This window comes from Chaetodon trifascialis, chromosome 1, assembly GCF_039877785.1.
Source record: "Chaetodon trifascialis isolate fChaTrf1 chromosome 1, fChaTrf1.hap1, whole genome shotgun sequence".
Lineage (NCBI taxonomy): Eukaryota > Metazoa > Chordata > Actinopteri > Chaetodontiformes > Chaetodontidae > Chaetodon > Chaetodon trifascialis.
Window position 1 is genome coordinate 20,143,864 of NC_092056.1, and position 72,089 is coordinate 20,215,952.

Consider the following 72,089-nt stretch of genomic DNA (forward strand, 5'->3'; position numbering starts at 1 on the left):
GTCACTATAGATACTGCTGTTATTTCTTTGCCTAGTAGAACACTACTACTATTACTACTACTGCTAATAATAATAATAATAAATAAAATAAAATAAAATAAATAATAATAATAATAATTCTCCTTCTCCCCCTTGAACCAACACCTTATCGTGGTGGAGGAGTTTGATCCTAGAGGCTATGTTGTCCGGGGCTTAATGCCTCTGGTAGGGTCTCCCAAGGCAAACAGGTTCTAGGTGACGGGTGAGACTAAGAGCGGTTCCAAAGCCCCTTATGAAAAAAAGAAAACGAGGAAGCATACGTCGCACGGATTGGCGTCACCGGGGCCCCACCCTGCAGCCAGGCCTAGGATTGGGGCTTGCAGGTGAGCGACTGGTGGCCGGGTCTTTGCCCACGGGACCCGGCCGGGCACAGCCCGAAGGAGTGACATGGGCCCGCCTTCCCGTAGGCCCAACACCCGCAGGAAGGATCATAAGGGGCCGGTGCTATGGGATATGAGTGGCAGTCGTGGACGGGGGCCCCAACGACCCAAACCCTGGACAACAACTCTGGCTATGGGGACATGGAATGTCACCTCGCTGGGGGGGAAAGAGCTTGAGCTAGTGCGGGAGGTTGAGCAGTACCGGCTAGAGATAGTGGGGCTCACCCCGGCCTTCTTGAAGTCCCTGGGAGGGGTACTGGAAAGTGCTCCAACCGGGGACTCCACTGTTCTGCTGGGGGACTTCAATGCTCACGTGGGTAGCGACAGTGATACCTGGAGGGGTGTGATTGGGAGGAACGGCCTCCCTGATCTGAACCTGAGTGGTGTTCTGTTATTGGATTTCTGTGCTAGTCACAGTTTGTCCATAATGAACACCATGTTCAAGCATAAGGGTGTCCATCAGTGCACGTGGCACCAGGACACCCTAGGCCGGAGGTCAATGATCAACTTTGTAGTCGCATCATTTGACCGTTGGTGGTATGTCTTGGACACTTGGGTGAAGAGAAGGGCTGAGCTGTCAACTGATCACCACCTGGTTGGGAGTTGGATTCGCTGGCAGGGGAGGAAGCAGGACAGACTTTGCAGATCCAAACGTACTGTGAGGGTCTGTTGGGAACGTCTGGTGGAACCCGCTCAGGGAGGTTTTAAACTCCCACCTCCGGGAGAGCTTTGACCAGATTCCGAGGGAGGTTGGAGACATTGAGTCCAAATGGACCATGTGCTCCTCTTCCATTGTTGATGCAGCCATCCGTAGCTGTGGCCATAAAGTCGGTGGTGCCTGTGGTGGCGGCAACCCCCGAACCCGGTGGTGGACACCGGAAGTAAGGAATGCCATCAAGCTGAAGGAGTCCTATTAGGCCTGGTTGGCTCATGGGACTCCTGAGGCAGCTGACAGGTACCAGCAGGCCAAGCGTACGGCAGCTTGGGCGGTTGTAGAAGCAAAACTCGGGTCTGGGAGGAGTTTGGGGAGGCCATGGAGGAGGACTACCAGTCGGCCTCGAGGAAATTCTGGCAAACCGTTCGGCGCCTCAGGAAGGGGAAGCAGCTTTCCGTCAACACTGTTTACAGTGGAGGTGGGGAGCTGTTGACCTCGACAGGGGATATTGTCAGGCGGTGGAAGGAATACTTCGAGGATCTCCTCAATCCCACTGTCATGTAATCTGTGGAGGAAGCAGAGACTGGGGACTTCACTGGGGTAGTTTGCAAGTGTTACACGTACCGGGTTGCGGCACCTGTGAACAGCTGTATGTCCTGTAATACAGGAAATAATGGTCAGGCAAGAAGACGTGTCTCGGCTCTACTGAATCCTCCGTCATTATATTTATTTACAATTCACATTCAACTTAAACTGTTTTGCATTAGTCCTTTTACACAGCATTCACTACTGCTGCACATATTCTGTCTCTTCAGATATGTTTCCATGTTCATAAAACACAAAATAAATCTCAAAACAACATACCAATACATACATTTACCCAAACATGTTTGACCACCTCTGCATCCCAAATGCACTAACACAGACTCCATCAAGCCTCTCCTGGACGTAAGCTTTACAGTATTCAGAATGGATTACACTTACATAGTTTAACAGTTATTAATTGTGTTTATACACTTAAACTACCAACTGTGGTTAAACATATTAACATTTTCTCAAACTAAGGTTAACAGTCTCTGTACATTTAACGTAATATGTACCTTGAAGTATGTCAAACAATGTACACGGAGCCAGTTCGGTACATAGAATTAGCATACAAAATGGGGATGTGTGGCTAACAAAAGCTAACAAAATGAATGAGCGAGTGCACCGCTGCAACGGCTACTCGTGACAAACAGCTTCTTCCCCAAAATGAAATCAACCAGTCATTTAACTCATCATACATCTGCATTTTCTCAACAAGCAGCAGCACTTTGTGTGGGGTTTAGACACATTACCAACCTGTAATACAGGAAATAATGGTCAGGCAAGAAGACGTGTCTCGGCTCTACTGAATCCTCCGTCATTATGAGGAGAAACCAGCAGAGCAACGGTCTTGTGCTGCCACTCGCACTGCCACGGTGCACGGTGGTGCAGCAGGTAGTGCGCGTGCCTCATAGCAAGAAGGTTGCCGGTTCGATCCCCGGGTCAGACGGGGCCTTTCTGTGTGAAGTTTGCATGTTCTTCCCGTGCATGCGTGGGTTCTCTCCGGGTACTCCGGCTTCCTCCCACAGACCAAAAACATGCTCATTAGGTTAATTGATGACTCTAAATTGTCCGTAGGTGTGAGTGCGAGTGTGAATGTTTGTTTGTCCTTGTATGTGGCCCTGCAATCGGCTGGCGACCGGCTCAGGGTGTACCCCGCCTCTCGCCCATTGTAGCTGGGATAGGTTCCAGTCCCTCGCAACCCTGAAAGGGATAGGCGGTATAGATAATGGATGGATGGATGGACGTATAGTGTTTCCCAAATAAAATAAAGTGCAAACCCAATAGCCAGTTATACAATAAATACACAATAGAACAAAACTACATCCACGCAAACACATTGAGTGGGCATCACACAAGCTCCTCGGTGGCAGAGCACCGGGGGTGGATGACATCCGCCCTGAGTACCTCCAGCCTCTGGATGTTGTAGGACTGTCTTGGTTGACATGCCTCAGCAACATTGCGTGGCAGTCGGGGACGGTGCCTCTGGACTGGCAGACTGGGGTGGTGGTCCCTCTTTTTAAAAAGGGGGACCAAGGGTGTGTTCCAACTATCGGGGGATCACACTCCTCAGCCTCCCTGGGAAAGTCTATTCCAGGGTACTTGAGAGGAGAATCTGGCCGATATTCGAACCTCGGATTCAGGAGGAACAATGCGGTTTTTGTCCTGGCCGTGGAACACTGGACCAGCTCTATACCCTCCACAGGGTGCTTGAGGGTTCATAGGAGTTTGCCCAACCAATCCACATGTGCTTTTCTGGACTTGGAGAAGGCATTCGACCGTGTCCCTCGCGTCATTCTGTGGGAGGTGCTCCAGGAGTATGGGATTGGAGGCCCTCTGAGGGCTGTACGGTCCCTGTACAACTGGAGCTTGGTCCGCATTGCCGGCAGTAAGTCGGACCTGTTCCTGGTGCATGTTGGACTCCGGCAGGGCTGCCTTTTGTCACCGGTTCTGTTCATCATTTTTATAGACAGAATTTCAAGGCGCAGCCAGGGGCCGGAGGGGGTTCAGTTCGGGAGCTGGCAGATTTCATCTCTGCTTTTTGCGGATGATGTTGTCTTGTTGGCTCCCTTGAGCCAGGACCTTCAGCATGCACTGGGGCGATTCGCAGCCGAGTGTGAAGCAGCTGGGATGAGAGTCAGCACCTCCAAGTCCGAGGCCATGGTTCTCGACCGGAAAAAGGTGGCTTGCTCCCTTCAGGTTGGGGGAGAGTTCATGCCTCAAGTGGAGGAGTTTAAGTATCTTGGGATCCTGTTCACGAGTGAGGGAAGGATGGAGTGTGAGATTGACAGGCGGATTGGTGCAGCGGCAACAGTAATGCGGTTGCTGTACCGGTCTGTCGTGGTGAAGAATGAGCTGAGCCGAAAGATGAAGCTCTCGATTTACCGGTCAATCTACATTCCTACCCTCACATATGGTCATGAACTTTGGGTCATGACCGAAAGAACGAGGTCCTGGATACAAGCTGCTGAAATGAGTTTCTTCCGCAGGGTGGCAGGGCGCTCCCTTAGAGATAGGGTGAGGAACTCTGTCACCCAGGAGGAACTCAGAGTAGAGTCGCTGCTCCTCCTGAGAGGAGTCAGCTGAGGTGGCTCGGGCATCTTTATTGGATGCCCCCTGGACGCCTCCCTAGGGAGGTGTTCCAGGCATGTCCCACCGGGAGGAGGCCCTGGGGAAGACCCAGGACACGCTGGAGTGACTATGTCACTCGGCTGGCCTGGGAACGCCTCCCGGAAGAGCTAGGGGAAGTGTGCGGGGAGAGGGAAGTTTGGGCGTCCCTGCTCAGACTGCTCCCCCCATGACCTGGCCCGGATGAAGCGGGAGAAAATGGATGGATGGATGGATGGATGGATGGATAATAATAATAAGAACACGTTTTTGCTTTTGTTTGTTTGAAATTGTGAATCTTCTTGTCTTTTAAAAGATTCACTTTTGGTTGTTGCTTCATTTGACCACGATGTTAATATGCACAAGACTGCACTTGAGAATTTCCTTACAGCTGTCAATCCTAAATTTCGGCCATTTAAATGCAGACATGCAGTCAATCAAGGTTGTTCTTGTTTCCTTGGCATTACAACTGTATTCTCCTTGCTTGTTAACTCAATACACTTGGTTGTTTGGATTCCTCTTGAGGCAAGCAGCTAGAAAAGTGGCTAACATTTATACTAAAATAGTTTCAGTGTAATCAGAAAACACTAGGACAGTGATATTTTCCTCATCATTTTGGTTCTGTTGTAATGAACTGAGATTAAGGTCTTTACTTTTAGCTTTAAGTGCATTGTTTTTTTTTTTGTTTTTTTTTAAACATGGTCCCTAAATTTTAGGGACATGCAACAGGATAATGTTCTTACACCACAGCCACTGAAAGTTTTCAGTTTTGATTGACTGGAAGTTGTGTTTGCTGTTCTGAATTAAAGCACTGGTATTAAACTGTATGTTAAGGCAGCAACAGTGAGGCCTACCTTGGATCTAGGCTTATTCAATTAATCACCAATTGAGAGCAGTTGATCAATGCAAAGCAAATGGTAGGAATTCTGAGGCCAAGAACCAAGAAATATATTTTACAACATTTTGTTGGCAAGTCGAATAACACCCTCCAAGTATGCACGTTCCACGATTGTAATGGCTGACATTTGTGCTCAGTCGTTTGCCCTTGCGGAAAATTCAGGGACATGTAATATGTCGGCTATTATTCCTTATTAAATGGGCAGACAAAGGCCAACACTTGAATGTTCATGACTGGGTGAGTCAGTCACATGACATCAGTCCAACTAAATATGTGGTTCCTTTGCTGAGATCAGAATGAAGGTGAAAAACCCTGAGACAAGCTGGAGATGAGGATGGCTGGCTGGCCTTGACAGAAAAACACCAGGAAAGAGACCAAGCGTATGCTGATGTCTACCTCATGTGTATATCTCAGAGATTGCAGCCTGTCAATTAGTTAAGGCATAACCTCTTGGCACGTTGTACCCACGTAGATCAGATAGTGTTTAGGGAATCCTTTGCCCACCTTAATCCTCAGTGTCTTGCAAAGTCAGCACATGTAGCAGATAAGAGGGATTGGGGATATCACTAGAAAAAAGGAAATGCAGAGAGGAAAAAGGAGAAGTGGAGGAGAGAAAGAGGGTTTCCCTTTCATCATTCTCAAATTACCATCTCATCCACTGATGGCTTATTTAGCTAAAACCTTACTTGTGTGCATACACTGTAAATGCAACTCCAGTTGCAAATTGTTAAGTTATCTGGATGACAAAGGGAATCACATCAATGACTCTACTTTACCTGTAGCTCATCCTTAGAGAGAAAGAGAGAGAGAGGAATAAGAAGTAAGAGCAGGCTTGATTATTCTTGAAGGAGTTGAATGGTTAATGTGCACTGAGAGATGTTCAATTTGTCATAGACTGGTTAGTCTACCGACTGGCTGCGTGATGGATTGATTGACTGACTTACTGGTTGGTTGGCTGACTGGTTTGCTTTCAGCATTTGAATGAGTTAACTTCTCATGTTTGACTGATATCCTCACAGTAAAGCAGAACACCAACATTACAACAGGAAGGTCCTGAATAGCACAATGTCGTGCCTCATAATAACAGCGTAAAAAAAACCCAAAACAATGAATGACGACACAAAATGTGTGTGTTCATCATGTCAGCTGCATTGTGTAACACATCTTCGTATTAATTTTTATGACATGTTGAAAATGTCACAATCTGTCAGGTCCTAGTCTGTGTCTAGTCTGTGTCACTTCCTATTTTATTTTGTAGGCTTTTCAGTTTCCTGTTTTGTGTTGTCTTGTTAGGTGTCTTGACATGTGTGATTGTTCATTGTCTACACTTGTGTCTAATTGTTCCACCCCTCGTGTGGAAATATACCTGCCCTTCCCAGTGTGTTTTTGTCAGATTGTCTGTGTCCTTGTGTCTGTAGCTTTCCGGTGTTCCTTGTGTTTTTGATCTCCTTGTGTTTTGACCTGTTTTGTCTCTTGTTGCCTTTTTGCCCAGCATCTTTTGTACCTTTGCCTTCTCTACGGTTATCTGGTTTTGAACTCTTGCCTGGTTTTGTGACTCTCGATCTGCCTAGTGATTTTGTACTGCTGCATTACCGGACTGTTTCCTGTGTACCGACCTCGAACTGTGAATAAACGCCTCTTATAGCCCGCCTGTCTCTGGTCTGCTCTGTGGGTTCGCAATTTGTCTGTCCTAGTTCTGACACAATCTCACTTGATCATTTTCATTGTCAGGGCCGATCTTACGATGTTAATTAAGATTTTTCTGCTGTTAAACCATCGTCATGACCAAAAAAGATCTTATAAGTTTCCAAGCAAAAAAATGATGAAAAAAAAAAAAAAAAAAAAAAAAAAAAAAATAATAATAATAAAAAAATCATAATAATACTGTCAGCATACATGTTTCTGGTGCAAGCCTGTCTCCTATATTTCTATATCTCCGATATCTCCTATCTTTACATACAACTAATTGTTACACCAAAATCCAGGTTTCATTTTGAGACTTCTGTCTGTGGTTAGGTTTACACAACAAAAGCACTTTGATTCACTGCCAATTTCTGTATTAAAGTGAACAGTGCATTGCAAGAATACCTATTTTGGCAGAAAACAAATGAAATATGTTGTCAGTAAACACAGGTTCAGTATCAACATTTTTCTACCTTGTCAGGTGTGTTAATTAATATTACGTTTCCCTTAAAAAGTATGTGCTGTTGCAAATTAGTTGCACTATATGAAAGTAATTTCTAGTAGACAGGGCTACTCTGGTGGCTTAGTTTTCCAAGTTGTGCACCATGTAAACAAGACTCTATTAAAATATCTCATACTGTACTTCTTCTTGAAACAAGACAGCGGGTGGAGCAGTGGCTCCCAATCTTTTTTCCTTAAAGCCCCCCTTGCCTGTGTCCAAGACAAGCCAGGCCCCCCCAGCCCCAACTCGTACCTGCATACACGCACTGAAAGAATGAAGTGATTATTACAAACTTTAAAGATAAAAGGCCAGAGGTAATAAATAGTTTAATGAATTTAAATGCGTACCAAAAATATGTTTTCATTTGGATTATACAGAGTTTTGATTATCCAATTGGGTGTGTTATTGGGATTTTATAAATTTAATGCGCACAAATATAATTTTGGTAACCTCAAAACCTTAGCACAGACAAAATTGTGCACACCCTCTGCAACCTTTAGCGCCCCCCAGTGGGGTGCGCGGACCACAGGTTGGGAACCACTGGGGTAGAGCACATACATTACACATACAGTACATATACAGTACAATGAAGTACAACGAGATCATTCAAATGTGCAAAATCAAGAAGGTGTTTCCAATTAGCTAATTATACTTCCCTGCTTCCTCACAACTCCATCAGCTTGTAATGTGGAAATTGATCTAGGTATGCTGTCATCAAAGGTCTCCCAATCCATTAAATGCATCTGAAAGGAAATGAGGAGAGAGGAGGCTTATAGAGAAGTATACATCCTTTGTGTACACCCACTCAGTTTATTGATCGGCCATTGCAGCTGGTAAAAGGAGCAGGCTGCTGTTAAAACAACATCACAACAACACCAGTCTTGGAAACCATCGGTTATTGTCTGACTAGGACTCAGCTTCTGGCGGCAATGGCCAGTATTTCGGAGCTTCCAGTGCATGAGCATGTATCTGGATGACAGATATTTAAGCCAAGACTTCCTCTTCCATGCGCTGGTCATTGTTTAGAGTCCAATTAGCAACTAGACATTCAAACTCAACAACAATTAAATTCTTTCTTTTGAAAATATTCAGTGATTTGGGTTCCCTGATATCTGTAGGTAGTGTGAGTGAGCAGCTGGTCAATGGTGGAGAAAAATATTCTAGAGTTCCCAGCGTTCTCTGTAATAATCTTGGAAAAATAATCCTTCATTGCCAAATGCATTGCTTTGTTATAGACAGTCATGGCTTCTTTGTATATATTGCAGTGAACTGTAAGCCCAGTTTTCCTCCATTTTCTTTTAGCTGCTCAACAAATTATCTTCCTGTCATTAATACTGCTGTTGTTTAACCATGAGGAGATTCTGTCAGTCAACTTCTTTTTAACCTTAAGTTGAGCAACAACATTTAAAGCAGATTTTCTTTGTCAAGATTAGTTTGGTATCAAAAAGCGATGATCGGTAATTGTAATATTGAGGGGATGTAGATGTTTAACCTCGTTGTTATTACCAAGTCCAGAATGTTACCATTGCTGATGAGTGGCTTCATTTACATGTTAGAGAAGTTCAAAACCATACACACAGTCTGTGTCACAGTTTATCATTATGTTTCTTTTGAATTAACTTTGAGTATAATCTGAGTCTGAATGAATTATTTAGATTTAGATTTTACTAAGAAAATTGTTTCCACCTCCCGTACAGCCTCAGAACACACAAATACATCAGACTCAACAAATACATACATGAATCCAACAACAGCCACTACCAGCACAGTTTCAAACTTTACATTCACAAACACACAAACATTACAGTCTGGATGTTATATTCAGTACTGTTATGGCAGAGGGGACAAAACTCTTGCTGAATTTCACTTTCTTTCATGCCAGCAACCTGTAACGGTGACCAGATGGGAAGAGTACAGAGTGTGAGTTGAGGGGGTGACTGGGGTCAAGTGCTATGGTGTGTGCTCTGTGTGCAGTGGCTGTGCTGTTGAGGTCTGTTTTAGTGCACATTAATTTGCCACTGACTGTTATCTTCTTTTCAGTCTTCTATTTTATTTTTCAAATGCATTTTGGCTTCATTGAGAGAAGTAGAATTATTTTCCCTGCTGCAGCTGCAGTGTACAGGCTAGACTTCTTACACTTTCTTTCTAGCCTTTCACAAATCCAACCTGTGTTATTCTTAATATTTACTGCATAGCTGTCCATCTTATTTATTTCCCATGTCTTTATCTTCTTTAAACAGATATTAATTGTCTATCAGTCTGTGACACTGGCAGTAGAGTCAAGTCTTAAAAAAAAACAAAAAACAAAAACCCCGACATAAATGACACCACGTCTTACAGTGTAGCTGCTCTATAGAAATACTGTATCACAACAAGTGAGGACATGAGGAATAATTACAGTGGAGATTAAAAAGCAGTATCAATAGTGACTTGGAAGAAGTCTGAACATATCCTATAATAATTAAAAACTATAGCTAGAGCACAACTACACAACCACACATGTTGTCTAATGAATGGAAAATACCACAGTTCCCGTTGTTTCTCTGCCTGGTTGTGTTTCCAACAAATTCTCTACACAAATATGTGCACAAATATAAAATTTGACACCAACTCCAATTACCAACCATAGTTCTGTTGAAAGAAAACCTACTAAATAACCAAGGCAAACATCTCATACAAACATCAAAGCATACAAAAAGTAACAAAACTATAATAATTATACAGTTATGCTTTAACAAAATCATTTAATAAAATACCAAACACGTGCAACTTGTTGTCAAGGGGAGTACTAATAAACTTGTTCAGCTTCCCATCATTAATGCTCTGCGACATCCTCTCTCCTACCTACCTCCTGCCTCCCCACTGAAGTTGACTTGAAAGCGCCAGGATATCAGGGGAAAATTGTGGTGTAATTACTAAGTGATAAAAAAGAAACCGGCATCATTACAGGGGCGTTTTTCCACGATGCAGAAAGCACTTTTTGAAGTTGTTTGATCAGTTTTGGCTTACTCACCTACTGAGACTGAAACCGATCGCAGTAACCTCTCTGCTGTATTCAAGGCTCTTGTAATTTAGGCGGACAACAAAACACTCCGACACACACATGCACGCAGACTTGTGCAAGCACATACAACAGATGTAGATGGATGTGTGTAAATGTGAACAGTCATTAGATAAATAAATGTCACAGCAACATACATAGTGTACATGTGCACACCACTTGATTATCTCAGGTGTTACATTGCTTCACTGGTCTCATTCGCACTTGGACAGATGCTGTTTGGTGTACCATCATTTGACGGGAGTTGCATGGTGTGTAGTTGTATGGGACTGTGTGTGTGTGTGTGTGTGTGTGTGTGTGTGTGTGTGTGTGTGTGTGTGTGTGTGTGTGTATGTGTGTGTGTGGTACTCTTGGCCCAGGGTCCCCAGTAACAGTGTGGTGCACGGAGGAGCACTGTCTGTTTGATCCCATTGATCTCCTCTTGCTGTTTTAGAGATGTGGAGCCAGCAAGACATCGGGTATGTAGTCTGCACACGCACGCACACACGCACGCACAAGCTTTTGCCAGGTGTATCAGGTGTGTATAAGATGATTTTAAATAATCAATATACAGTCAGTTCCTGTGTGGCATCGTAATAATAATTGCTATGTCTCAAGGTGCTGCTATGACTGTCCTTCTTTCCACCCACATCTTCCAGCCACTCCTGTCAAATATCCTGAGGTATTCCCAAGGCAGATGGAATATGTAGGGCCAAGGTTCTCCCCCTGGTAAAATGTGTCGAGAATACCTTCACAGGGAGACTTCCAGAGGGCATCCTGATCAGACTCCTGAAACATCTGAACTAGCTCCTTCCAATGTGACAGAGCTGTGGTTCTCCTCCAGGTCCCTCTCTCTGCCCCTCAGAGTGAACCTTGAGGGACACTGAATAAGGACAAGGATAATTTTTGTGGCTCATGGCCATGGGTGAGGGTTGTAACATAGAGTAGCTGGTAAATTGAGAGTTTTGCTTTCATCACGACAGTCCTGACTGACATGCGTAATCACACAAACTGCACCCTGATGCACTTGCAATAACTCACTCCCAACCCAGCAAGGGCAATCCACCAGTACAAAGGCCCCAACAGCAGGGATGTTAGGACATACTTTAAATTTCCAACCACTGGCTTGTTATATATATTCTATTTAAACTACGTCCATATGCAATGAATCTCAGGAACCCAGTGAAGAATTAAAGAATTTCAGGGGCATTAATATGCAGCTCATTATTAATAATTAAGGTCAACCAGCTCCTCGCTAGCAGGCTAATCCACAAATCTTCACAGGCCAGATTCAATGTGGTAATTGTTAATCTGAGTTCCAGTATGTTGCTGGCCAATTATGGGCCCATCCCATCCTCATAACTGGGCCCAGAGGGAGTAGACTCCAAAACCTAATCGATTTTAACAAGCAAAACTGTAAATCTGTGAAATATTTACTCATAATTGAGCAGCCCTTAACAAAAGTTGTTGCCTTAATTTAACTGACAGCTGACCAAGTCCAGTTTGTGGTCTTGTCTCATTTTCTCATATTGTAGATCATAATCTGCACACCCCCACACACAAACACAGTGACAACAACCACATTGCACACTGAAATGGCTCTCAGAGAAAGCAAACAGAACTCACTGAAGCTAGGCGGTCTTGTTAGACAAATACACACACGGCTAACAGTTGATACATCCACTCGTTCCACTCTGTCTCTGTCAACACTCCGTGAGGCTTAATCAAACTCAAACAGTGTTAAGCCCTTGTCACCCTCTCATCCTTAGACAAGGAAGATGACAGACATTAAAATCCAATTTATTAATTGTCCTGACTGCATAGCAGTCATGGAGTAAAACTTTTGTTGATTCTATTGTTTTTGTTGTGGTAGCGTTGAGGCCCATTTTCAGCATTAATAAGTCTTTACCAATCATCATTTCATTTTCATATGTTGTGTTTTGTATCATATCATTTTCACATTTTGAAGAGCAATGGCGAAGAAGGTTTGTTGCCAAAGCTGATAATAATGCAAATATCGCACATGAGGTGACAAGAAAAAGAGAGGAAGAGATAGTGAAACAAACACAAATTTGCAATAGCTGCGCGTATGAATCCGTGCATTCATGCATGCACACAAACACAATCACAACCACAAACACTTGTCCACCATGGCAAATTACAGCCTCATAAATAAATGGTTGTGCTTTCTATAAAGAAGCACACGTTTGTGGACCAATTGAATAATTTTTTGTGGATGCAGTGGGTCCACTGACGCTTTCTGCAAGGCTGCATGACAAGGGTTTATGCGTTTTGGAGGGGGTGGACCTAATGTTTGGGGGCGGGGCAAACACAAGGAACTCTATTGAGTCCAGTGATGCTTCCCACAAGAGTCTATGACCTGCACACTGTACGACAAAGAGCTCACAAGCTACGTAAAGGTACAGTGCAGTAGGGCTAACCACAGCAAGGAAAAAGGGCTGAAGGACAGTTCTACAAGAGGACCTTTCAAAATGATGTGTGTGTGCATGTGTGTGCACATATACACTTGACCTCCATGACAAATTTCAGCCTCCCAGGGTGAAAATTGCGGCCGCCAGAGGGTGGGAGAATTTCTGTGGTCCGACCAACTGAAGTAGTGAGCTACAGAGCTGCTAGTCGTAGCTAAAACACCCAGGATGAGAAAAGTGTAAGGAGAGTAAGTGGATCTGAAAAGCACCAAGTAAAAGAGAGAGACGATTTAAGAAAGTGGGAGAAGAGAAAGAGGGTGGGAGGGTGACAGTAGCTGGAAAGATGGCCACCCATGCGCTCCTCTAATATGAGGCACAAATGGATCTGCCTTTTATCCCAGCAATGCACACACCATCCATAAAGCCCTGTCAAAGCAAACGGGCTAGCTCATTTATGCTGCAAACAGACACACACACACACACACACACACACACACACACACACACACACACACACACACACACACACACACACACACACACACACAGGTGGCAAGCTCATTTATGCTGCTGTTTATTACCATTATCACCAGACGAGAGAAAGCGAGCAAGAGCCAGGCTGCATTTCGCCCCTTGACGCCCATCATCATCGTCTGAGTCTCAGGTGTTTATCGAGCTGTCACTTCGCAGGAAGCCCAGCAGGCGTCCCGGCACACCTTCCCTCGTTGTCCCCTCTCTTCCTGTTGCACTCCTTTGTTCTTTCTGTCACATTTTGCATTTGTTTCTCTTCTATGGTGTGTCATTTTTTTTCTCTTTCCCTTTACATCTTCTGATTTTCAGGCTCTCCTCTTCATAGCGATCTTTTCTTTTCAATTTCTTCATCTTCCCATTTGGTCACCGTGGTGACAACAGCTTTCTCACTTTGCTCAATTTTTTGTTTACAGATCTGCCTATTTTCTGGGCTTACTCATGCGGTTTCACAGGAAAAACTGTGCTGTTTAACCATCTAATGATCTCAGAAGCTGTGTTTTCCTGTGCTTCAATCACTCCTTGGTGTATTTTTATCACTCAGGTAAAACATCATGGGACTAATTTAGATGCTACGTTTATCAAAATTCAGCTACTGGGCCATTTTGGTGGCTATTATTTTGAAAGGCAATTGCTGCGTGTGATAATTACGTTAATGGACAATTAAGAGAGACTAACTTCATCACGGCATAATTGGGGATCGACTGAGCTTTCTGCATTGGCAGCTATTAGAGGAAAAGCTTGTGCTTGAGGCGATACACTGTGGCTTCACTTCATTTGAAAGTCTGCTTCAAAGGGCTCGACTGTTTTAAATTACTGATATATCCACACAGACATATGAGAATGAAACATTCACAAGCCAGTTTAAAAATATAACTCACTCTGCATCCAGTATATACATGTAAAAACCAGCAGCAGAACAACAATAATAATAATAATACATTCATCTCCTCCATTTGAACTGGAGCTTTCCTAGTTTCCATCCATCTTTCATTATACATCTAAGTGTATACTGGATTGCTTTAAGGGGAAAATCAGAACCCATTTACACTTTAACCTGAAGACTTGAACTCTTGCATGGCATGCATTTTTAATTTCTCTTTGCTATTTGGGCTGATTGGGACCTGATGAGTGTAAAAATAAAGAATTATCAGTATATCCATCCATCCATCCATCCATCCATCCATCCATCCATCCATTTTCTATATATGTAATTATAATTATTTTTTGCAGCATAATGTCCTCGTAAGTGTGCAAGTGCAAGCTCAGAGAAAGCTACAAAGCTAGTCACACTATTTAGCAAGCCTTCCCTTGCAAAAAAATGAATGATGCTGTCCATGCAATGATTCCCTTGACCTGGGACATGCATTTGAGTCCGCCAAACCAATTTGCATATAAATATTCAATCATAATGTATGCTCAAATGGAGTTAAGAAGAATGCTCAGAAGTAGCAGGTGTAAATGTGGTACAATAACCAGATACAGATCACATGCTAACAGCAGGTGGAGATGTGATAGAGGGAAACTGCTTCTACTGCAGCACTATGTGGTGAGAAAGTCTATTTTGGATTTGCGATGCTAAATACATTCTGCAAAGTCTGACACTTACACTCATTTCACACATACTGAACACTGAGCTGATTTGGGCTGATATGATATTTTTTGGTCGTAGATATTCGGTGAATGAAATGTAAGACATGGATATTACCAGGCTGATAGAAACAAGCCTTCTCTTGGGCAATGCTGTTGTTTCTCTTGCTTTCTTACTGTTTCCTTCAGGTTCATAATGTTCTTTTAATGTACCACCCACTCTGCTGTTCTGCTGGTCTATACTTCTTCTTCTTTCCGAATCCTCTGACCCTCTCTTCTTACCTTCAGACCACCTTTCCTTCTGTTGTACGACTAATCCCCTTTCTCTAAAGCCATCAAATCCCCCATCAATGCCTCCACCTCTCCCTCCTCTCTCTTTTTCACTATCTCAATCTCATATTTTCCAGTTCCTTCATGGTTCTTTCGTGCTCTCCTCCCTGTAATTGGTGGCACGGTGGAACGGTGGTAACACTGTGGCCTCACAGCTAGAAGGTTCCGGGTTTTCCTATTTCTCCTCATTCATTTTTCATTCCCATTGTGTCTCAAAAAGGTATGGAGTTGATGTCATCTTCATCTCATCTTTGGTTTTGGCCTTTCTACATTCTGCAATCCATCCCTCATCCCCTATATCTTCTTCTTTTACATTTTCTTCTATCTCCATCTGTTCTCTCTCCTTGTTTCCTTTCTTGCTTCCGTCTCTGCAGGTCCCAAGGAACCCATGTGGGGAAGAAGTACTTGCTGCCAGTGTTTCTCTTTTGCTTATCCCTCCATTTTTCCCTTCACGCTGTCTCCCAGTCCCAGAGGTTTCAGATTCTCGTCTCTCTCTTTCCTTCTCTGTCCCCTGTCTCTGTCCCTCCCCTAACCATTCCTCTCCCCCTCCTCTTCCTCTCTACTCTCCTTCCCTCTTCGTTCCCATGCTCCCATGGGTGCAGGTGGTAGAGGATGACGCTTCGCTTTGATTGCATGGCTGCAGGCGTTCCCGGGGCAGAGTAGCTGTGGAGCTTCAGTCTGCTGGATGTAGTGGTAAATAATCCCGACTGGGGAGAGAGGAACGGAGACGCACTCTGGAGAGGAAGAAGGAAGGAAGGGAGTGGATGTGTGTGCATGTGTGTGTGGACAGAGATTTTTGGCTAGGAATGGAAATGTAATCGCCAATCTACTTTTTGGATGTGTGTTTTTTGGCTGCATTTTAGGAGAAGAAAGGGGGAAAATCACACAACTCACGAATATGTCATTTAATTAACTACATTATTTAAGTGACAGTCTTGACTTTCATTTGCTTTGATGGGAATGACAATTGCTGCCTTAAGCATTCCTATGAGTATTATTATGTATGACAGATTAAACCTTTTGTACATACACAGCACACACAATATATAAGCTGTAGAATATGGGCTCAGAAATGGTAATGAATTTTTCTACAAACTGTGACATTGTCGTGCTGATTTACATTCATGCCGCTGCTGTTTGGGACCTGCAAACAAATGTTTTATTCATCACTAACTTGCAAGCAAAGTCATCTTCGTGCTAATCAAATGGCAGAAAAGAAAAGACTTTAAGGTAACAAAATTTAGAAGAATATTCAAATTCAAATTTATAGAATATTCATTGGATGGCCTACCTGCAGCCTTTTCAAAGGGTTTTGAGCTTTTTGTAATGAGAAGCAGTGTTTAGTGTTTGTAAGTGACTGTCTACAATAAGAAAGAACATGAGATGAAGAACAAATTAGCATCAGCACAGTTCTCAGTCATTTCTTTTGTTACAGCACATCAGGACTGGCCATCAGGCGCACTAGGAGAATTCCCTGCAGCCTGGCAAGTTGCTTTTAACCTGATGTTCATCACACATGGTGAACAGGCACATAAACACTAACACAACATACAGCCAGTGCATGGAGTGCATGTGGCCGAGCAGCGTGGTGAAAAAAATGGAGAGCACAGGAGAAAGACAGAATGAGAGAAAACTGATTGCACTGATTGTTGATTCTATGTTTTATACAACTCCACCATGCTGCGTAGGACAGCAGGAGATGTGAATGAATGGAAACAATCTGGACAACATAGAGCTGGATTCTTTTTTCAGCTCTATATTCACTATATTTCACTCTTTCTCTTTGTCAGGTGGAAGCAGCTGTAGTTCCTTGGAGCAACCAGAGTATCATGATGATAAATCTAAGTCCAGTAAGAGCTCAGAGGAAATGCCGGGTGCAAAACAATCACTGTGCAAGTGCACAAAAATGGTATCGATATTTATTCCTCTTGCTTTAATTATAGAGGTGCAATTGACTTAACTCTTGGAACTGAAGACACTTGGCTGTTTTAAACTATTTGGGATGTTTTCTTTTAAGTAAAAGTAAAAGATATGATGCCATAAACAATAAACGGATTTAAAAAAATAAAAAAGGCTGGACTGACATTAAATCCTCAGCTTGAATTATTATCCCAGTCCGGTCCTGTGTTGCAATTTTCTGGATGAAAGTAGCCATGCTGCCACAACTTGCAGACAGATTTACAAATAAAATGTGTACTATCAGTTCCCTTTAAGACCTTCTCTTGGTTGAATTTTAAATCGCACTCTGTAATAAATATGTGCTCATACAGCTGAAACCTTAACCAAAAAAACAGGAGGTGAGTTCCTAAAACATGACTGTGTGAACAAATGTTTGTCACCACATGATTGATACAAGACTGTAGATACACACACACAACACACACATACACTTGTGAGTTTGTATCCTTTTGTCCTCGTGAGGACCCATTGACATAATGATTCACAAGCCCTGTACTTCTACTACTGTTCTATAGCATATACTGGACTGTTTGAATTTCTTAGAGCGCCTTACAACTTACAATTGTGTTTTAAAACTTTATTAATAGCACTCATTTTAGCACTTGATCCCTTTTTGCACAGCACTTTTTATCTAGTTTATTTTTTATTTATATCTTATACTCTCATATATGTTTACATGACACTTTTTATCACTTTTAATAATATATGTGTGTGTGTGTGTGTGTCTTATTATTGCACCTATTTCTTTAATCAATCCAGTATTTTATCCTATTATCATAATGCATTTGTAATCCCTTATTAAATTATTTATATTTATTTTTTCTTGACAACAAACAGTTATTTTAATATGCTCTTTCTGAACTCCTGGGGATGAAATGTTTCTGTGTTTTTTGTTTTTTTTAAAAATACTGTCCAGGAAGAAAATGGTTTTAATCCATTTATATTATATTCTCGCTGCCCCACCTGCGCCTTGGACCCCCCTTTTTAACTAATACAGTCGCCCTATCCCAAATTTTATTGGTTTATTTCCTTTGATCTGATCTATTCCATTCTTTTATTGATACCATTTTAATGCTTTTATCAACCCAGGTATCATTAATCTCTTTTAGGTTTGTTCTTTCCCCCTTCTTCTTCTTCTATTCTGGAAGGATCCTCTTTTAACCATCTTTTGGTTTTACTTTGAACGGCCTTTTTAACAAGATCATGTCCTCCCCCTTTCCCCTGAGCCCATGCCCACTCTAATATCCAATAGGATGTTACATTTTTACCTTAAACTAACCTTAAACTTAAAGTTAGGTTTTCAACACTTTTGGGGACATTACATAGACTTGTGTTAATTTCCTGGAGACTTACCCTAACCATTAGAATAACCACTACTTGCCTAACCCTGACCATAACCATGTCCTAACCTTTACCGCCTTCACCTTCTACCTTAAAGTGCTCACCCTAAAATTCAATGATCTACATTATGGGGACCTGCATTTTGTCGCAAGTATGGTTAAGTCCCCACAATGTGACTGTGTAAGGAGATTTATGTCCCAACCATGTGAGTAATACACACACACACACACACACACACACACACACACACACACACACACACACACACACACACACATTTTCCCTCTTCTCAAAATCAAATCAAATCTAACCCCACGCACGCACGCACGCACGCACGCACGCACGCACGCACGCACGCACGCACGCATTACACACAGGAACCAAAGATTAAAAATAAATAATACAGGCAGTATAAAACCTATTAATATTTCAAGTGTTGCCTTTGTGTTAAGCTTTTCCATTCTTAAATACTTAATATTGTGGTCTCCTTAATTTGGCAACAAGCTCTCTCTGAGAGTACTATTTTTTTATTATGCATCATTTTAAACCCCAGAAATGTTAATTATAATACAAAAATCGTAATGTGAGTACAATTAGGGAAGACGTGCAATTACATCTCAAACATTAAAAAGATGTTGTGAAAAATGATCCTGGCGTCTCTAAAAATGGGAACATCTTGGTTGTGTTTTGGAAAAACTATTTACTAAAAGAGACTTGATTCAATTCCTGTCCAGTGATAACTGCAACGACTGAACCAAAGCTCTTTCAAAGTCCAGTCTTCCACAGGTTATTGACATAAACACACGGTCAGTATAATAGAGGGATGAGGAGGTTTGATATATTAAAATATATGCACAGCTGAAAAGTCCCGGCCAGGAACAGGCAATCTTTGTAGATTCAAAAGTAGGAAGCACTTGATGATGATGTGAAACATGATAGAATTCGTAATAACAGCCACCCTAATCATTATGTTTTATTTATGCACTGCGCTACATACTGATCGTGTTGTAATAATCATAATGGCTGAAATATCAGGAAACTCAATCCTATGTGCCAGGAGAAATAAGCAAAACAGACAGCTCATTTCACATCTCTGTTGCTCAGTCAGTACAAGGGATCAGCCAAAGGTTTTCAAGAGGATTTTCAAGAGCAAAACAAACTGCCAGCTCAATCTTCTGCCGAATTTGTTGAAGCTGTTTGGGTGAAAAGGGAGTTCACTGGTCCCTCTCTCTTAAAAAAACAAAAAAAACCCTGTCCTGTTTGGCATTTTTGAAAAAAGTCAACTGAGGAAAGTAAGCACAATGAAATTTAAGGATAAATGTCACTCTCTGAAAGAATTAGACATAATACTACACAAAGGCGCTGCCTTTTACTAAATGACGTTGAATTCTTCGTCTGCTGAGTAACAACTGACAGCAGAGTCACTAAAACATGAAAATATAGCTTCGACACCTTGATGTTTTGAACCTCGGTCTGTGATGTTTTCTCACAAAGTATTGTCACAACATGGGAGAGGACTGTCTGTTAAAGCACCTTGGCTCACTGGTCTTTGAGGGTTTCAAGGAGGAACGCTAATAATGGTATGTTTTTGAAGGTCAGTCTCATTAGGGCAACCGAAAGCCACCTTAAAGAGTGCTTTTCACATCATAATGTGAAGAGGTGCTTATCATGGAAAAGGGTATATGAAAGAAGTTTTAAGTTAACTTATACACTTGCAGATGTTATCCTGGCAACACCACTCAGTGTGCCCACAATTTATCCACTGTAAAGTCAAGTTGGGCATAAATGCATCTAAATGCCAAGATAAACTACAGTAGGCTAACTGTTGCTAAGATTGTGCAGAAGTAAACGACCCTTCGGCTTTGACAGAGTTCTCTTGAGGCTTCCATCAGGTGACTCATGTACTCTGTAGTCGTTCTGTCTGCATTAGGTGACTCATCCGTTTTCTCTCTGTTTTGCCCAGGGTGGGAATTTGACTGAACTTTTCTTCCAATGGAAAATAATAATAGACTCTCTGTCTGTTCCCTGAAAGCACTGAACACTTGATTCATATCAAATCCTGAAATCAACTATTGGTTACTCTGAGCAGAGTGAGGGGCAAATACCAATTAAGGTTTTATTAGTATATACACAAATTGTTCTGTTTCCACTGAGATGTAAACTTCTATTTTGTGTCTGCAGCTACAGTGATGATTACTCTCTTTACAGACTAATCTTATTTTCTCAATCACTCATTTTAGAAAGTCACACAATAATGAAAAAATCCTCTTGATAAATATTTGCAGGATATTCAGTTTACTATTATAACAAGGAAAAGTATCAAATAATCACATTGAAGAGGATGAAACAAGAGAATGTTTGGCATTAATCAATTATCAGATTCTGCAGATTAATTTTCTTCTGATCAACTAATCTGTTAATTAATCAACTGACTGCTGCAGCTCTAGTAAGGACAGTTTAGATTTGCAGTCCTATTTTTTCTTTTTTCTATTTTTTCAGGCAAACAGCTCAACCAATGACGTTCATTTCAGATAACATTACATTTTTCACATGAATGATTTTAGGGGGCCTGATGTAAAAGTATCTTTTACGTCAAAACAAAAGCAAGGTAATAGAGAAAAGCTCAAAAAATATAAACACAATTGCGTGCAACAGTATGTTTTTCATCCTTTTCTCCTTATTCTCTGTACAACATAGCAACCAAAGACCAAGATAATTTATTTGAAGATACCAAATAAATGAAGACTCTGGTAAAACTTTATCAGTCTGGTGTCCCTTTTCACTCCAGGTGAAAGACAAATGTTCATCAAAGTGTCTAGTTCGAGTTTAAGACCATGATGCCTCAAATCTCTCACTGTGGCAATCATTAGCACTACGCAGTGTCCTCATTTCGCCTGCACCACCCCGACTGTATCCCCACAGACTGAGATTCAAAGAAGTCACAAATGGAAAGAAGTGGCATCAGATGAGCCGCAGTTGCCATCTCATCAACTCACACACACATCAACTCTGCTTCGTCACAGGCAGAAAAGGTCACTGGAAACAACACCAGAGGCTTATCTGGGTAACACCTCCATTCCCATGTTTCGTCACCTCTCTGCTATCTTTTGATTTTGACTGAGAAAGACCTCCATGGCTATCTTATGACTGCTTGGAGCCATCTGTCTACAACCCAGTCACCCCTGGCCTCTCCCCAGTCCGATGTTTTGGTCTCGGGACATCACCTTCTCCCCTCTCTTTGCTCAGTTTTTCAACTTTTGCCTCTTGCTCATTGTTTACTGTTCCTCAATATTCTCTGAGGTTGTTTTCCCTGGCATTATGGGATTTTTTGTGGATCTACTCATTGGCATGTATGAACAGTGTCAGGAACACTTATAATGAAGTCTAGCGTAACATTATAATAAATAGCGCTCATGAAACTTTTAATGTTGAGTTTTGTTGTGGCTGTAGTTTATTCGACTTAATTACGTGGAAAGAGGTTTCTGTACACTGCCAAGCCTGCTCCTTGTAGAATAAAAAACTATGGAAATAAAATTATGACTTGTGAAACTTGTTGTGCCTGTCATAATTGTCATCCGGATGCTACCCATCGGATGTATAAATAATTACTGAATGGGCTGAAGTTTACATCGCCTGTTACATTTGCTTTTAATGTGAGAGCGCACACCCATTTTTTCTGTCTTTTCTTTTTTCAGGACACAACAACACCAGCATCACTCAAAGCGCTTCTGTCAGTCATTGACAGCTGCCTCACCTGCCTACCCGATCACACACACACACACACACACACACACACACACACACACACACACACACACACACACACACACACACACACATATCATTGTTCATTAAATCGTATGGTTCATAGTGTTGTAACACAGTAATGTCATTCATTCTCAGTGGCAAACATCCACTCCTTGCTGACACTGTGTATACGAAGCTTCATAAATAAATCTCAAGTCCAATTTGACGCTGAGTGCTTGCATTCATACTCATGACATATGCATATTTCATTAGTGCATATTATCTGCATATTTTGGGTTCTGTATGTACAGTATGCTTCATCCAACTCATGGTGTGACCAGATAAAATTGCGCATGTGCATATGTCTACATATATACCATATCCTTTGATCTCAAAACACAGCTCACCGCTGTGAATTTTTATATCCACATCCGTCTTAGTGAATCCACACTCCTTTGTTGCTCTCTTGGTCTGTATTTGTGCTGTTCTGTATTCTGTGTCTGTTCTCAGTCCACTGCTGCTGTCATAAGCCATTTTCCCCATAGGAACTATTAATGTGTGAATGTTATTGTCCTGGCTTCTGTTCAGCTCATCCACTCACAGCTGTCAGTGCCACCTGATGATCAAGAAATCTGCAAACAGTGGTTTTACAGGCAACTGTAAAAGTAGTACATTTATCACTACTAAGTTAGTGCCAATCTAGCATAGATGTGCTGGGTAAACTCACCGCTGTGTAATTTGGTGTGGGATATAGGCATGACCATTATTTCTTGAATGTAGTAGAGCCAAATGTGACTTCAATATATCGTATTACTCCATTGTAATGCAGTATATCAGACAACATGCAGTAAAATGGTTTCTAAGGGACCACAAATTGTACAAACTACCCATTCATGCTGTAAAATTTGTTTCCTCTGTAAGAGTAAAATGACAGGCATTGTTCTTTTCTCTGGCTTTGCCTCTATACAATTAAATGACATTCTTCTCTGCAGAAAAACAGAGAAGTGCCTAATTTGTCATTTATAAAGAGTTGTAATTGAATACATGTTCCTCCCAGTGCTCTTTAAAATGAATTTGTGGTCAGTGGCTGCATTTGTCATTTTCAAATCACAAACTCTCACTAAACAAAATTAACAGCGTCTTCTTTTTCAGTATTTGACAGACTCCACTTCACAGGATGAGATGAGGGCATTTCAGCTTAGCGGTGCAATTACACTAAAGAGCTATGTTATATTGTATCACAGTATCATCCATGTTAATCAGCAATTAACCTTATACACTGTTGGCATCATCTGTAAGAATTCAGCCTGGAAATTGCTCTTTTTTGGTCTGGTGTCATTTAATTTATGGTTCTTTTACAAGATTGTAGATCATTTTTGACATATTTTGGGTCATCTAATTTAGAAAATGGGGTTCCTTAGCAGTCATATATGTATATATACACAAAAATTATATGACTTACCAGGCCTCCATGTTACTAAAAATAATTTGATTAAATCCAGAACACTAAAACATTAGTGCAAAACCTTTTTTTTTTTTTTTTTTTTTTTTTGATGTGATGAGCAAAGAAACTGTGAGGATTTTGTCTGTGTGGACCTAGCATGGGTTATAAATGCATTGCTTGATCCGTGAAAAATAATACTAAAAGCACAGATGCCCTTTCAGATGAGTTCAGTCTTTACATTTTAATATCAAAATGTCATTTCAGTTCTTTGAAAGCACAGCTTACATTTGTTTTATGCAGGTTGCATTCGATGAGCAGCATCTGGATAAAATGATTTAATAAAAGGAACTTTTCAGGACTTTTGTGCCAGTGTCTGAGCTCTCTGGTTTTCAGTGTATTATCAAACCCCATCATGTGGCTATCCGCATTCATCTGGCATACAATTACAGAAAAATGATGAAAAGTATGTCGAAGCCAGACATGACTGAGGTCAAGTGATATTAGGCTTACATGATGTATTGAGACATTCAAAATGTTCCCTCTCTATGCAGCATTTGGGTCCTAGTATAGAGTGAGTCAGTGGTAAGAGCTTTTAACAAATGAGCACAATGAGATTAGTAGTTTTCAACACAATGCTTTCCCAGAGAATGCTTTCCCAGGGTCTTATATTTTGTCACACCTCTTGGCATCTCATACAGACAAGGTACAAGGTACCCTTCAGCATCTGAATGAAGCACCATGGACTTTCAGCTAATCCATGGAAATATTAGATGCTCACAGAAAAAACAAAAACAAAAAAAACAAATGAAGTCTGCAAATGGAGGAAGGCTGGATGGATGAATGTGTCAAACAGATAAGACTTTCACACAGGAGACTGGGGTCTGTGTCCCATAAGAAACTATATCTAAATTATCTTTTGCTATACCTAACCAAGTAGTTTTGGTGCCTAAACCTATCAGAACTACAACCATTTCACAACATTAACCGTGCTGGGAAGAGTCTGTGGTGTCTAATATTGCTGTGTATGAGTTTACACTGGATTAGTTGAAAGCCTGGTGCTAGTACAGACGCTAAGGGGTACCTTGTGCATCTCTATGAGATGTCAAGGGGCTTGACAAAGCACCGGTATTTGATGCTCTGGAAATGGGAATGGTTTGTGCTGGCTGTCCTGGCCCTCTTCATTGTAAAAATATTCTGTCGAAGAGTCTGTCCTGAAACAAGCCACAGAGGAGAATGAAACGTGATGATGTTCGATTTCTACTTTCTATAACAACCAGCTCCACATCATAATAGGTGCTCAGATTCTGACCAGGACACAGACCCGAACAAAAAATGATATAAAAACCAGGCCCTGAAGGTAGTGTGAATCCAAAATGGAGTTTTTATGGTGTAATGTGGCTTTATAGTTGTGAGATACCATTAATCTTCATTGCCAACAACCATTTGAAGGCACTTTAGTTTTGGAATTTTACATGCCAGTGGCTTGGTTGGCTTGGGTGAGCAAGGTGTGTGTAACTCATGAGAGATCTGATCATTTTGACGTTTTGAGCAACTTTAGTTGACTAATTCAGTGAATGAGAGAAATGAAGGAAATCGTCTTGCCATACCACTGCGAGCATGTTGTCAAATCAGTCAGTAAGAACTGGCAGAATCTGAGTTTTAATAAGCTTGCAAATTTACACTGTTAATCATTTACCAAGCAAATTCAAGAGAGCCAATTCTGAAAAATCAGTCAAACTTTTCATTTACATCTTTGTACATTCACAGTGAGACCTTTTGCTGTAAATCCTACTACAGCAGAGAGAGAAGGATTTATGAGGCAGCGGCGAGCTGTAGAGTTGCTTTATTAGCTGGCAGCCATCGTTTGTGGGCAGGTGCTCAGCCATGCTTTTACTGCCATTGCTCTCCTCCTCCTCTGACTCCTCCATCTCTCATCACTCTGGCAAACCCTTGAGTCCTCATCAAGGACAATGGTAAGTCCCTCTCATTTCTGTGTACACATGCACAGACACATGCAGATGCTCTCCGTTATGTGTCAGCTCTCATCAAAGCTGTGCCTCTATAAGAATCATCATTCAGTGACAGGTTTTGACCTACTAGAAGTATACATGGGTATGTACCTTTCGAGACCAGGTGGCACATAAAACACCCAGTTCCTTTGCCTGTGCTTTGCCGTGAGGCCATGTACTGTACAATTGCAGGATAATTTCTATTTCTAATCATATTCAAGAAAAACTAAGTGTGGCCAGTGGCGCAGCCTAATGATGCGACAACGCCACCTGGAGGTCTACCTACCACTAGCTCGCACCCCACCGCTCCTGCCCAGAAAGAGACACAGTTCATACAAAAGAAAATATATGGAACAATATAATAGGGAAAACAAAATCAGAACTAAAAGTAAAATAATGAGAAACCAAACTATCAACAAAAAACTGCAAAGGAAACAATTACATTAATTCTATAAACCAGCAAAATATTACAATGAACAGTGCGCGATTTTCACATGAGTAAATATCAATTATAGTCAGCTTGATCGATAAAATCAGACACTAGGCTCCAGGCATCCCAATGCTACAGAAACAGACCAGTCTTATTCCGGCCACAGGGTCTGGAGTGGTCACAGAAAGTTTAGTATAGATAAAATTCAGTAGGAGACAGAACAGCAGCGCGCACCAGAGGCCAGAGACTGATGACGCTGACACACAGCACACACGCTACACTCGGTGCGCAGCTTGGCCAAACATCCTACGAAGTAAAATATATAAATATATTAAAAATTATTTACAATTTGGGGAAAAGTACGGAAAAAAAACGCGGTATCACCGCAGGTTCCGGCAGTGGGTCTATCTAACACTGGGCCCAGTTCAGCACATAGATCCAAGAGCACCGCTCTATCGAATCTAAATCAGCTTATTAGCCAGGCATCATCATGGGCCAGGAAATCTCTGTGGTCCCTAAACCTGTTCTCCATCCCGATCCTACCATTTGCGTGATCTTCCAGCAGTGCCAGCGCATCCATTGCATCCACTATTTATATGCTTACTCAGCAAATTCAATGATTGTTACACACCTTGTCACAATTAATACTAATCCATCAGTGCCATCCACCGCTCTGTATCATTTGAAGATGGAAGTATGATATATGAACATTGTGCATACAGTAGTAGGCCTAACGGCTCACTAAAGGAGCACATCTATAACACTGCAAACTTGGGTGTTTATGATTACGCGGGTCTATAAGTGATATGTGATGACATTAAATGTATGAGATCAATCTGGCTTCAATTCACCACCTCGCCATCTGCACCGCCAGTTCCCCGTCTCCAAAATGTTCCTACGCAAGCATCAAAGTTGGCGTACCGGTGCGCACATTCTCACGCTAAGTTTATTTTTTAGAAATCACAACCTTTGCGTAGGAAGTTGCGTATGCAACTTTCAAACCCCGTTTTGTGCGTAAGCAAGTTTTATAAATGAGGCCCCAGGACACCAGGCTCTGGAGGAGGTCAAGGAGAGTGAGCCGAGCAGCAGCACTCCACCTGAATATAGGAGTGACGGTGCCGCCCCGCAATCAAAACGCAGCGGGATAATTGAACACAGCCTGCGGACAATTAAGCAGGCTGGAAGAGGGGATAGTGAAACTTAACCTGCCACATAGGCAACATATTTATTAAAAGAATAGTTTGACATTTTAGGAAACATACATTTTCTTGCCAAGAGTTCATTGAAAAGTTTGAAACCACTTTGAAGTCTGTACAGTAAATGTGTAGCAGGAGCAGGCAGCTGTTTACCTTAGATTTGTTAGGACCCTGAGGTTAGCCTGCTTTTTTCCCTTTGTGTCTAGTGTTTCCCCTCTCCCTCTGTCTCTGTCTGTCTCTCCCGTGTTTGTCCACATCCTGGAAGGAAAATCGAGCAACACCCATTTAGCCTTCTTCTCTCAGATCAACCCAAACTCTGGAATCTCTTGACTGTCTTAGTCTGTTTTTGACAATAAGGAAGATTTAAAGTCATTGAATGTTTCCCGGCCTCTGTCCTTTCTGCTTTATGTGCAGCATTTGGATCCTGTCTTCAGTGAAACTAAAGATTAGTGCAGAGACTGGAAACAGTGGGTAACAGGTTGCCTGGCTCTGTCCAAAGGTGACAAAATCTCCCCATCAACACTCTAAAGCTCTCTTATAAAAACATTATATCTTGTTTGTTTGAGCCATACGCAGAACAAAGTGTAAAAATGGTAAGGAACTGTTAAACCAAGGATTATGTGCTGGACTATTTCTTGGCCAGGACTATTAACCACAGGTAAACAGGTTCATTGGTAACAGGTCCAGTGTTGTGTCATATTTTGGGCGAACGTGAACTGAACGTACTGTATTACTGCCTGATGAATGTTACTGTGAACTCGTTCATTCTGGTGTCTGTGAACAGCGCGACCATGATGACAGAAGTGACCGCAATGGTTGTCTAGAAAAACAAATCTTTTTCTACCCTGTAGTCTGGGCTAGTTGAGGTTAAAAGGATGCTGATTCACAATGGGTGATGTAATAATATTCATACTCATAACTACATGTTTAATGACTCAGCATTAGTATTCAGTAATTCGAATGCTGCATTTTATTTAATGATGAAAGAAATGTGTACATAAAGTTGTCTTTCAGCAATGTTCACTTAATTAAGGGGACTCTTTTAAAGGACAAGATGAAGTGTAAATAGTAAATCATAGAGCTAAAACTTTATAACCGAGGAAGGAGTAAGGACACTCATCACCCTATTAGTTTATTGCCATATCTGTGGGGTAATTTAAACCAATTGCTTCAGGTCCAGCGTTGTCAGCCTCTGTGAGGAGATTGTTCTTGCCAAATGAGGTGGTAGGTGTTTCTGTACACTCTCAATTGTCTGTGGACAAGCAGCAATATAAGAGTTATGACTCAGCTCGGTGGGTCAGAGTCTCAGTCGAAGTTGGTTGAAATGTTTATGGTCCCTAAGAGAGTTTGCCTTGCACACCTAATGAGTGCATAGAATAATGAATGTAGCTCAATAGTAAGTAGCAAGAAAAGAAAAAAAATCTCACTATTGTTCATGATGTTTGAAGACATAAGACATTTTTACTTACTGTTTACTTAAACTGATTGATGGGTGGCATCATATATCACTATTGAGGAATGGGAGAGAGAGAGAAGACTAGGGAAGACAAGGGATTTTGTTGTTTAATATATTTCAGTGAACAGCATTGTCTTTAATGAAATGTCTCACAAACACAACACTAACACTAATAACATTTACAGTGCTTACAGTGTTGGCTGGCCCTACGGGTGCAGTCGATACTTAAATACGTTTTACTCAGACCTTCTCCAACCAGTGATGTACCATTGTTTCTTGTGGGCTGTGATACAAATTTTTGGCCACATCTCATCCCTGGGCCCACCACACACAGACACCAGCAAAACTAATTCTGGGCTTTGATATGCTTTGGCCAGCTCAAATTCAGGCCATGTGGAGGACCATTGCACAATTAATCCCAACAAGGCCAGAACAAGTGAAATAACCTGTAAATCATACCAATGATTGAAAGTGAAAAAAATTTAATGTGAAGTACAAGTGAGAAAAATTCAAGTTTCACCTTGTTAAATATATTCAGGCGTAGACAAAACGCATACGCAAGCGTGCATGCAGGACAAAAATCAGACATGCTTGACATCAGCAGCAATTGTCAGTGGTGCATATTATTTATGTGCAGGTGGAACATGGATAATGCAAAGCATTGCAATGAGTAAACTCAGTGGGGATGTAAGAGCAAAGTTTCTGTCAACTGAATTTTGTTGGCTGCTCTTTGATGGATCATCATGAGGATATCATAAAACCACCTTGCAACTTGACTCCAGTGTGAGAGAATGGATGCACTTTAAGCAAGCAGCAAAGTGCTTGGCAGCAGCCTTGGTGTATGGCTTGGTCCAAAGAGTAAAAACAAGCAATCAAGATTGTTATTCCAACATCAACAAGATGGTGAAATGGTCATTTACACTGCCTTTGAGCAGTGCAGCATGTGAGAGAGGGTTCTCAATACAGATCTGAAGTACAGATCTCGTCTATTCTAGCACATTCACCTGTCGAAGATGACCACAGAGGCATTTGATCAAAGCCAGCTATTGACCTGTGGATGGAGACAGCTAATCTGAGACTCATCCAGGGACTGGGATGTGCATCTTCATCATCTACCATGCAGCTGAAGCAGAGTCCAAAAGGTTTGTAGTTGGTCACATGATGACACTAGTATATGGCTGAAAGGTGTTGGGAATAGCTAAGTGTGTGAGCCACAAGTTTTATCACAGAAATGTATTCCTGAAGTCAAGAATGAACTTCCACGCACTTAAAAAAAAGTGAAAGCAACTGTATAAATACAGAGCGCATAGAACTGTCACGACTGAACTAAGACGTGAACCCAAATGCACGACTCTGGAGACAAGGCTCAATCAAACAATTTATTAAAGACAAAGTAACAACAGAAAATCACTCTACCGAGGAAAATCACAAAATGCACCAAATAAGGAATCACTCACTACGAGGAAAAACAAGAACAAAAAACACTCAAACGAGGAAAGCGACTCATGCTATGGCAAAAGCAAGACATGACTAAAGGCAAGACAGTAGTGAATGCTGGACAAAGTATCAAAGTAATACAAAACCTGAAAAGACATGAAGCATGGCATGGGACTGGCGTGGTTCTCTGACTCGACAAGACAAGACAAACTGGCACAGGACAAAGGGAGACAGACTATGGGTGCTTTTCATTCGATAAATTGGTCTCCTCCACTTGCTTTCTCTCCTCCTGTCTTAGCTCCACCCAGCGAGGACATGAAAGAGGGATGCGCGGAAGAGACATGAGGATGGAGGAGACGAAACTCCAAAATGAAAAATCCTCGCTCCACAGTGTCAGTCTGAAGCGATGTCAATTACTGATGACATTCACCTGCTCCCGCCATGATTCAAACGTGTGCCGACATGGCCCTTAAATAATAAAAGACTTCCGCGTAGGCTACACCGGTGTATCCTCACTCTCCTTCAGAATCCTCCTCTCTCCTCGTGTCCTTCAGGTGCATTTAAGCAATTGGAAGATCCTTCATCATGGCGGAGGGGAAACAACTTCCGGGTCGACAAAGGAGAGAGGAGACATGGAGGCACAATTCAACGAAATGAAAAGCACCCTATATATACACGCACACACAAGGTAATGGGAAACAGGTGGAGATAATCAGGGCGGGGCAGACAATCAGAGACACACGAAGGAAGGGCAAGTTACCTGAAACGAGAGGAGAGAGGGATGTCAAAATAAAAGCCACGAGACAACATAGACACAAGACAAAAACTAAACATAACTTAATATAAGTTCCTGGTCATGACAAGAACAACATGCATGTTGGGGCTCTGGTAAGCTAAATGGCTACGGATGATGGCTGAGGTAGCTCATCATTAGTGGGCCCTCAAGCTCACCCTGTGCAGAGTAGTATAATGCCTTCTTCCATTCATGTTCCATTTAAAATTGTATTATGTAAAAGTAGAGCACTCAGAAAACTTACTGGCATGGAAAAACTATGCCTCATTCAGAATTGCCACAACATCTGCAGGATGGAGGTGTTCTCTTTTTCCTTTTTGGTCAACAAAATAGCTTTGACCAAAGAAATCAGCAACAGACAAACAGCCTTTTGATGGCGAGAATACACAACTGCAACAGCTACAAAAACATCTCGCACAGCCTGGGACACGAGGCAGTGAGCAATCATGATAGCTCAAAGATGATTTCTGTAAACAGGAAGTCCTCTGCTGCAGGTACATCAAGAGGAAGTATTTTTAAAATGAGGTCTGAGAATGATCCATAGTTTGTGTGAACACAAACATTTTTGCATTACCTACTTGATTTTAGGTTTTAAGATGTTTTCTTTGAGATGAGACTTCAGTTTACTGGTAAGATATGTGACAAAGAAGATTCACATCCAGCAAACTTCTCTCATTTGTCTGCAAAGTACCTAAAAAATACAATGCTAGGCAAGTATTAGAACCAGTGAAGACATGACAAATCAAGACTTCTTGTGTTACCTTCCTCTGTCACGTCCTTGTAAACCATGCAAGGATGTGTTAGCCAAATGAGCCCCATCGGCTGTCTCTGGGGGGTCAGTTTGCTAAGTAGTAAACCTGTGTTCTGTCAGGTGTCATTAAGGTCCAGCGAGACTCTGAGGGGACCTGTCACGTCTAGGCGTAATGGATGTCTTCTTCACTGATTGCTAGCAGGGATGGACTCAGCACAAACAGCAAATTAGAAGTGACATCTTGATGGAGGCAAAGCAGGAGGCACAGCTGGTCACACAAGTTAGATGGAGAAAGGGGAAGCTTGGAAAGCAGAAGAAAATAAACGGAGAGGAGATAAAAGGAGAAGAGTGATGGATCCAAACACACAGAGACTACATCCGAACCTCTTTCAAAGGATTGCTAAATAGTGCATGCACAGGGCCACTTTAATATTTGCTCTTTCAGGGATATGACATCTTGAACATCGACCCCAGAGGGCTGCCCAGAACAATCTCTCACTGATTAGCTCTCCTTGAGCAGCTGGGGATCCAGTATATTTGCTCCAGGTTGCCTTGCAAGTAGTTTGTGGAGAAGAGAAGAGCATTACTCTTCACTTTCCCTGCACTGATTTTCAAAGCTGATATTTAAATGAATGATCAGCAAACATAATGACAGATTAGTGTTAGAATCTATGACATCCCTGAAATTATTTGTGTGATGCTCGCGTGAGAACTTACAGACATGAGAAATATCTTTTTTCTATAAAGTTTATTACAGATCATCAGTGATGAAGGGCAGCAACAGTGCAGCAGTGGGTAAAGCATTACTGTAGCGTCACTGCATCAACAACAACCACCCAAGCAACAATCACAGCAACATCCTCAATCACTTCAGGGTATGTAATAACACAGAGCTAATAACATCAAGGGAATCGCTCTGTGTCACTCAGCAGCCTCGGGGGCGAGATGAGCACAGGAGCTGACATTATGAAATGGATTAGATTTGAGACCAATTAAAAATGAATTGCTCGAAATGAGCGCTGACCCTCGTCGAATTGGATGCCAGTGATCTCATTAGGCTGGTCTCTCACTCAGTGCGAGCCAGCAGCTGGAGAACAGGCCTGCCTGACACACTGTCAGAGATGAAGAAAACCCAAATGGCTGCTTTCTGCAGTGGGCTGAGAATTATGTCTCCTCGAAATACGTGGCACATGTGCAACACTGTATGTGTATGTGTGAATAGACCTTGCGTAAATGTAAATGACCATGTGTGTAAGTATGCTTACACCATTGCATGAATGTTTATAATGATATCTAGTGTGTATTCAGTAGCCTTTGTATATAATATGGTTCCCCATGTGTGCTCATGCCTTTGTGTGAATTTGGATATTTGTATATGTGGACATAGATGTACATTGGTAAAAGTGAGTATTTGTATGTGACACATGTATACAGTGAGTGAGTATTTGAAAGTGACACATGTATACATCTATACTGTATATATGTATGCATGTATGAGTTTTATTTGTATGTAAGTGTGTAATGCAAAACCACTATCTATCTATCTATCTATCTATCTATCTATCTATCTATCTATCTATCTATCTATCTATCTATCTATCTATCTATCTATCTATCTATCTATCTATCTATCTATCTATCTATCTATCTATCTATGTGTGCGTGTGTGTGTATATACATATATGTGTATTGTCTAAATAAAAGCTGCATGACTGTCGACAATTAGTGGAAACTGGAGATTTCAACAGGAAATAGTCAGGAAAAAGTCAGCATTGCGTCTGGCAGTAAAAGACAAAGTATGTAAAAAAAAAAGGGGGGGGGGGACTGACATTCTGCTCTTAAAATAATGTTTTGCCAGATGCTTCAAGAACAATGACATACATTCCATGATAAAGTATTTGTATCAGCTTAAAACACAAATATTTCTAAAAATGAAAGCATGGCCATTTACTGTATTAGAACAGTTTCCCAGCAATTCTCACTTATTTCTCTGTCCCTCTGTGTCCTCATCTCCCTCCCCACCCAGCCAAACCCTTCCCCACATCCTCATTCCAAGTCTTGAGCAATTAGCTGCTTGCCATCTCGGCAGACTGTGTTTTGATTGGTCATTAAGCATCTGAGGCCTTCATTAGTGACAGTGCCTTTATCACAGGGAGGAAATTAGCAGATGTACTGTACAGAGAGGCCAGGAGAAACAAAAAAGGCTCAAAGGATGAGGATGAGTGGGACTGACTCACTGTAGACTGTAAATGGTAATAGATCTGTGAGGAAAACGTCAGCTGAGTGATGGATGAATCATACAGGGAGTCTGGTATTCAGCACGCCTCTGCTTATGCCCTGGTGACACTGGTGTGATCTCAGGGTCTGGGGTGCACTCTGTTCTTAATAGGTATCCTCACTTAGAGACAACCTTCATCTGAGAGTTTGATTAGTCTCTGGATTCAGTGGCATTATGTCTCTGAAAGAAAGATCCACCTAAAATCAAACTCAAATTTTGACGAGCAGTAAATCAAAACTTAAATTTAGAGAAAACATTCAACACCTTGAAAATAAAATTGAGACTTGGTGCTTCGTTCTTTTCTAAAATTGTAACAGTGAAACTGTCCTCTTGTTGTAGTGATGGTTTGTCTGGACTGGCCACCTGCCGTCAATACACATAACAACATGCTAATTTTATTTCTGGATAGATTCCTCCCTTTGCCCTATAAATACCATCTGTGGTTCTCTGTGGATTTTTCATATGGGATCAGGGACTGATGGACATGTCCATGTCCCCTGAGATTGCTCTTAATGCACTTCCAAGGTCATGTACTCTCCCTCTTGCACAGAGTGGCAACAAGCCCTGACAGCATCACTGGTCCAACGGAACCTGGATAAGATGGTTCCTGCTCTGGGAAGCGTGGGGCCATTAAAAATGGATAGATCAATACATAAGAATACACGCACCTCCGGCTGTCTATGCTAATTCAGGGTGCAAGGGGAGCAGCAAAGGATAACAAAGGGGAGAGAAGGCGAGCGGACAGGGCAGTAGTTGAGTTTACAAGGGGAGAAGGACAGTAAAGAAAGGAGCGGAACGGAAGAGGGAAATTATGAGGAAAAGAGGATGAGTGGGAAGCCTGTTGGGAGATGGGGGAATATGTAGGCCTGAACACTATTCCCATGGTCACAAGTTTATATACATTATTCAGCTATAAAAGACAACACAATCAAATGTTAGATTAGCTACAGGAACAGTTTCATCATGTTGAGAATGTTATGCGACAGTCAGCCAAACATCTAGCTTTGGGGAGATAGCATGGATGTAGTTAGCATGAAATTAAGCTATGCAGGCGAATGAACACACGTAGTTTGTGTTTTGAATGGTTTCATTTACTTGTATTGAACAAATGATGTTCCGTTTAAAACATTCAGTCTGAGGAAAAGAAAAAAAGTGCTGACAGAGGTCAGGCTCATCTAAAGTCTGTGAAAAGGTAGCTCAGAAAGTGTTCATTTCCTGCAGGCATTGTGGCCAATTTTAACAGTAATCCAGCAGACGATTGAATGATTAAGTGAAGGGTGTTTTGCTGCCTTTTCATCTTTACTAGTAAACATGCGCAAGCTATAGACTGGAAAAAAATTAAATAAATAAATAAATAAATAAATAATTTACTGTGCCAGCTGCCTCCAAATTTCAAAAGTGGGATCTTTTTTGGTAATTCAATGCATGAATGGATGATGCTAATCAATCAACACACCTTAAATATCAATATGGCAACTTTAACCATCCATCTGTTTTTATTGCCTCTATTGAATGACATATGCTTTAGTAATGATCAGATCGTTAAGCCCTCAAAAAATGGAAATTAATTTCAACCAGATTGCTGGTTTGCTCTTGTAAGCTATAGTCATTTCCCTTATCCATGCAGTGTTGGAATTGGGAAAGTTGTGTCAGAAATCCCTCCTCTGCAGTTTACAGGTAAACAGACTTGACACATTTCATTGATTTTAACCTGGGAAATATATGATATGAGGTAAAGGTTGCAAAGAATAAAATAAAACACTGCTATCAAAATGACCACATATGCAACATCCTCACTTTCTTTCTAGTCTAAGTGTCTTTCTACAAATATACAACGTCTTTCGAGGAGCTGAGTTAACTAACAGGAAATGAAAGGAGAATTAAGTGATACAATTCATACTCATTTGCAGTTGACAGCAATACTAAGTTACTCCTCTGTAGGTGTTAACTTGCCGTACTTTCTTGACAAATTGTGTATAATTAAAGAATTAATTTGAACTTTCCTAATCAACCCTCTTAAATATACTTTAAGTCTGCCTCATTAAAATGTCTATACTTATTACATAGGTGAATGATTTCACTGGCATAAAATCCATGCATAACTGATACTTAGCTGTTTATACATCTCTTGAATCATAATTTTAGATTGTAAATGTGACTGTTTTTAAAGTGGTTTAATACTGCAGCTATTAAACATGTGAGTGATTCATTCCAACGACAAACATAACTTCCATAAACATTATCTGTACTCCATCATACCAGCTTACATGGTTTTTTTTTTTTTTTTTTTTTGTTTTGCTTCAGACTGACCCCGACTGAGTGAGCGACTAGATGCCATTTTTAATTTTCACAGATATTGTGCCCTAATGAGAGATGTTCATGGTCTGGGTTACAAACATTAAAATGCATCACAAAAAGGACAAGGAATGGGTGCAATATCTGTGATAGTGATTATTTTACTTTGTGTTTTTTAAAGAATGATAAATAGCAAAAAACTAAAGACAAAAATTCTATTGTGTGTTTGTGTGCCCATGTGTTACTCATGTTGTGGGGCATAAATCACATTGTGGGGACTCAGCTTGCTTGTGGGCACAAAATACAGGTCCCCACAATTGAAATCATTACATTTTAGGATAAAGACTGAGGATAGGGTTACGGGTTAGGTAAGGTTAGGTTAGGTATAGGGTTAGGAGTAGGCAAATAGTGGTTATGGATAGGGTTAGGGTAAGTCTCCAGGAAATGACTGGACATTACATTACAGTACAGACATTACATGTCTATGTAATGTCCCCACAAGTGCTGAAAACCTGTGTCTATGTGTGTGCGTGTGTGCGTGTGTGTGTGTGTGTGTGTGTGTGTGTGTGTGTGTGTGTGTGTGTGTGTGTGACTGGTTATATGCAGTTTGTGATTCCTTTCTTTTTCCTTGTCATGAAAAAAAGGGCAATTAGACAGCTTAAAGCTTTCTTAAATCCTTGTTGCTGTTTTCTCAAACCTGACCATTAAAGAGATCAATATCCATTCATTGGTTTGTTCTACTGAGGTGTGACCTATAAATACACACACACACACACACACACACACACACACACACGCACACGCACACGTGCACGCACTCTCTCTCTCTCTCTCTCTCTCTCTCTCTCTCTCTTAGTAAAGACACAAATACAAACACTTTCTTATACACTTTCATTTGTTTTTGTGCTTAAAAAAAACAACAGCAACTATGGAACATAGTTACACACTTTCAAAAATAATACCTGAATAATCACTTCAGTAAAGTGTTTGACAAATCAAACTATATCCCTAAAATTGTACTGTTCTTAAAATATTTGGACTACAAAGGTTGTTTGCAGAGTGGCGTTTGGAGAAAAGCCGCTGGTCCATCAAAAGGAACACTGAATTTTACAGAAATTAGATTATGACATATCTTTTTTGTATTGTTGATATTTCAAGCTATAAGGCAGTGCTAGATGAAAACTTAAGGCCAAGTTCAAAGCATGAGAGTGGCCAAAATGAGGGGGTTCTTCCTCTGGGGAGTCTATGCTCAGTTAATTCCATGGCAATCTGCCTGTCTAACTTCTCATGTACATGAGTACAGTTTGACCTGATGATGATGTCAGAGAAATTATCACTGAGTTGTTCATAAACATAAGGATTAACCTTCATGAAAATCTTGAATGTCCACAGCAAATTGGAAATATCCTCCTCTTCACAGAGTCATAATATTGATCATCTGCATGCAGAACATGAAGAGACACACAGATAATATCAGATGGTGCTTCCTATTATTGCCCTTTCCTCATATAGATGTTAGCTGTATTAATTTTATTTTTATTTTTTGTCTTCATGAACCTAAATATTTTGTCCTCAGATTCAGAGATACCTCTCCTCTGCTGGCCTCTGTGTCATCAGGTCAGATAGGGACTAAAGAAAACATATCCATGATTGTTAAACAATAAAGTTCTACTCTAATGTTGGTAATTATGAGGATCACCCAGGTTTATATGTTGAAAAATTCTAAGAAATGATAGAAATCCTCGGTAGAACTAGCCAATAAATTATCATATGAATTGTAGCAAATAGTGAGACTATGCATGCTGGAGTCTCCCAAACTTGTCATAGGAGGTGGGTAATAGTCATTTTACATTTTTATTGCCTCATAAATATTCCTTTCACATTTCATGAATATCTTGCCCTGTATTAATAGTCAGTAAAAGATCAATTAACATATCAGTCAGAAGGCCCAGTGAGATTTGGACCAGCTGTGGTGTTGAAGTGTTCCATTCAGTCATAATCTTCTCTTAATGATCTTGTCAAAATCTCTATTTGCTTGCCTGGTCTGAACTTTGACCATTTGGGTCAGTTTGCATGTGAATTATTAAATATATTCCCCAGCAATATGAATTCATTGACAAAGGCCAAGTGGTATTAAGCTAAATCACTAACTACTCTTATCAGACACACATTTGGTTGGTTTATCTCACAGAAAGACAAAGATGAGCCCAATAAAATAAAATGAAAACATGCTTGAAGGAATTGGAGTCAAGCTTGCACCAGTTGCCTTATAGTTGCTGCAAAACCACAACAATTTGATGAAGGAAAAAGAAGTTAGTTGGTGTTAAATCCAGATTTTACCTATCACCTACCACCTCAACTACCCATTTCACTGTATTTTAAAGGTTAGAATCTAAAGACCATCATGAAAAGTGTAATTTCTTTAATCATACAATATTTATGAGAAAGAAACAGTCTTTCTATACAAAGACTCTGGGCACTGTGCTGTAGAAGTTTTATGTTTATCTGCAGCGTAAAACAGTTATAAAAATACTATCATCACTCAGAACAGTCTTGTATAACACAATATGAATTGTCTCAGAATCAAGACAACAACACAAACATCACCAGAGGTACCAAATAAGTCATCTTTTAAGAAGAAAGCCCACTGAGTTCAGTTATAAAAACAGTGCAATATAGCAGAGAAACAGTACATCTATAAATCCCAGACTGAGCTAGAGATGGACAGGTAAGTGATAATAAGTCAGCCTAACCCTCCTGTAATGATGACATACGAAGTCAACTTATACCAATCAATTTCAAATACAGTCTCACAAACGGCTGTGACTTGTGACATGCTGACATATCTGTTGCCCTAGAGCATAGTTGCAGAAGCATTACATTTCATCTGCTCCGCTTTGACTGTTTTCTGTTTGTTTTACAAGTATCAGCCTCCCTGTAGAGCAAGAATGAAGGAATACATTGTCTGATCTAAATCCTCCGAGTAACAGAGTTATTGCTAAACTGCTGTAACCCTCTCACATAATATTGCCTCAGCCTGGAAAATCAATGGTATTGCAATGGATAGTTCCAATTGATTTGGCCCCATCTACAGAGTGCATAAAATATTTTTAAAAGACATACAGAGAGAGCAGCAAATCCAGTTGAAAGAAGAGGCCGTATGTAAACGTGTAGTACCTTGTTTGAGATTTCTTATTCATGGCATGTTTTAAAGGAGGACATACTGTAAGTAAAATTACTTCACACTCAGTCTGGATCACAGTACTGGGGTGTGATTCGACACATATTGCAATATTGAGGCAGTGGTCAGTCAAGTATTGTATTTTGATTTATTTTGATTTTATTTGCTTTTTTAACTCCAGGCCATAAAAAGTTGAATCATACACATCGAGATGCAAATAACAGCACTGTAAAATGTGTTTTCCCACCAAGGAAAGGATTCGCTGATGGAAGCACGGACAAAACAAACGGTGCCGATGGATCTGTCCACGTGCCCTCAGGTCTCACAAGCTGCATCTCATGAATCTGTCACAATTTTCTCCTGCAATAGAATGGTTTTTGTTTTCAGTACCTTTACATAAAACAACACATGATATGTGTATGAAATACAAAAGATTCAACCAGTGTCTGCCAGCCTCTTTGGTTTGGGACCTCTTGTCACATTTCGGAGCTGTTTATGAGCAGTTAGCAGTTTCATCAAAGCTAAAACAGAGACACCCAGTTAGTGATTTCAAAATAAAACAGTAAAGACAAGACAGGAAATGTGCAAAATCATACCGAAACTTGACAGACATGACAGTATTGTAGTAATTTTAGTTGCCTAACCTTTGCAAAAGCTATTTTATTTGCATGTGACAGTGTGTGTGGACAAAGTGTGATCCACAGTTAAAGATTCATGACGATGCTAGTGAGGATGTTCTTACTGTACCTATTGCATCACAATCACACTCACAATGAAGAATGCTCCTCTGGTGTTATTTCCACAGCAGACGCTCCTACAGAGATATCCCTGCGGGCTGAAGAACTTGCTTTTGAAAAAGCTCCTGCTTTTGACCTCACTTCCTGTGTCTTTTACAAACAGTCAGTAATTCTTTTTGATGATGCCAACACAAAGGCCTTTCTGTCAAAGTAATAATTTTGATTTCTCTGTGGTATAGACTAATTCATGTTTTGACATCCTCTAGTTGCGTAAGGATCATGTTGATGATGATGATGATTGTGGCAGTGAGGGTGTGATACACTAAACACCAACAACCTTGGCAAGGGGAACGCCATCATCTTCATCACCCTAACCTTCACAGGACTAAAATGAGATCCAATAACTTTGATTCTGTGAGCACACGCCCTATCAAAGCCCATGATCTATTCTGAGTGACATTATCCTTATGGGAGTGTCAACATGCATAGTGATGCAAGCAGGGTGCAAGAAATGTTTCTTGCTGTAGCTGAAGATGTACATAACAACATAATGCTCCATTGTGCTTCACTTTTTGTGTCCATAGTAAGGTGCGTCCCAAAAATTCAATATGCAGAGGGCATACGAGGTGAGCGCTCAGTGAAACCATTGAGAAAAAGGCAGCTACTTTAGTCAGTTGATAAGCTCAGAAATTTGATACAAAGGCTCAGAGTAAAACTTTTGCAACATGATATGCGTAAGCAAAGTGGACGTAGCTTCTGGGTCTGAAAAGTGAAGCCAATACACAGGTGCTTTAAACCAGCATTCTTTCTACTGATGACTCTACTGTTTGCAATAAGAACACTGATTGTATGCATGTGATTGATTTATTACCTGAGTACACTCATACTTGTTTCAAGTGTTTCTCAACACAGTATGATGTTCATTTTGAAAATTATGGTCCCATTTAGAGTAAAATAGACAATAAATCCGACTATGGTGTAGTTACATTGTGATTGACAAGTTTCTACCTCATTATGTCTTTGGGTTCTCAGTCAGATCTAAACAGCATAGAGGCAGTTACAGTGGCTCTATCTTTTGTGATTAACTACATATATGAACGTTTTGATTACAAAAATCATGGAAAGACAATTTGATAATCAATTTGGTTACATACTGTGGCATTAAAGGAATATTTTGGTTATTTTTATTCGGGATTTGTGATTTATGACCTACTTCCAAATCTTTTGTGTTATGACTGACTGATACACTGACTGATGTGCTCATACTGTAGCAAAAGTGAGTGGCCATTTTATGGACTGCTACATGTTCTTTGCTGGCTCATCCATCTGAACCAGCCCTAGCAGGTAGTAACACTAGCAGTCAGCCCCCACATTAAGCCACTTTTAAAGCCACTATGTTTTGTTTGCTAGGTCTTGTGAGGGGCGGTGCCATGGGCAGAAACCTGTATGATTTGGAGGGCCCTGAGCTAGAACGAGGTACTAGGAAAAAATGTTGCAGACCACCTGCCAGTGATCAGAAGAATTTATTCAGATATTCTTCATCACAGGCCATTAGTTCTCTCATAATTTAAAGTATATTTTGACCTCATTCATTTTCTACTTCTGATTTAATTATGTTTCAAGTTTGCTTCTTTTGTTTTACTTCAACTTACACTTTGTATCGCAACTGCTGCACAGCAATTTCCCTCGGGATAAATAAAGCTTCTTGAATCTTGAACTTCCCCCCAATCAAACAAAAAGGGTTTCATTGATTTTATTGGGTTGGCATTCGAGATGCATCACTCTTCCATGAATCTTGTCTAGAGTAGTTCACCTTGAAGAGTGTTATATGAGGTCTTTGTTTTTGTTAATTGTTGGCAAGTAGGGGCGTACAGTGCAAGTCAGATTGACTACGTTTTAATAAGTTTAGGGCTAAAGGCCATAGATGGCATTCAAAGTGGCAGTGGCTTTTACTGCTGATGATCACTTTTTTCCTCTATCTATGCTAAAACACAAAGTAAATTTTATCGAGCAAGTTTACCAAAAACTTTCTACTAGGGGGAAATTGATGTTCTTTTATGGACAGTGCAGACTCTTCATTTTTGAATATATTGTCAGGATCCTACTTACCTGTCCTCTCCTAGTGTGTCTCCTTGCCCTTTTTCCTAATGTTTGTTGTCTGTCTGTTTCTCCCCTGTCTGTGCAGCTGGGGGTGCTTTTCATTCCATAAATTGGTCTCCTCGTCTCCTCCACTCGCTTCCTCTCCTCGCGTCTTAGCTCCGCCCAGCGAGGACATGAAAGAGGGATGCGAGGAAGGGACGTGAGGACGGAGGAAACGAAACTCCGAAATGAAAAATCCTCGCTCCACAGCGTCAGTCCGAAGCGACGTCAATTACTGATGACGTTTGCACAGCTGTAAAAGCTGTAAAACGTGATGTTATGGTCAGATCTGCAGTCAGACTGTTCTACTCCTGATTGCTATGGATGAGGTTTCAATTGTATGCCGTTAGAGGCATAACAGAGGACGGGTGTATGGTAGATTAAACCAACGCCTTGTAGCCTTGCTTTAAAAAAACGTAATATACCAAGAATTTTCATTAATTTCTTGGTGACAGATACAATTGTTAAAAGGACACAGTTGAAACAAGAATCAATATTACATTTGTGAAGACCTGCTCCCGCCATGATTCAAACGTGTGCCACATACGACACGCCCCTTAAATAATAAAAGACTTCCGCGTAGGCTACACCGGTGTATCCTCACTCTGATCTCCTTCAGAAGCCTCCTCTCTCCTCGCTCCTCGTCTCTTTCAGGTGCATTTAAGCAATTGGAAGATCCTTCATCATGGCGGAGGGGAAACGACTTCCAGGTCGACGAAGGAGAGAGGAGACGAGGAGGCACAATTCAACATAATGAAAAGCACCCATGTTCCTAAATAGGCACACACCTGAGAGGCCTGTTCCTGATTAGGCACAGTACTTAAGGAGAGAGCCCTCTCCGACCTGTGCCAGAATATTCCTCCTGTTTCCATGGCGGTGTCTGGTTGTTCCCTGCGTGAGTACTACATTTCATTTCCTCCTGTCCTCCAGAGTTCAGCTGATGTCCATTGTCATGAATTGCCACTTTGTGTGCTCCTTTGTTACAGTGCCGACCTGCCACTTCAGCGCATGCCTTCCCTCAAACCTGCCTCGTTGGAACTCCATTTGTCCATTTCCACTCCTTTTGAGTGCACCTTTAGTTTAGTTATTATTCACTCAGACAAGTGCACTTTCTGTTGTTCATTATTGTTAATAAATCTTTGTTCAAGTAAGTCCTGTGTCCGGGTCTGCATCCTTGGCAAAAACGTAACATATATGGCACCTTAAATAAAGAAATAAAGAAATAAAGAAGATGTGCTTGATTTGACAGTGCAGAGCTGTCCAGATAACTTTGTAAATCTGTTTCATGGAACAGACTCACTTAAAGCCTGATCTCTGCTAACTCCTCAAAAATATGTATAATCTCATCCTAACAATCTGGTCTTGCCTGTTACATGCAGAGTCCCAGAGAACAAATGCACAATACAAAACCATCCAAAATATTACAAAGTCAACCAAAGATCAATGCAAAAAAGGGGGCCACCATGCGATTGTAGAGGTTCTATCATTTTGTGTGGCCGATATTCGGCTAACAAATGTGACAATGTATTTTTATTGCTGCTTAAGTATTGTTAGAATTGTTACAGATAGATTTGAGGAAATGTGAATGAAATTTTATACAATTTCCAGGCAAGCTGAGCAATAACCATTTTAATAATTACATTACAGAAAAGTATTATCAACTTAGACACAACAGATGGGCCATTATTCACTTTGATAACAGTATCATGAAGGAGACAAAGTTAGTGCTTTATTTTCATCACATAGCCGTTAGTGAAGTTGAAATAATAAGCCTATGGGAACAGACATCTTGATAGTAAACTACTCAGCACTTAATGTTGGAGTTTGCCCAAAGGTGTGTAAATGTACAAATAATGAAAGGTTATATCAGTGAAGACAGCATCTGGTGTAATGGAGCAGAAAGTGTTTAAAGTGTTCATGCTTGGTAAAGTGATTCCACTCTGGATAATATTGCTGTAAATCATATGCAGTGTCTAAGTGAAGCACTCTCAAAATAAAATCAAAGACGAGGTTTAGTATTCCAATTTAGTTCCATCAAAGTGAAAGCGCAGTGCGGAGTAATGCTAACATAGTACAGAAATTAGAAAAAGCTGGAGTTAAATACTGGTTTTGTTTTTGTCTTTTGTTTCTTACAAAATAGTATATTTACATCACCTTGTGTTTCTTATTATCTCGTCATAATGCCTTTTATGTTATCTGTAAAGCAATTTGTACTACCACATTATTGAAAGGTGCTAAATTTGGCTTGCCTTGCTAGCTTTTAATTAGAAATCACCAAACTCCACAATTTCTGACACTGCAATCAGAAGAATCATTAAATCAATTCTCATTTTGGCCAGGAAACAGAGCACCTAGAGAGTGTCGGTAACGCCTCATCATCAGTCCCTTGAAGGCCGATAGCTCCGCCTTTAGTCGTTCCTAGTTGGTCTTTTGTTGGCATGCCACTCTGGTTGAAACATTAAGAAGATTTAATTGTGAGTTGTTGGACTTTATGAAAGTACACTGATTCATGGAGTCTCATGGGTTTTACTCTCTGATGTAGTGTGCAGTTTTTTCTCTTTAGTGGAAAGAAAACTGCGGTTCCCTAATCGTTCTTTGTTTAATCAAGCTACTGTCAACCTTAATCGTATGAAGATGATTAAAGAGTAAACGTGTGTTGAGACGAGGGCTGCCAAATGTTGCCTCATGAAAAAGCAAACAAGAAAGGACGAGTTTCTGAGTAGTCATTCAGGGGGAGATGATAGTATTTATTCTCAATATAAAGCACTTTTTTTTTTAGAAAGTTCAAAGGAGGCTGATTTTCTGGATATACCAGTCACTTATTATAAGCAAGCTAAATGTGCAGTATGAACTTTAAGCCGCTTATGGATTTTGTGCGAACCCTGATAATGATCATGAGGCCAACACAGCACTTTTTGGCTCGCAGACCAATTGATTGGCTACCGAACACTTGGATTATGTTGATTTTTTTTTCTTTGTTGGAACAAAAGATGCACAGACAACTACACTTGTGTTGTTTTGCAAAAGGCTGACCCAAAGCTATGCAAGCCAACTCACCGGCCCGCCCAGCAGGAAGGTCCGTGGCTCCATCCCTGAGCTTCTCTCTAATCTCCCAGTAATACAGCTTGAGTCATGATAAAACGGCTCTGATGGAAGCAAATCCTGTTATCCTGGGGGCTGGTGGTGGTGGAGGGAAGGGCAGCCTTTGTTACAGGTGGTGGATGAGTTCAAGAAATGAACCCCACTGTGGATTTTAGGATTAAACACACCAGAACAACATTGAAGAGGCAGCACAAGCAATGTGTGTCTATGTGGGTCCTTTTCACATATAGAAAGATTGACTTATCCTCTCTCTCTCTGTTTCTCTCTCTCACACACAAATTTCACACATAGAAGCCTAAAAGCACAGTAGAACACACATTTTGAGGACCAAGGAGGTTGGCTCCTAATGGAAATGCATTTCAGCTGCTGCCACATCTCATCTTTTATATTGCTTTTTCATTGAAAAGAGGGGCTCTTTGACTAGAGGAATACAGTTTTTGTAGGCCTTTGTCCCAACACTCTCATCTCTTACAAGGACATATTAGCCCTTTATCTTTTACAGAAATGCTGGCACATTATTTTTCCTTTATCCCATTTCATATTGGTCTCTCACATTCAGATCTAGTCAAAAGGGATATGAGGAAGGCTTTATGTGATCCCCTCTTTTTTATGTAGCTCATTGCCTGATAGGTGGAATACTTATAACTATGAACAAACCATCCTTTCTCAGTGGCTTTTTGTTTCTTTTATGACTAGTAATAATGTTGCAGCTGAATTCAAAATCATAGATACTGGAATCTATTAGGCATTTCTTTAACATGTTTACATTATGTAAATACAAATATTAGGAATTATTATAAATGTATGTCATAAATGTTTCATAAATGGTTTATAACACACTGTAATATAACAATAATGTCCTCTTTTTAGTAGACCCCTACATGCAACCCTGGTTCCAAAAAAGATGGAGAAAGTTGCTGACATTGATTTTACGAAGTGTTCCCGAGCCCATGTCATAACATCCTTTATAGAGTCATGTGTTCAGTAGTGAACCTTGCTCCATCCTTGCTTGTGAATGACTGATAAACTATGATGTCAGTAAGTTTGTATCACAAGGGGGTCCCCTACATTCATTGTCTGAAGTGCATAACATAAGCTGAGGGGTACAAAAATGTTCTTTTTTAGAGCTTAAGAGCTGGCTCTTACAGTGTTTAGGAAGTTCTGTTGAAGTTTCAGGAGTTTCTGACAGCTTGCGTAATGAGTAAAGTATCTCCCCACAATACTGCAGAGACTGATTTGGGATGAATCACCTGTCAATTGCTCAAGAATTACCTGTGCTATGATGAGCACATCCTGAAAAATACTAACAGCCAGAAAGAAATCATTCTGACCACTCCTTATAGAGCCTGACAGGGGAGTGTGAGTACGTGACTGATAAACAGAATGAAGAATAAGGTGCACTTGAAAACATACCTGGACAAGCTACAGATATGCTGGATTTATGATGTGATCTAATGGAAGAATTTCATGGTTCACTTTTAGAGAGAAGCCTTGAAGGATAAGAGTTATCTTATCTTTGGTCCAATAGTATTACCTTATGTATTTCTGCAACAACTTCCTGACTGCGCAGGAATGTGTCAAGTTCTATTTGATGCTATAGCAAGTGATACTAGGCAAAAAAATAAATAAAATGAAAATAAAAGGATGTGTGTAAGAAAGGAAAAACAAACACAAATCAGGCAAAGAAAGATGTAAGTATCCCTAATCCAGTCTGATTGCACAGGCTCAGTTAGCCGAGTTTCTGTAGCTGGAGGCCTTTTGATAGCCTATGATTATCCACACACTCTGCCATTCACTGACACAGGCTGAAGGCCAGCCAATTAGCCTTTGGCCTGCAGAAAGCGAAAGCTCGGGCCAGTTGTGTTGTGGTGTGGTTATCTATGATAGCTAGCAGTGAAACCCCCACTTATGGTGTCAAGAGGTTGTTTGGGTCCTTTATACGGCATGACACTGCTGATGAGCCGTGACTAGTGGAGAGTTATGATTACAAATGCCGAGCAAACAGGGTGATAATGTGCTTTGTCATTCAGTTAGTCCTTCTGTCAGTCACATGTATGGTGAGCCTGGTCTCATTCCCAGAGCATCAAATACCGGCGTTTTGTTATGCCCCTCAGTGTCTCCTTTGGACACACAAGGTACCCTTTAGCACATGGCTTTCAGTTAACTCCAACGTGCATCTGTATGTATGTATGTATTTATGAAACAGAGGAGTGTGACAAAACAGCACTGGTATCTGATGACCTGCAATGAGAACATGTTGTAGTGGTATACAGAGTGTTGAATCATTCTCTTGAAATCTGCTAGGCAGTATGAATTTTCTCATACCTCGCGAGTATACGCTGGAGGCCTGCATTTTGACAGCGAGAGCCAGGCTACATTTTGAGAGTTAAACATGTTCAGATGAATCAGTGGAAAAACGGTTTATCACTTTAATCCAGTTGTGGCACAAAAAATGAAAAGCAGCTTATATCAAACACAGTTGTTTGTATCATTTGTGATTTTTCTTTTTATGAGTAATCCTAGATCAAATGTTGATGCATGCTGTGTGCGTATCCATCCTGTTTGATGGAGTGAGCCTGAAATGAAAATGTATCACCTGTTTTATAATCCCTGACAAGAGAGTATATTAAATGTTAATCCCTTATTATTAGAAATGGTGACAATATGAGAAAGGTGGGGTTGGACAAGGGATGGGAGAGGAGAAAGATAAAAGCTGGATATGTGACAGAATTCTGAGGGAATAATGACTTGTGATGATTGACTTTTTCCACTGTTTTCTTTTTTCTCCTCAAACTCAAGTGCACCATCACAAGTAGCATGTTACTAGCCTCCTCTTTTGACTCTGCATCCGCAGAGAATGTCTGAGATTAGTCTTGGATCGGTGCTCAGACTTGCTCCCTTCTGTGGCCAAATTGTATTCACTCGACAGCAGTCTTACAAGTAACGGCAACGAAGAAACAATTAGAACCATAAAAGCTGATAGCTCAGGGCTCTGCAGACCAGCTCTACCATTACTGAGTTATTAGACGGTGAGGGCTGGGAGGGGAGATTTAAATGAAGGCATGGGTTGGAAGAAGAGATAGAGATGAGGACTGTGAAAAGCGGGAGCTAAAGGGGAGAGGAGAGGAGCTGTAAAAAAAAAAGAAAAAAGATAAAGAAACGAGACATGAGAGGAAAGGTGAAGAGAAATGAAAGAGAACAGAATTGAAGTGGGGCTTGTCTTACAGTGGGATAGTGGGAATATCAGGCAGGTTGGGATGAGGATAACATGACAGATCAAGGGATGAAGTAAGGCATCCCACTGAGGCAGCACACAAGTGAATGCAGACAAAGAAGAACAGCTGTTGAGCAGCTTGTTTCACATGAAAACCCCAACAGAAAAGAGGATGAGAGGAGAGGAAAGTACAGAGGAGGGAAAGCAATGAGATAAAAATGTACCATAGACTCTGTGATGTGTATTTTGTTAGATTCATTACATCCTGGTCAATTAAATATGCAGTTAAGGGTCTGTTTTCCCACTCAGCATGAACATATATCCAGAGCAGCTCGGGACTGAGTAAGAGACCTACAGTTCAGAATGTTAAAGGCCATTCACATTACATTCTTCAGAGCTTGTGGCATTAAAACCACACCTACAGCAAAATGACTCACAGTTGGAGCACTTCTCCAGCTTGGATCAGCATGAAACTCTCCAGGTTAAATCATCACTACAAAAGATGCATTCACAGTTTAGGAAAATATCTAGTTCTTACATGAACATTTAAAGATATACAACTATGACTCATGAATCACAGAGCTAATCCCATGACTTGCACCGCTTGTTGCAGGTAAAAGCTGAAGATAATGGTGTTGAGAAAACTGATAATTTACTTTTGGATTGATTCAATTGTGGGTGAATTTTGTTGTGTTGTATTTCCCGTCCCGTCCCGTCCCGTCCCGTTTTTTTTTTTTTTTTTTTTTTTTTACCAAATCGAGATCGTAAAAGGCTGCACACGGGGACAGAGACAGGGAGTTTGTGAAGAGCAATGTCCTTTAATGAACACTTCAATTTAGTGTTACAATAGAGGAATCAGGATGATCCAGCACAGAAAGGAGAAAGGAGAGCAGGCAGGCAGGTAGAGAGTCCAGACTAGTGCTCCAACTGACAGGGATACACCGGAGCAGGTGGCTGGAGATAAACCTGAGGCAGGCGAGAAGACACACAAGAGTCAGGAAGGCAGGTAAGCTGCAAAACAACATAGAGTACCTCAGAGACAGGAATCAGACTGCTTCCACATTGCATAACAGACAATTTGAGTGCTGAGTGAAGAACTGGGGTCTATATACTAAAGAGCTGGTGAGTCTGAATTAACAGATGAGCATCAGGTGGGATCAGGTGATGAGGAGGAGGCATGGACAGGTGGAGCCAACCTGCCAGTGTTCCTACAGAAACACCCCCACACCACAGACGGGGAGATACAGACAACACACACAGGGGAAAAGGAAAACAGAAACACAAAGGGGAGGCAGACTCCTGTTTGATCCAAAAAAAAAAAAAAAAAAAAAAAAAGAAACACACTCTGCTGCAATGTGAGCATGTGTTATCCCAATAATTAGCCACAACATATTCAGCACTTACTGTAACAGATTGTGCTTATTGTGCTGGTGGCATGCCACCTGGCTGAAGCTTGTGTCAATTTTCATTCTCCCATGAACTGCAGGTAATGTATGGTTTAATTTCCCTTTCAGCCCTGCATCAAGCCTGCCACGGTTTTGCGATTTTGCTTTTACAGTATATGCCCACAGCAGCAGCAGCAGCAGCAGCAGCAGCAGCAAGACATGATCCGGTTCAGACTTCATGTGTAAATAGAGTGCTGCCATAGCAGCCATTACCCTGTTGTTCACTCTTCCATGTGACACACAGCCTTAATTACAATCCACCACTTGGAAAAATTCAGACCTCTCAATGTGTAAGGGGAACAAATTGTGATTGCTTGATAATAGACACTGTTAAGTCTGCCCCATTAACCATGCTCCATTAGCATAAACAAGAGTTTGGTTGACCATAAATCACAATGGTTTTGTTGAACTGCTTAATGTAATGCAGAACATCTTTTGTGCTCCACATACGCTGCTTTCACCTCAGCAGCCAAAGGAGAAGCGGGGCACTGTGAATTGTTATGAAGACCTTCTGAGTGCAGTTACTTAATATCATGTGTTTGGAAAGATTTTATTTTCCAATTATTTTATTTTAACATTGAGTTTTCCATTTGCTTTTCTTTTTTCATTTGTATACATGCTGTAGTCCTGTGGTGGAGAGAACAAAATCTCTTCCCTGTTGGAGCAGAATACAACCATTTGAATACGGCTTCTGCAGTCTTATAAAACACAGAAATACTATACAATTTCATCTCACATTTGGTATCACGCTGTAACACATTTCCCTGTGAAATTACTGACTATGGCAAAGTTTTTCATTGAACATAAGCCCGAAAACACTGAACATAACACATTCAACCCCAGATATCTTAGAAACCAACCAAAATAAGACATAAACAAAATATTATGTTTAATAAGTAAATACGTGCATGTCCTGTCCCATGAGTCTGAACATAAGGAATAACTTTGCAAAACAGATTGCAGGATAACATGATGATAATGCCCTCAAATGTCCTCTGTTTTAATTGGCAGAGAGCTGGCATGCAGGTGTCCAGGCTCTCAGCACACTGAGTGACAGACAGGCAAGAATAAAAACAGAGTCCAGACAGAGAGAAACCGAGAAATTAACCAAGTGAATGGCGCAGAGACATTTTCAGCAAGAATGGACACCTGACTAACTTCCCACCTCTATTTTGAAAACAGAATTGACGTCAGGATTCAGTGTGAGACCCTTCTTTTGGGTCAGCCTACCTGTCTTTTTAGACACCTTTCAGGGTTAATTCCAATGAAGTGCCTAAAAACAGCCTGTTGTACTGTACTTTTCTGAGCAAGCAAGTAAGAATCATGTATTATGACCCAGCTTGTAGCACACATTGGCAACAAACTGTAAGTCTTTGCAGCAACCTAGTTACAGCTTAGCTGAGCTAAAACATCTTAGAAACCATATAATCTGTCAATGTAGTTAACCAAATGGGTATTTTGTGGTTGGTTATGTGCTCGTATGAGACAAATCTGCCATCTTGGTTATTTGTATCAATTTCCACTGTTGTATGCTCAGGATTGTATGGACTGGACTTGGGGTAATTCATCAGGCTGGTCTAACACCAGCGTACACTGACTCTGCACCCTTATACTTTCACTAAGAAACCGCTGGGGGACAAGTGTAGCGGCAACCTCGTGTGCTCAACCGAGGACGCAAACTCCCTCCTGCATAATACCCTGAGCGACTGAGCGGAGTACGCCAGTCCCCAAAAAAAGCCTTTATGGACGACCTGACTGTCACCACCACATCTGTCCTGGGCAGTAGATGGATTCTCCAAGGCCTGTAGAAGCTCATCACCTGGGCAAGGATGAGCTTTAAGCCATAAAAATCAAGGTCTCTAGTGCTCAAGAGAAAAGTAGTGGACAAGTTCCGCTTCTCACTGCCTGGAGCTGCCATCCCATCCATCACAGAGCAGCCAGTTAAGAGCCTCGGGAAGTACTTTGACTACAGCCTCAAAGATTCTGCGTCTATTCAGAAAACCAGCACAACCAGCAACAAGTACTTGAGGATTGGCTGATTCAGGTTGACAAATCATGTCTGTCAGGGAGGTTCAAGGCGTGGATTTACCAGCATTCCATCTTGCCCTGGATCCTGTGGCCTCTGCTGGTGTACACAGGACCCATAACAACAGTCGAGGCCATGGAGAGAAACATCAGCTACCTGCGTAGATGGCTTGGTCTACTGTGCAGTCTGAGCAGCTCCGCCCTGTATGGCACCAGCAACATCCTGCAGCTCCCATTCAGCGGCCTTGCCGAAGAGTTCATCTCCAGAACACGGAAAGTCTTGCAGTACAGGGAATTCAGGGATCCAAAGGTGGCATCATCTGGCATCCAGGTGTTAACAGGCAGGAAATGGAGGGCAGACAAAGAGGTGGCTGAGTCACGGCTGTGGCAGAAGGCCCTGGTGGGGTCCATAGCCACAGGGCGTGCAGGCTACCTCCCAGCAACCAGGGTGGACAAGGCCATGGGCAAAGAATGACAACATCTCGTTCAGGAGAAAGTGCGGGCAGGCATGGAGGAAGAATGAGCTAGCAGGATGGTTGGAATGGGGCAACAAGGAGCATGGACTAAATGGGACAATGTTTTGCAACGAAAGATCACCTGGTCCATCATCTGGAAAGCAGACTTCCATCGCATCAGGTTTTTAGTCCAGTCCGACATCCTACCAAGTCCAGCCAACCTCCATGTCTGAGGCAAAACAGAAACACCATCCTGTCCCCAGTGTCCAGGATGGGGATCCCTGGAACACCTCCTCAGCAGCTGCCCAAAAGCCCTGGGAGACTGTCGCTATTGCTGGCGCCATGACTAGTTGCTTGGGGTGGTTGCTGACAACACCATCCAAGACCACCACAAACCAAAGACCATCAGGTTCCATAGAGCCAAAGAGAAGCCCAACACTCAACCACCAAGTCTGGCCTCCTTACCTCTACCACTGACTGGCAACTGGAAGTGGATCTTGGCATCAGCTGAAGTTCCAAGCCAGCATAACATCTATACAGCTCTGACCAGACATGATCATCATGTCAGATTCCACCAAGCAGTTGATCATTCTTGAGCTCACAGTGCCCTAGGAAGGATGGATTAGGCCAATGAGAGGAGGCGTGCCAAGTACCAGGAGCTGGTGGATGAGAACAGGAGGCAAGGCTGGAAAACTCGCTGTGCACCGCTGGAGGTTGGCTGCCGAGGATTTGCAGGACAGTCCCTCTGCAAAGTATTCATGGTGCTGGGCCTCACCAGGGAGGCAAAGAGGAAGGCCATCAGGTCTGCAACTTAAGCTGCAGAGAAAGCCACAAGGTGGCTATGGATCAAGAGGGCAGATCCGTGAGCAAACCCTGCTGGAACACAAGCCAGGATCTGATCAACCCTGGTTGGGTGACCTGGGCGAGGGTGTCTGATGTTGAAAGACCCGAAACACCCAATGACCCCAGGTTACATCACTGATGATGTGTCCCAGCGCATCTGCAAGATGTATCTTTCACCTGAGTGTACTGTAAGTGAACTCAAGAGGATATGAAAATGATGCTGCTAAACTGCTGCCTGCCAGGTGCTTGCTAGAATAATGCTCATTTAATGTTGACAAAAATGAAACCGAGGTCAGTCATTAGGTAAATAGATGCCTGAAGAAAAATGTTATTTGCAGTGTTATCAATAGTCTTCTTAACTCCATCAGAGGAAGTTTGTGCAGGTGGTTGGTAATATAAACAGGTTACATTACTGTCTGCTTCCACAACTGCATTATACATAATGAGAGTAATTACAAGACAAAGCTTCATAATGACTGACATGAGATTTTTGTTTTTTGCAGAACACTTGTATTACCTCACATGCTTTCAGACCTAATGCATCAAGAAGTGTAACAGTGAGCTTCAGTACATGAAACATTTACAACTGAATGCAGATAAAGCACCATCTCTTGAGCTAATCAATATAAAAAAGAGAAAAGGCTACACTTTGAAAATCAGCATGACAGCATCATCAGCATAAAAGCATAAAATGTAAATGGTGAGTTAAAAGGCTTTTCAGGATCACTGAGACACCCCTTAATCAATATTCAATAACAGAGACAAAGTAGAATTATCACCTTGTTGTCTGCCTTTGCCCACTGGCCTTGTTGCAGTTTACGTCCATATCTGCCCAGACTCACATTATATATGTAGTGAAGATTTTGAAGGAATTTGATAAAAGGTATTAAGTGTCTTTTTTGGTGAAATGGAAGTTGTCTCTATATTGACATGTATGATTCCAGTGAATCATTCCCAGTATGAAACATATTTTCTTCACTTAGAGACTATTTTTAGAGGGCTTCATCACATGGAGCAACGACGATCACCTGAAGCTCAATATCAGCAGAACCAAGGAGCTTGTGGTTGACTACAATGCTCCAAATGTGGATGTTGCTACAAAGAAGCTACAAATTGTTAAAACATGGATGCTTCAAACACATCTTCACCCTGGCAGCACAGAAGATCTACACAGTCAACACAGTTTCAAGGTGGACACCCAAGATTAGACTCACCAACTCACTATCTGATCTAATTAGTTCATTCTTGAGTCCCAGTGAACATTTGTGCCAAATTTGAAAAAAAAATAAAATAAAATAAAAAAATCCATCAAAGCATTCCTGAGATATCATGTTCAGGGAAGTGAGATGGATGGACAACCTGAAAACATTGTGCCTTTGTATGCAGATGCTTAAAATGCTACTGATAATGGTATCTGTGTCACTCAGGGAAGAATGGAGTATTAGATGCTTAATCTTCCTGCTTTCTCTCCCCATGTGTCCTGCTTTGTCAATTATTTAATGACAGCAAAATGCCAGAAAATCATGCACAAAAAAGGCTGCTTTGTATCATCTCATTACAAAACAAAACAATTTAAATTCAACTCTGGGAGGTACATTTCTAATCTCCTCTCTTCTGTTTAGTTGGCCATGCAACTCTTGGCTTCAGCTCACCTCTGGGACAATCCTGAGCAAAGCTTAGGGTAGTTTACTTTAACAATGTTTGGCTGCACCTTTTATTTCCCGTCCCCTTGTGTCCTGCATGCAAAATAACACTCCTGCAAAGCTTAATACCAAGGCCAACGCAATATACTGATACAATTAGTACAGTGTGTGGTGTTACTAAGCGGGCTGTAAAAGAGTACTTGACATTAAACCCAGTGTATCAGCTCAACATTTTACAATCAGTGCTGTTACTGCACAGCACTGAATATGCAAGTGTCTCCATGGGAAACAAAAACTGCTGCAACAGAGGAATAGATGGACTTAAACTGTATTCATGGTGCAAGTAACAGTGGTTTGTTTGAAATAACAGCAGTGTGTGTTTTTCATTGTTTATTGCTTCTGCAGGCTTGTATATTTAGAAACAGCTTCAGCAGCGGTGTGTTTAGCTCCGTCCATCAGTTTTGAGGAATTTCAATATCTGGTACACCCTTTTCCTCTGTCTCCCGCTCTTTCAGTTCACCTGGGCCTTACTACATCTGCCTTATAATTGGCTGTGTTTCAAACCCTGCAGAGAAATTCAACACCTCATTAAAGCCTTCGGCAAAACCTGAATCATTCAGTGAAGAACAGGCAATTAAAGGGATGTTGGCATGGGGTTCCTGTTGGCTGATTTATTGATTGCCTGACTGTGGTTGGTTACTTGTCTGTCTCACATCCTTCCTCTTTTCTGGAGGGGTATTTGCATGTGATGTCTCTCCAAAGTGTCATTTGAAGAAGGAAAATGACATCAGGTCACGTGGTTGTTAAACTTTGTGGTCTGTTTTACAGAATACTGTTCATTCTTTTAGCACACTAACAAACATTTCAGCAAGGAAATCACTTGGAATTAAATCTCAAGGTAAACAAGAAACACAGTGGACATAATCCTTCATTATTTCCTGGATTATGCAGAGTCATTTAAAGAGAAATGACTTTGCAGATTGGGCTCTAGAGTCTTAACTATATTACCTAACCTCTCGTCACAGTCTTAAGATGCTGGGTGATGCTTAACAGAAACTGATCCAAGTCCACTGCATGACAGCCTGTTCCCACAACAGCATTTGGTTCCAAATCACTTCCCTCTCCTATTGGATTTGGATTGGATTTTTTTTTTTTTTTTTTTCCCATCATCACAGAGTGCGAAATAGTAATAATGCTAATAATAATAGAGTCATTTGATTTGGGTATTTTCTCGAAATAGTTAAAGCAAAAACAGTATGTTTGACAATAAAAAAACATAGCTACCTGCTGAAATTAGAGGATGTTTTTCCTTGTGGCTTGTTTGCTGTGCCTGCGAGAATGAGGCTCGGTCTTTAATTTGAGCTGCACCCTGGCAAAGATGATTAATGGAATTCCTATGCACTCGGATCGGTTCTCACAGGTGATTTAAAGGTATAATAATCCTTTACGATATTGCTCTGTGGTTTCCAAGCCATTAAAATAACACCAAATGTGTCAGAGGAACACAAGCAGTTCATTTAAAACAGATTGCTGGCCTAGCATGGGACTGGGACACAGACACTGGGGAGTTATTTCTAAGGTGTCACTTCTCTGGCTGTTTGCATGGAAGAAAAATGGAAAACATTTAGTGTGGTTCATATCTCAAATTTCCTGGGTATTCCACACACTTATGGTTGAAGCATTTCCCATCTTGAGATTCTGATGTATCTTCAAAAGCTGTATGTTCCCACATGTCTGTGTGTGCATGTCTGTTATTGGGCAGAAGCTCGCCCTTGTGAGTTTTTCTAAACGCGTTCAGTGCTTATGTAATTGGCAATTTTTTGCCCAAAAAAACTATAATCTTGCCATGTGGAGAAAAACATGTTATACTACTAGTTTTACAGCTTTGCAGGAAAACCCTGAATCGTGACACTTACAATACCTACATACTTCTAATAGCAAAGGTTTTTTGCCCCCCCGGCAAAAAAATTGAAAAAAAAGAAAAGAAGAAACCTCAGTGAGTCAGGCGCTGGATACAAAGATTGCTGCCATGAAAACTAGAAAAGATACCCACCCACTAAAACTCCCTTTTGAAACAAACTACGGCGCAGACTTCAGTAGAAAATTGTTGTCAATGAGAAGTGTTCACACTGAGGTCTGAGGGCTTTCACCTTTCTTCCAGTTAAATACCTCACTGCTGAATATTCATGCTACTTATTATTTTGACAGGCAGCCAGCCGGCGAGATTCATTAGAGATAAAAGTGATTTATGACTCTAAATTTGATGATTCATAACAGCTATCTATAACTAAGGGATTCATTATCTTCATTGTTTTTCTATCCTCACTTGCTTGTATATTGATGAATCTGTTCTTCTTCTTTTCTGTAACTTTATTGTACAGTTTACTCTGTTTGGATGGAGTCTGGCTGTGGATGGGTGAGGGTATTAGCCCCCCCCCTTTATTTTGCTTTAAAATCAGGTTTATTAGTGACTGTCAGTGGGTTTGAACTGGACTAAATCTGGGGTCCATTACATGATTTGCCTTGTTTTCACTCACTGCCCTTAGGTTTCGCTATTTTGTGATTTTTGGGTTGCATTAGTATTTTAGGTTGCCAGTGAAATTGTGATATTTTCAAATCTTTATTGTTTTTTGCCTATTGGGGCATTGAGCCCTAATAAGTATTTGACCTTGATTCAATTCACTTTTTTTCATTTAGGATTGCTGGTGGAGATTGCATCAATACTCCATTAATCTGACTTATTTCCACCTCTGTCTAAAGTTTTAAACATTGATGCTATCTTAAGGCTTTTATTCTATAATATGAGAAATATATTTTCTTACACTGGTGCTGATTACTGGTAGAGTGTCTTCCCAATAGAAGAGATGTGTTCCTGACACTAATCATTCAGTGACATGTCACGTGTAACTAAAGCAACCATGGAGTCATGGATCGGGGTCCAATAAATCACAGAGAATTTACACAGTAAATCCAGCAAATAACACAAATAAAGTAGAAGCTAAATGTATACATAAATGATGATTAAGTATAAATTACTGCTACCCAGTAAGTCATAATGTTGGGATGAAGCGTGTATCCTTGTGTCTTGCATGTCATGTGGAGTTGAGGAGGAATATGTTTCAAATTTTGGATCCTGACTCAATTCCAGCAATCAAGATATAGTTTATCCTAATTAAAGCACTTGCCACTGGTCATAAAACTCAGAATAATTCACAGTCATCATTCTTCATCCATGCCTTATTTTTCCCGCTGGGAATTACAGCGAAGCCCAGCAGTAGATATCTTAGTGGTAGGTATACATCTGTAATTCTTGTTTTAGACAGCTGAATCTCTTCCAGGCCTACTTTCAGTCTGATCTATAAAAAGATGAAGGAAAGGTTATGTTTCTTCCCTGAAGAGCCTGAGAGTGTCCCGCTGAGCTTCATTTAAGGTATACATGATACTTTGCATTAATTAGGCATCTTCGTTGGTGAGAAAATTGACTTTAACTGAGCATGCCAAATATGGTTAGGAATTCCACATGTCTGTCTTTAGGACTAGCAGACCTGGGTCTGCATCAACCAGGGGAATCCAGTTCAACACAATCATACAGCCTCGGTGACTGGACAGGCACATAAAGCTGAAATATGTGGAGTTTAATTGCTGTTGTGGGATGTGTTGTAAACAATTAAAAACACTTTCATCATTGTCTAACTTCATCACTTCAGTGAGAAATTTTTACATCACATCTGTATAACATCTGTTATAAAAAAGAGAAAGATATCTCATGATGTCTGACCTGAAAGACAGATTCAATTAGATCGCTATTACAGATCTAATCATTACTTTATAATCACCTTAACATCGTCAGCTAACAACGCTTCATGAATCCCAAAGAAGAGACATTAATATTTGAAACACATAACAATAAAGTAATGTTTGCTTCTGCCTGACCTTTACTCCATAGTATCATGTTGGAAAACTGCCAAAAGCAAAGTAGTTAAAATCCCTTTGCAAAGCAGTGGTAGAGAGGGGAGGAGATACAGGTAGTGTACTTTTGGCTGTCAGGCACTTAAAACACTAGACACATCTCTCAGAGAGCAGAGAGAGACAAAGGGGCTAAGCCAAAACAAGGCACTCTGCTAAGCCATTGTCAGACTGGAAATCCTGCTTGTAAACCCTCCAACACAGACACACACATACACACACACACACACACACACACACACACACACACACACACACACACACACACACACACACACACACACACACACACACATACACACACACACACACACACACACACACACACACGGTTTACTTTTGACACTTTTTGTGTATTCACAGCTGGTCAAGGTATTAGATATAAATACATATCACAATGACAGAACTCTCACCAATGCTAAAGGCAAACACCTAAACATTTTGAGAAGCATCACTTTCTTCAGGGAGTTAATTAGTGAGTTTTTGAAGTGCTGGTTATCAATGGACAGCGCTACATTAACTAGCAGTTTCCACCATTTCCATTATACTAAGCTAAGCTAGCCTACTGTTGCCTATAGCTTTATATTTACTGTACAAATAAGAGACAGATATCTAACCCTGAGCCAAAAAAGGGTATTCTCCAACATATCGACCATTGGCCTTATAGAATATCCACGTCCCACAAAGTGGGTCTTGCATTCCAGTGGTTGACCACGACACTGAGGAAGATAGATCCCTCCTTCCTCCTCAGTTGTACAGACTGTTTTCTTGGGGCAGAATCATATTTCAGTTCGAGATATGTCTGTCCTTTCTTGTTGGGATGAAGTCATCATTAATGGAGGGGGATTTATATTTGTGTTGGCTTTACCTGTGCTCTTTGAAGCTGAGTCATGATTTTCATGATTTCCCCTTCAAGCGTCTTTTGAGACAGCGAGACAGACACACAGACACACAGAAGGTTAAGCAGACGCCAGATGTTTTAAAGTGTGTCTCGAGTGTCTTTGTGTGTGTGCATTTTTCAATTGGAAGCCCAATTCCAGAACTTGCAATGCAAGCAAGCATGTCCGAACTGAACAGAATATCAATAACCCACCTTTTAAAGAAGTAATGGCCACCTCTGCTCGCTCTGAAGGTGACTTTGTTTCAGTAATGGCTGTCAGATGGACCTATGTTAAAACTTGAATTGATTTGCAGTTATATTTTCTCCCTCTTGCGCTTAAAACCCATGCATCAGTTATTGCTGTATATGCTGATGCCAAGGTCATTTTGAACGTAAGAATGATAGAGGCTGACATTAGCCCCATTGCCTCTGAATGGGCAGATGCTTTGCTTCGGAAAGTAGGTTGCCAAGTGTCTGCTTTGATAACCCATTGGGGCTGGCTGAGAGGAGTTGGCAGGCTCATGGAGGGAAACTCCCTGTGCGTTTACTCAATGTAGATAGACTCTGCTGCATTACCATTTAGAGCACAATGAACACACAACACCATACGGCATTATTTTGCACGCACGCACACATACACACAGGCTTGGAAGTGTAAATGCAGAGCCCCTTGAGCATTTAACCTCAGTGCAACTTTTTTTTAAAATGCAGCACAGATGTGAATGTGGACAGGTTTTGTTATAACAACTAGCTAATTTACTTATTTGAAGTTAAGATAGCTCTCTGTTAATGAATTAATGATTTTAAAGGCATTTAAAGCATGCTGAGGCCTAAACGCTTGACACAACTGGGCTGAACCATTATGCCTGCTTTTTAACAGGTCCTATTCCTTTTCATTAATCCACTCAAAGGCTGTGAAAAAGTAAAGAGAAAAAAAATCAAGCGATGAAAAATAACAATAAAAAGAAAGATTTTGGCTGGGATTATGACCAATTGTGATTTTTCATTACTTCTATTCATTATGGCCCACTTGCTAATCCACAGTAGTTTTATTCCATCTGTCACTTCCAATAAAAACTGGAAGTATTATTGCCTTTCCTCGCTTCCTTAAAAAATTGCCCATATATTGTCACCTTGGAGTTTCACTGTCAAGATGTGATTCAACTCACTTGAGCTACATAAAAGCACAGAGTGTCTGGCATGTAAGTCATCCCTCCTTTCCATAAATTTTGATTTAAGGCGTTCAAGGCTGTCACATTTGTTCTTTTGCTGTCTATCTATGACCAAATTACCTTTTGTCATCCCCATCACATTTTCTGCTCTTTCTTTGGATTTGAATCTGTTGTGTGTTTGCATTATTGGACCAGATATTTAGAATCTAAACTCCTGTCCTCTGTCTTAAGCTGATTCTTTTGTTTTTCTCTCTTTAATTTTCTCTTCAACCATTCACCACCATTCTTTTACACCTCATGTTCACTTTCCCCACTCTCAGCTTCTTCACTCTCACTCATTGTAAACCCTCCTGCTGTCTTCTCCTTCTCTGCTCTGGCCTCCTGTGTGTGTGCTGACCTCCTTTGTTTCAGTGGTGGCAGGCAGTAGCAGCAGTGAGTGCAGGGACAGAGACGTTGAGATAATGAGAGCTGACTGTTAGAGGGCAGGCCTGAGCCTCTATGATGCCTGTCTTTACTGCTGTGGTCTTTGTTATTAACCGCTCTCCATCCCTACAGCTGATTTCACAAATTCTTCTTCCTAACACTGAGAAGAACTCCTGGGGTCATGTAACGCCTACTTTGCAATAATATGATTTTCTTTAACCCAGGGCCCTAGCAGTCATCATATATTGAAATCAGATAACTGTGCTACGAAGTATTCTTCTGATATTGTGATAGATATTATGGTGTGTTTGGTGGATAGATTATTAAATAATCTAATCTAAATGATAATTATCATTATCAGCGTCTTAGGGTGACTAGTGTGATATTTGCTTCTTTATGTCTGTGGACCACAAGCTGTGGTTGTAATGCAGACACTTCTGTCTCTCTGAAGCTGTGTAGTATATATTTGGTGTAATTGGGTAAAATTTCCATAATAACCAAATTCAGCATATTGCAATTCAAGTAGTCTGAGAGAAAACTAGGCTTCTGCACCTCCTCTTGGCTCTGATTTCAAGCTTTATACGTAGATTTGTGCTCATCGTCTTCATTGCCATGGCACTCGTATCGATAAGTGTTTCAACTGTGCCTACTGCAGCTTCTAGATAGTGCAATCCACGTTCCTTAAACACTTGTGTGGAAGCAAAAAGGAACGTGAATGCATCTGGAGGGTCCACTGCATTGTAACTGTTACTTGTTTAATATTCATTCGAAACTGATCTTTTCTAGCACCTAAGCACACACAGGCACAAACCTTATTGACAAAATCCTGTTGCCCCCCCCCGCAACATTTTTCCAACCTAAACCTTTCACAAACAGTGTTTCTGGGAAGGTGTATGTGCTGTTGTGTCCTGCAGGCTGTGACACTGAGATACAGATCTTTTGTCTTGTCAAATTAATTAGCTGGACGGCGGACCCTGCTTCACTCAGTTTGACCCTGTCTGTGAGTCTGCGTGTGTGTGTGTCTACATATGAGCAATACCTTGTTTTAAAATGCTGAGGTGCTTATCTTTTGTGTTCTTTGAGTTTGTTTGCACAATATTCTCATTTGATGGAACATCTCTTCTCAAGCTTGAGCTCTCACAGACTGCCGGCTTGTCCTGCTGCACTGACATTCTGCTGATCAACACATTTTCTTTTATATTCCAGATCTGTGACCATCAAGCAGTGCACACCACTAACCTCTGCAACAACAACTAACTCTCATGTATAAAGGTTCCCCATATGGACACACTGATTTCAGGCTTCTTTAATCAATTAAAATTAATATGCTGATTTATAGGCGCATCAATATTCACAACAGATATTCATTAATATGCAATGCAATTTCATTAACTACAACAATAGTGGTTCATTTTAGAAGCTGGTAGAGATGTGTGGATGTTGACTTCAACTTGCAAAGAAAGAGTTTTATTTGAATTAATTTGTACTTTGTATCTTTGATAATAAATCACATAGTTCTGGTAACGTCCTCATAGGAATTAAGTTTTAGATTTCTCATCAAATCTAAAGTAGTGTCATTCAGTTATTTTTGCAAAGGCTCTAAAGGTCAAAAATTAAAGAGGGGCCAGAAAACAGGTGAATTAAATTTCTACAAAGGTTATCTTGTAAATGCCAGGTCACTGTGATAAAATGCCATTATTTTTATTCACAGCTCTGCTGATCTTTCTGATTCATGACTCATTCGTATATCTTCCTCCCAAGAGAATCTCAAACCTGTTCAACATGTCTCCCATTTCCCCTCTCTCTTTCAAATCTCTTACTTTTACCACACGAGCGTCGGGTGAACATTCTACATGTTAACATGGGAGACTGGCTTCTCTGAGCAGGAGATATACTGTAAATGGCAACATATTCTCTTACCTTAGATGGACTACGCTGACTGCGAGTACAGACATGGTATCCACATAATTAACAAGTACTGTAGATCTGTGGTAGCTGCTCTGTGAAGCTGTACTTTAGCACAGCAATGCTCTTACATGATTGCTAATGTCAATATGCTACAATGCTCTCGATGACAAGACAGTAACAACATGCTAATATTTAGCAGGTATCATGTTTACCATGCCCATGTTTTAATTTCTTTGCGTTACAATGGTAACAGCACTACAATGGTAACAGCACTAAGCATAAAGTACAGCTGAGGCTGACATGACTGGAAGTGGTTTTGAAGGTATTTCATCATGGATGAAAACTCATTGCAATTCGCTCTGTAACATGCATCTCCTCGACAAATTCTACCAGCTTCAAGAGGAAAGGGCATGAGCTGTAGAAATGGCCGATCTTCTACAGCAATCTTCAACTTCAGCTTTTAGCTGGCCTATCGTGCCCCATCTATATCCAGTTGATCCTTTGTGTGGCTCATTTTGTGTTGACCCTCCAGTGGCTATCTCTTGTGCTGAGCAATAATAATCAAGGCAATAGCACAGAGGAATGAAAACAATGACATGGATGAGGTGGAGGTTGTCTTTTATTTGCTGCAAAGACCTGGGTGATCTCAATAAGGCTCAGGAGAGACCGACATTATTAGAAAAGCTCAAAAATGGGGGAAGGCCAGTGTCACTTGGATTTTCAAGGAGCAAAGCCCACCATAACCAATTTCATCATTCTTCTAATCCACATGGTTGCCTGGTGAGTGAGATGAATAAATAGGTGTGTGTGTGCTTTTCCTGTGTGTGTTTGTGTGTCGCCTGTGCTTGCTTGTCTTTCTAATGGTATGCATGCTGAGCAATTCTCCTCTCCCTCCAGGACCAACATTTAAATCTTTGGTCTAAGCCATCCATCTGTCTCTTGCTCTGAGCTGACTGAGTGGGGTGATGGCTCATAATTCATGCTGGATAATATAATACACAAACCAGTCACATTACAGTAGATTTACACCAGCTTACGAAAGGCTACGATGTGGCAACAAAACATTGCAAGGAATGCCAGACAAACAGCTGAGTACAAATAACTCCTGTTTCTGATAAAATGGATATTATTTAAGCACTTTACTGAACACACGTTTCAACAAAAACATGGGAAAGTAGTATTGGTCACACACACACACACACACACACACACACACACACACACACACACACACACACACACACACACACACACACACACACACACACACACACATTCACTATTTTGCAATCACAGTGCTGATCAGTGACCTGTCCCACTGGAGTATTTGGGAGTTGAGTCCAGCACATCAGCTTGTCTTTGCTAAGAAATGAACCCATTTTCTCAGTCACTGTTCCCCACTTACATCAATGGTTCAAAACCAGAAACTTAACAAGTAGTTATGAAGGTCATGCTCTGTACTTTTTATTCCGTCCTCTCTCCTAAAACTCTTTGGACTGATCTCACAGTTAAATCTGCCACCATATCCTCCTATTGTTGTCCATTTCTTTCCTTATCTTTCCCCTCCATCATTTCTGTTTTCTCACTCCTGCTCTAGTTCCCCCCTCAACTTTTGCCACATCATTTCTGCCAAAGGAATCTGGCATAGCTGCTAATTTGATTTGGTTTGGAACAACGGAATATCAAAGAGCCGTTGCCACCAGGATGTCGGCACTACAGGGAATCCATCACACAGGGAGACGCCAACGTGATGATATTTCTTCAGCCCACTGACAAAGATTCCTAAACATGCGTGCATGTACAAGTGTTTCATATTGAAGTGCATGGAACTGACATTATTCAAAGCTTCTTTTTCAACGTATGTGTGTGATTGTGGAAGAGCAGCAATGGGGGGTGTATCTACCCCTGCCACTGATAAGAGATGACACCCGGCATGCTGACCAGTAGTGCTGAAAAGCTATGAGATGTAAGTCAGACACACAAACATATGCACTCGTAGAAAACACACATGCAAGACTTTGCCGACTGCGGTTCTGCTGTGAGATTACATCTCCCTCTGATCTGTGGAAAAAGTGCCGTCCCCTCCCACGGGCCAGACGGTAAACAAAAATCACAAATGCTACAGCGTCACACAACAACAAACAGATGACACGTCTGAGAGACCAAACAAGCATCGACACATTATTCATACTCTCTGTTTTAGATCAGTGATTTGTCTTCTCTTATTATCAGTCATTGTTGAAGTGATCATAAAGCAGGAGTGGACTGTAGAGAGGGATGAGGGGAGAGAAAATGGAAGACTGGAGGGCTGGACAGAGATTTGAGGAAGGAGAGAGATGAAACGAAAGAAAGAAAGACAGAGTTCAGTGTAAGTGTGTGGGCTGAAAATGAATGTAATCTGCATTTAGATGATATCAGGCTATGTGGCCATCTGTCTACAATAGTGGTGTTTAGAGAGACACTTCAAAGCAGAACTTTGAGTAGAGCAGAACACTGACATGCACTTACCTGCACATCCAGACTGGACATACAGCTCTGTAAAGTAATTTCAATGCTATGAATCAATATACGGTCTAATTAAATGAAAAAAAAAAAAAAAAGTTCATGCAGTCATTTAAATCTAATATTTGCTAATACCAGCAGCATAATAGTCACTTAATGGATTACTGCCAGTTACTGTACCTGCATTCCTACTATGGGCTCAGTGTTTAATGGGCCTGATAAATACCCCCTATTTACCCAATCACTGCACCAGTTCCTAAGCCATACTGCAAACCACCACTGACCTCAGTTAAAGTGGTATAAAGTGTCCCTATCAATAAATGCTGAAGGTTGTCAGCCATGTAATCTCTCTCTCTATAGTATATATATACCTTTTAGAGTAATGATTCAAAAGATATCAATCTGGCTCTAGAACAAACGACACACAAATGAGATACCTTTCATTTTTCTACTTTTTAGATAACATTTTGCCTGTTACAACCTTTAAAAAAAGCTATAATCCCCTCTGAATAGCTCCTGACCTAGTACTGAGTGACAGTCCGTAGTACTGAAGCAGCTGTAGATTTAGGATGTGTACTATCTTATGTCCTTTTGCGAAAAGGGCAGAATAGCTATCCACACAACTGCGGTCTGATTAGATGCTTGGTATTTAGTTATATAATATTTTTAATACAAATACATCCACATCAGTTAGATCGCCATCTTGAAATGTATAATAAGTGTTTGTATATATAAGCACTGCACATTAGCACAGCATGAAGGGAGCAATGACCATGTCTACAGGGAAATAAAGTCCCACTTAAGAGGAAAGACAGTCTTTACTACCGATTAAACTCTTTTGTTTAAGAGTTATAAATATGTAAATCTGCCAAACAACAATGGAATCATCAGGGAACTGGCTTAATTTGACATATTTTTTAATCTACAAAAAGAAAAAGTATTAATTCTGTTTTTCTTGCTTTTGTGTATTATTTATTGTACATGACTCCCTAATTGGTTCTTTATAATTCAGCCTCTGCTAATAAATCATGTCTACATATTATTTTTGTGCTCTTATAACCAACATTAGTAGTTTTAATTGGTAGTACATACTACAAAAATAATTAGTCACACATTTGTGACCACTGCACAGAAACATCATATTATGAAACAATTTTATTATTTTAAAGAAACTGAAAGTTTCAGCAGACAGTTTTAAGTATGAAAACTAGTCTAGCAGACTAGCCTGTATTCATTTAAAAAAAAAGTATGTGTTGTGTAACATGTTTTTTTCTTCTTTTCTGCAGACTTGTGCCACAACTGAAACATTCTGCTTGAGAAAAAACAAAACAGTTGTGCATAATTATTGGCAAAAATAACTCAACTTTTGAAGACACATCATTTTACACACAGAATGTAAGACACATTACAGAAAACACAATGGCATTTGAGAAAATACATTTTTCTTAATAGATCAGAAAACACAACAGACAAAAATCCAACAACGAAACAGAAAACAAAGTGACATTCTGAAAACAGCACATTTAAGAACAAACAACAGCCTTTCACAAACTGGAAAGGGTCACGTACTTGCACTGGCTTTGACAACCAGCTCACAAAGCAGCTACTTTGCATGTAGTCCAGCTTTTTGATATTTTGCTTTATCAGTGTTGACAGAATGCCTGTGCCACAGCTGATGGCTCTTATTTTTCACCTCATGTCTCCTCAAAAGAAGGTATTTTGAGTGAAGGAAATGATCCCGAACACCAGTTTCATTTGTGGTAGAGATCTACTTTCGGGCCCGTTTCAAGCAAAAAAAAAAAAAAAAAGGCCTTAATATTTCTTGAAACTTAACCCACAGTGGTAGGTTTAACTCACTAATGCCCATGCAGCTCATAGGATGTTTGATCTTTGCTTTAGCAAATGAAATGCATGTCTCTTTTCTACTGGATTTGATTTCAAGTTACGCCCTTTCTGCCACTACAGGTTAGCCCTTGAGGAGGCTTTTTTCTGGCTCTTGGTCACTCTCAAAAGACATACTTTGCCAGTGATTAAGTCTAAAGTGTGCATGCCATGCTCTTTCTCATCCACATTCTCAATCTTTCTCTATCTCTCTCTCTTGTCACCATCTCACGCCATCTCTCCAGCCCTGTCTCTCTCACTCTCTCACTCTGTAGTTGTCAATCAGTGAGAGGAGCAGGCCAGACATACAGCCTCCTCAGAGGGTCATACAGAGCGGTCACTGCCAGCAGGGCCGGTTGACAGCTTGGCACTCATTATCCTCAGCTGATACTGGAGACAATTTAGATCCCAGCAGTGGAGGGAGTTGGTCAGAGGCTCCAGGTGTGGCTGCATAGATGGTGAGGGTGGTCATCAAATCTAAAATGCCAGACAGAACGTTGATATTGGCCCCTTCTGCAAATTCAATGAGCTTCACATCTTAGAACGCAAATGCAACACCTTTTGCAGTCATGGGCCCAAACTGAAAATGTCTGGTATCTCTCTCTACAGCCCCTTTATGTATGTCTGCAGGTCAGTGAGGTACTAGTACCGTTAGTGAGGTAAAATTTACATTCTAATTGTAATAAAACATTCTTCAAAATAACCACATCTCAACAAATGCTTTCACATCTTTAACACAAAACTACATTCCTGAAGCCTTTTTAGTGACTCTATGTTTACTTTAATGATGACTGATGCCTCATTTGTTATCATTAATCATCAGTCACAAGAACTGTCTAAAATGTGCATCCCTAACACTATTACTGATGTAGTCCAGTAAAAAGTATGCAGTTAGATTGCAGAATGCAGGCATCTTTTCTTGAGGGATGCTTCAGGTGGTGCATTCAAGGATGCAGATGAAAAAGTACCTCAAGATGACTGAAGCTGGGCATTAATGCAGTATTTTCATAGAAGGATTTGGAATTTATTGAGGAAAAACACAGGAAATCAATTTGAGATTTCACAAAAACAAATTAAACTTGAAACAGTCTTCTGATATTCATTTGGGAACACAATATTCACACTATTTATTGATAAAATTCAGCTTTGATTAAATCTTTCCAACCGGAAGACTGGATTAATCAAATGTTAGAATCTATGAATAATAGTTAACATTAAACAATGCAATACTAATTCCAATTCATAGATTTTGTGCCAATTTATATTTAAATGGCAATAAAATATGAAAAGCTTGATGATAAACTGGTCAATTTTTGGGCAACACTGGAATTTGGATTCACCAGCAGCTCACAAAGTTAGGCAAGGGTCAAATGTACAGTACTGAGTCATTCTTTAGTAACAAGATGTTTTTGTATGATATAAAAGGATATGCTGGGGGTGATCCATTGGTGCTGCTGCCCATCAAAACTGTTGGATGTCATACTGTGAATCACTGCCTTTACCTTGAATTACTTTCCCCTCTTTCTTACAACCAAGCTTGTTTTGACAGCACTTAACATTCCTGTAGCTGCCCAGAAGTACCTGAGGAAAACATTTCTCTTCCCAGAAGGAGGACATAGCGCTTTCCAATAGGGAACGGAACGACCTGAAGAGAGAAAACAGGACAGAGAGCAATGGGTGCACCATTAAGAAATAGCCCCTAAACTACATCTGACAATAGCCAAGATTGCACTTGAACCCAATTCATCGAGGTAAAGTGGCCATTCGAGGAGGTGTAGTGGGGAATTGGTGTTCCTGGATTGAGATAGAGGAACACAGAGAGTGTGAGTTTCTAGATGTATACATCAATGCTGTTCATGGCTGCATACTAGCTTAGAAAGTCATAGGGTGAAACCTAATACACAAATAAAAGCAATAAAGGTATGCAGACTTATGTGCACAGAGGCTGTAGAAGGGATGAGTGAAGAGAGGTCAGATAGCAGTGTATAGCTGTATACTTCTCTATATACTTAATCTAATGTGTACTTCTTGAGATGCATTCTAGAGGGTATACCAGTGAAACACGGTTGTTCACAAATTCAAATCGGCTAACTCAGCAGTTCTCTATTAAACACAGCCAGTATTGTCTCCTGGATTGACGCACATGTCAAACTGCTGACACTAGCATTATATATCTACATGGGAATGAAACTGAGACTTGAAACTGGTCAGTACTTGTACCTAAAGCCGATGGAGTGAAACTCATTGTGCCAAATTTGAGACGTGATCCCAGCCTGGCTCACAAATCAAGTCTGATTGTGGACCAACATAATGAAAGTTAGCATCCACCCTTGCAAGATATGTGGTATTCAGCACCTTTTAGCATTTAAGTATAAGGAGAACTTCTGTCAACCTTATCTGATATCTGATGTTTATCATCCACATCTGTCTATCCTTTCTCTTACTGATATGTCTGTCTCAGAAACTCGTCTCTCTTAAACCCTTCCTCTGTCTATTTCTCACATAATCATGATATTATGCCATGCGATTTTAATACAAAATAAGAGTCTGCAGCATTATGACAGTGATGCTTTAAGCTAAACGTTAACATTGGCATGTTACATACTCATAATGTGACATTTGCATGCTAATATTTAGTCAGTGTAATGTTTACCGTGTTAATCATCTTAGTTTTGAAGGCTCATATTTGCTAATTAGCACCATTACAATTAGTCCTGAAACATTGTTTGTATGAAATTTCATTGCAATCCAGACAACAGTTGCAGGGACATTTCAATCAAAACCACGTGAATTTGGCACTCAGGTACCAAAACATCTACTCACAGAACAAAGCATACAATTCATAGCTGTCTTTGCAAGTGAATCTATATTCCAGCCTGGTGGACTGACCAACTGACAGATGGGCAGACATATATACTGGCCTCCCTAGAGTGACACAGCTAGCATGTCTAAAACGATCACTTAATCACTCAAGTTGAAGTGATTACACATCAGTGATAAACTAATGTTAAAATGGTTGAGCAGATTTGTGTGCATGTGTGTGTGTGACTACCACTGACTCTAACTGTATACTGCTGCATATATGCTCATACGTGCATTTGCCAGCACACAAAATGACACAAACGTCTCGACTTTTTTTCTGTATGAGTGCATTCCCTTTCATTTCACAGGCTCTGAGGCATAACAAAGACCACTGGAGCTAGTATATTGGCAATCACACAAATCTGCCTTCACCTCAATATTTAATGAGCTGAGCAAATTAGCCATACAAAGCAATCTATTGAGCCTTTCCTCCCCACTTTGCTGATACACACGCAGAGAACAGCACCTCACAGAAAGCTTATTATAGCTGAGCCAACACTTCTAACACTTTGGATTTGTGAGAAGTATAGGGTACAAGCAAATATAGAGAACCTCATACACACACACACACACACACACACACAGACATGCAAATAGCTGTACTGCATAAAACACACCTTCCATTATGCCACATGCTCTTGTGTCATTAAATGTCAATCTATGTTAGCAAAATACCACTGGAATTCACAACATCAGCTTAATAACTAGATTAGCACTGTTTGTAGCTGTGTGAAATAGAGTTGTTCAAAGAGATAATGATCATAGCTCCTTCAGTCAATCAAACTACACACACCCTGATCAGTGATCCATGTGCGATGATGGAGCCGTGTGTTTCTTGACTGTTAATTAAAATGTTGCCTGAACCTTGACAAGCCTCTGACTCAGAAAGTCACTTAATTAGCTTGTTATAAACCTGGTTAAGGAAACATTTAATGGTGCTATACACAGTGAGAGGAAATGGGACTGTGTTTGAGGTTTATTAGACAGTTGCTGGCTGTCACATGTACATATTGAATCTAAATTAGCAAGGGTTTTTCTGATATCTTGAGAGTGTTGGCCTGACCGGCCCATTAAAATGCTTTTTTGAAAATTGCTTCTCTAAATTGGTTTATACAGCAAAACAGCCGAACATACCTGACTAAACAAAATGAACATTGACAAAACATGTGCCCCTAATTTTACGACTGAGCTACCTATAGACTAAATCTAATATTAAGCACAATTTAAGCCTTGTATGAAAGGGTAAAGGAAAAACCTACCTGATTACTAATTTAGAAAAAAATAAAACACACAATTAAACTGGCTGGGA

The 72,089-nt window shown here is 40.8% G+C and overlaps 1 pseudogene; it reads left to right on the plus strand.

Moving 5' to 3' along the window:
• Positions 1 to 426: 426 nt before the first annotated feature.
• Positions 427 to 53,566, plus strand: LOC139331396 (uncharacterized; annotated as a pseudogene).
• The last annotated feature ends 18,523 nt before the right edge of the window (positions 53,567 to 72,089 follow it).